At 46.6% G+C, this 70,894-nt stretch overlaps 3 protein-coding genes across 3 annotated transcripts; 1 reads left to right on the top strand and 2 right to left on the bottom strand.

Moving 5' to 3' along the window:
- Nucleotides 1-16,137: 16,137 nt before the first annotated feature.
- LOC129203552 (secreted Ly-6/uPAR-related protein 1-like) lies at nucleotides 16,138-20,975 on the top strand. The gene is made up of 3 exons (XM_054818206.1): nucleotides 16,138-16,189; nucleotides 19,360-19,479; nucleotides 20,764-20,975. The coding sequence occupies exons 1-3, from the start codon at nucleotides 16,138-16,140 to the stop codon at nucleotides 20,973-20,975; spliced, it is 384 nt and encodes a 127-aa protein (XP_054674181.1).
- Nucleotides 20,976-38,260: 17,285 nt separating this feature from the next.
- On the bottom strand, nucleotides 38,261-50,914 carry LOC129203743 (ly6/PLAUR domain-containing protein 2-like). Its single transcript, XM_054818627.1, has 3 exons — nucleotides 50,881-50,914; nucleotides 39,957-40,076; nucleotides 38,261-39,064 (listed from the first exon to the last, which is right to left on the bottom strand). The coding sequence occupies exons 1-3, from the start codon at nucleotides 50,912-50,914 to the stop codon at nucleotides 38,853-38,855; spliced, it is 366 nt and encodes a 121-aa protein (XP_054674602.1). The 3' UTR covers nucleotides 38,261-38,852.
- Nucleotides 50,915-63,818: 12,904 nt separating this feature from the next.
- Nucleotides 63,819-70,104, bottom strand: LOC129202713 (lymphocyte antigen 6E). Its single transcript, XM_054816114.1, has 3 exons — nucleotides 69,942-70,104; nucleotides 65,749-65,868; nucleotides 63,819-64,646 (listed from the first exon to the last, which is right to left on the bottom strand). The coding sequence occupies exons 1-3, from the start codon at nucleotides 69,991-69,993 to the stop codon at nucleotides 64,438-64,440; spliced, it is 381 nt and encodes a 126-aa protein (XP_054672089.1). The 5' UTR covers nucleotides 69,994-70,104; the 3' UTR covers nucleotides 63,819-64,437.
- Between the last annotated feature and the right edge of the window lie 790 nt (nucleotides 70,105-70,894).

The raw sequence follows: 70,894 nt of genomic DNA, 5'->3' as shown, positions 1-70,894 counted from the left end.
CTGTACTCCACATTTTCTTCATGGCTTGGGGCAAGTTACACAGTGTCTCCATACCTCTGCTGTGTACAGATGTTATCAGGTCCGATACATTGACAGATGCTCAGATAGTGACTTTAATGGGGCAAGGGGAGAGACTTAGGCTAAAAATAAGCTCAAATAGAGTCAGCTAGCATAACAGAGCTGGGAAAGGATTGCCCGCTACCAACCGACCCTGCATAGTCACATTCCTGCTCTGAATTATGCACACACTGTTGTGCAATGAGGTTTTGTGGTCCAAATAGACTGGAGAGAGAGCCTGTAGTTAGGTCTGCTCTGCCAGCTACTAAGCCACTGGACAGCCACTAAACCCAATCAAAAGACCTGCCCTTTGATTGCAGAACATCCCTATAGTAACTGTACCTGCCACTCCCGCAGGGCAAGGCTGGCTAGACAAGGCTGATGAAGCCAAGTTCATCCCATGCCATCTTGACTAATCCCACTCCCATCCTGCCACTTGACAACTCCGTGTGGCAGAGACATCCCTTGCTAGCTCATTTCTGACCTTAACTTGAGCTCTGTTAACGCCTTTCTAAACTAAATCACAGGACTCCTTGCAAACCAGATGCTGCACCCATGACTACTATGTTGATGGTTTTGATCCATAGCTCATGTTGCAGCCCTGACCTCCTCCTTATATGACTTCTCTGACTTCTCATCCACAAGCCCATATTATGGGGGCATCACCTTATAAAGCCACCAGCTCGTTAAAGCACTTCTTGCTATGTGCCTGTACCAGCATTTGTATACACCAGCTGCGTTCACCACCCACACTGAAATAGCCTCTATACCCTTCATGGACATATGTTCACCTCTGCCAGGGCTTCCCCAAGTGAATCACTTACAGACACCGTGACCCAGTCCTGGACCTTTTCACAGCTCTGCTGGTGGCCATCCATGCCTGGGGTAGTTTGACTACCTCCATACACCTCCCCTGCAAGAGAGATGACAGGTACAGACTGAGTCAGGAAAGGAAAATGTTTTGCTCCTTCCTCTCTTGTTATTTTCATTAAAGATTCAGTCTGGCCTGGAGGGAATTTGTGGAATGAGGACTTCACCCAAGGCAGGTGAGTGAAAGTGGAATGATGGGCAGGGAGGGGATTTGTTTTCATCAGGGGTCACTACACGTTGAGTTATTTGCAGGGGCCCACCTGTCTTCCTGAGTGGCTGTGTGGTGCCACACACATGGGTGCCTTCTGTCCAAACTAGTTGTGTCTTTTGCTCTGGATTTGCGTTCAGCTGCATCCTTTAAATTTGCTTTCTGCAATGTAGCTAGGGTAACTTTTATCTCTCGCACAGACAAATTCAAGAGAAAATGATGTAATCTCTGTCTGTAACATCAAATGTTTCTGTAATGAAGAGAAAAGGGTTCATCCTGCTTAAAATACTGACATTTGGCCAGAAACTAGTGTTTTTAACACCTATTCAACTGTAGTAATTAAAAAGAGAGGAAGGTGTGGCTAAAGTTTCAAATAGTCAGTCGAGAAGTGATAATTTGAATACATCTGACCTATTCTGTTCCTCTACAAGTGAAATGAGGTTTGAAAAGAATAAAGGGACATTAGACTTGACATAAGAATTTGACTATTCAAAGTTTAAATGGGAACATTTAAAAGAAAATAATTAAGAAAACAACCGTCTCTGCTCTTTCTCTGGCATGCCATGGAGGCAGAGAATGGCAATCCTTTGCTGAGAGTGTAGTGCTCATGCAGTCACTTCTTCTGGACTGGCTCCAATTGCCTTGTGGTAAAATGGAAGAGCATTTCACAACAGTTCTCACACCCATGTACTATCAAAGACAGCTGTTTCCCTGCCCTTCATAATCCCAAGCAATTAATTTCTCTTCTTTGCTTTTTTTGCAGCAAATGCTCGGCCACCAGGTACTCTTCAAATGCAGCAGCTCTACCCTGCTTCTCCTCATCCTTCCCCCAGGAGGATGGAGAAAAGAAGAATTTGCCTTTGCCATGGAGATCTGTTGATGTGATGTTTTCCAGTGTCCATGAAAAGCAAGCAGTCTGAAGCCAGTTACAAGCGTATCTGTGTCAGAAGTGCTACACGAGCTGCTCCTCAGCCTTGAATCTATTATTCAAGAAGTGATGATCTGAAGAGCTGGCATTTGACACAAAGACAATGAGAGAGAACAATCCTGGCATGAAGAAATACCCAGCAAACAAAACATATTAATCTCAGAGAGCAGGGGCACTCAAAAGGTGAATGGAAAATTGCCCCAAATTCCCCACTCTGGAAGTGTGAGGACAACCCTTACTCAACTTGCTAATGTAGAAGGAGTTGCTATCGCAAAGCCCAGGGAAGCTGTGAAGGCCTGAGTCAAGAGCCCAACAGAAGCCCATAGATGCCAACAGAAAAACCTCATTGCCATCCTTAGCGCCTGTAAATACAGAGGCTGCACACGTGGAGGTAAGGGTGAGCATGTGTGGGCACAAGAGACAACAGCACTTGTTTTGCTGGCTGGCACTAGGGATTGGCTTTAAAGGCAGCAAAGAACGCAGGTATTTTTCTGAGTCTCACTGTCATTCCCTCCCTGTATTCAAAATGGCCTCTGAGGATGACAACAAAAGTACTCCTTATCCCTCTTATCTCCTTCTCCTTCCTGGTCCACCCAATGCTTATGTCCATCACAAGCACCAAGACACTGCAACCAAACCAACAACCTTCCCTCACCCAGACTGTGTCCTAATCCTACCTACCTCTCATCTCATCCACGTTCCAGCTACACCATTTCAACAACTACTTCCATGACCTGGTTTTATACAGATTTGTGTCTAGAGGCGAGTCTCATCTGTCGCTTCCCTTGACATCTAAGAGAGCCGAGGTCACCATGTGGCCTTTTGCACAGACAGGATGGCTCTCTGATTCAAAAGTTCTTGGAGACATTCAGATGGGCAGAAAGGGCACATGTATGTATGTGTGACAGTTGAAGGAAAAGAGGTTAAAAATCAAAAAATGTTTCATTCACATAGATACATATTTTCTGAGGACTGAGACTTTACTGGAGAGCACACAAGTAGCTTCTGATGGAAGGTTAATCACAGGGCAGAACAGCTACACCAGGAAATCTTGCCTAGCTACTACAAAAACCTCTGCAGTCTTATTTCTGCATGGAGTTTAATAAGAAGAGGTTAAGTCTATGCTAAGAAAAAACATAAGTTCTTGCAGTGAAGTGAACACAAGTTCAGCAGTGTGCCCTGGTAGCCAAGAGGGCAACCACATCCTGGGGTACCTCAAACACACTGTAACCAGCCGGTCGAAAGAGGTGATTATCCTGCTGTATTCATAGAAACATAGAATCATAGAATCGTAGAATGGTTTGGGTTGGAAGGGACCTTAAAGACCATCTCATTCCAATCCCCCTGCCACGGGCAGGGACACCCTCCACTAGACCAGGTTGCCCAAAGCCTCATCCAACCTGGCCTTGAACACTTCCAGGGAGGGGGAAGCGTTGGTGCGGCCTCACCTTGAATACTGTGTGCAATTCTGGGCCCCATAATTTAAGAATGATGTTAAGGTCCTTGAATGCATCCAGAGGAGAGCAACAAAGCTGGTGATAAGGGCTATTTGCACACCTAGAATCCCAAGTGATGCATCTACCCAAAATCCTTGTATGACAGGGCAGTACCATTAGGCTCATTGAGGTATTGAAGCCTGAGGAGACTAATGCTTTGCCTGGAAGGCAAAGGACGTAGAACCCTTCCACTCAAGTGTCTGGCAAGAATGCTTCTTATGTTTAGTCCAAACCAACCTTTGCTTCTCTGTCTCCATGCCAATTTGCAAGTCACATGCACATGTGGTATTGCTCTGGCCTTGAGCATCTCCCAGGTTGAAACTGAACTTGGTACATATACATGGAGAAGTGAAGGACCTGCCCACTTCAGCTTTTCTGTGATCTAGAGCCACTTTGTGCTGAGTGGTCCACCGTCTCTCCGCTGAGCACTAAAGAAGCAGTGACCACATCCTCTGACAGCACAAAGCCATACAACTCTAAGAGCAACTTAGAAAGGAAAGACATACTCTTGGATTACTGAAGTTATTTCTGTGCCATACCAAACACATCATCCTGACAATATATTGATCAATAAATCATACTCTGATCAAACTCCATCTTAAAATCTAACTGTTTGTTTTTTTTTTCTTTTCCCTGTCTGTGAGCAGAAGACTAATTCATTGTTTGGGCACACATTTCTAACTTCCAACCTTGATTTGTTTCATGGCCAGGTCCCACCTATACGTATAGCGCCACTGTCTTTCTTATCTCAGACAGGTGTTCCCTTCCAAGTTCCCCCCTGTTGAGTATGGCCATAATTAGGAATCTTTTCTCCTTCTGCTAAGAAATCCCAGCTCTTTTAGCCTGATATACTGTACATTCTTATCTTCACATTAGCCTTTGTATGGGACTCCAGCTGGTGAGAAATTCACCCAGTATTGCAAGTGTGGTCTTGTTGGTGCCTTGCACAACGACCTTAGCCCTGCACTGTCCTCACTGACACAGCTCCCAATCATGACAGTTTTTTTCACACTTCATTAGATGTCTGACATGTATTCAACCTGAGATCAACCAATACTCTCATGTCTTTCATGTCTCCAGTCATTTACAGGTGACCTCTTACTTTACCGTATAACTTACTTATTACAGTATATGATCTTATTAGTACATGACTTGCATCCAAGCCACCTGCTTGTTTACAATATCCTGATCTTTCTCAGCACTGCTGATGCTTCCCAAATTTGTATCATCAGTAAATTTCATTAACACCATGCTATTTAGCATCTTTCAAGGTCTTTACAGACAATATTAAACAAGAATACTCCAAGACAAGTTCCTGAGGAACCGCACTACTGACCTCCCCCAGGCTCATATCCCCCTCCCAACCCTTTAAAAAACTTTGAACCCTTCCACTTCCAATCCTTTAAAAAGTTCTCATCCAGCGTATATTGACTTAATTTCCATCCGTGCCATCTTAATAAATATTCCTGTATTGTATTGTTTTATTACTTTGCAGAACTCTTGAAAATCAGACTTTATTAATGTGAAATCAAGTAAGATCATCATCTTGCTTCTTAAGCCTTTTCATGTTTTTCATTATTCTCTCCTTCAAAAATTGTTCTTAATCCTGGCATGCTATAGAGGTCATACAGATGACTTTTACCCCTCCCCTCTTTAATTTAGGTGGTAAATTCTGACCACATGATACTGTCTTGAACTTGATCAATTTATGAACAATATTTGAGAGTGGACCTGGACCTGTGGTTCTGTATACCAGTTCCCTAAGAGTTCTGGGATGGAAAATATCCTGTCCTGCTTTCTCCCAGCTTGAATACATTAAACTTTTTTATTCAACCTCAGATGTGGTTATTTCTATTTCTGGACACCTGTCTCCATGCTGTCTTTACCCCCAAAGTCAAAATCACTTTCTGTATTGAATAAGTAAGTGGCTTAATCTAATATTCGGGTTTCATCTATTACATCTTCACTGCTTTCTTTTCTCTCTATATAAGGGCTGAATAATTTTAACATTTAATGTCTTTCTTGAGATCTAAGTCATTTTGACTATTGCAGATTTTTACTTTATGTATTTCTTAACCTCTGCCATGTAATTTTGTCTGGTGCTTAGTTTTTGCTTCCATTCTTTTAGGCTTCCCTCTCATTCCTAATATAATATTTGAAACAGTTATTCACCCATTTCAGGCCACAGTTATTCTTCTGGAGATGTTTTTTCTCCACTTTTCCTCTTTGTTAGGGAAACAAATTCCAGACAGGTTTCTGAATCTTTGGTTTCAGGGAACCACAAGCTTCATGCCTTGCATCCACATCCTTGAACTCACAGTTCCCTAGCCACCATATATCAACATGTATCAACCACAGGCCAGTCAGTCTCACCTCTGTGCCTGGCAAGATCATGGAGCAGATCCTCCTGGAAACTCTGCTCAGGCGCATGGGAAATAAGGAGGTGATTGGTGAAAGCCAACATGGCTTCACTAAGGGCAAATCATGCCTGAACAAATTTGGTGGCCTTCTACAACGGGGTTACAGCATTGGTGCACAAGGGAAGAGCAACTGATGTCATCTACTTGGACTTGTGCAAGGCATTTGACACTGTCCAGCATGACATCCTTGTCTCTAAATTGGAGAGACATGGATTTGGTGAATAGACCACTCGGTGGATAAGGAATTGGCTAGATGGTTGGACTCAAAGAGTTGCGGTCAATGGTTCAATGTCCAAGTGGAGATCAGTGATGAGTGGATTTCCTCAGAGGTCGGTATTGGGACCGGCACTGTTTAACATCTTTGTCAGTGACATGGACGGTGGGATCGAGTGCACCCTCAACAAGTTTGCCAATGACACCAAGCTGTGTAGTTCAGTCAACACACTGGACAGAAGTGATGCCATCCAGAGGGACCTTGACAGGTGTGAATGTAGAGTGAGTCCAGAGGAGGGCCATGAAGATGATCAGAGGGCTGGAGCACCTCTCCTATGGAGAAAGGCTGAGAGAGTTTGGGTTGTTCAGCCTGGAGAAGAGAAGGCTACGGGGAGACCTTAGAGCACCTTCCAGTACCTGAAGGGGCTACAGGAAATCTGGAGAGTGACTGTTTACAAGGGCAGGGAGTGACAGAACAAGAGGTAATGGTCTTAAGCTGAAGGAGGGGAGATTAAGATTAGATATTAGGAAGAAATTACTTACTGTGAGGGTAGCGAGACACTGGAACAGGTTGCCCAGAGAAGCTGTGGCTGCCCCATCCCTGGAAGTGTTTAAGGCCAGGATGGATGGGGCTTTGGGCAACCTGATCTAGTGAAGGATGTCCCTGCCCATGGCAGGGGTTTGGAACTAGATGATCTCTGAGGTCCCTTCAAACCCAAATGATTCTATGATTCTATGATTCTATAACATTTATCTTAGGTATCTGTTTATCTTAAACTGAATAAAGCCAAAACTCAGATGGATCAGGGGAGAATATTGTTCCAAGTCTGTTAGATTCCTGATCCCAGTCATCAGAGTATGCCATCTCAAAAAACATCTCTGCAAGGAGAGGAGATATGGGTGAGGAAGGGAAGAGACAATTGGTCTCCATTGTAGGTGGCTAAATGGAGCTGAAGCCAGATTGGATCAAAATGAATCTGAACAGCTAAACTCTGGGCAGGCAGCTGAGCTCTGGAAACATGTAGGATACCCAGAAGAAACAAACCTAGGGAAAACAAATGACCATTAGCTGTGATCATTTCAGCTGGGCGCAAGAATGCACAAGGAAGGAGCCTGGTCCTACTGGGAATGATTGGCACAGTTCTATATGGGGATGGCATTTCTTTCTCCAATTTGAGCAAGAATGTCCCCTCATTTAAGACACCGACTCAAAGGGATGGCAAAAAAAAAAAAAAAAAAGGTTCATGACAAAGACCCATTTGGGAAACTGTTCTCATCAGCTGTTATTTGCATGTACCAAAGGTATGCGCTCTTCATGAAGCATGAGGGGAGGGTGGAGAACACTAATTACTGAAAAGACTGGACACCATGTATCAAAGCCATTCTCATCCTACATCCTCAGGAGCATCCCCAGCCTTACTCATGACCAAGTGAGCAGATTTTTAATGGTTGATCCTTTATTATTAAAACCACAACAGATTTATTATGCTATAAGTCTACTAGATGCCAGGGTGTGAACTGCAGGTAGTCCATGAGTAGTTTTTAATTGCTCACTGTTCTCCTTGGCAAAGAAGTCTTGTTGATGTCCCATCCGACTTTGTAACAACATTCAGTCACTGTTATTCATGCAGTAGCAGCTTAAAAATACCCCTGCATTTTTTTCTTTAGCAACTCTTTTTTCCTCCAAACTAGCCATGGACGTAGCCTCATCAGAAAAATATCCAGCAGATATCTAACAAACAGGATTATAAACAATCATCCATTCAGTTCAACAATCATCCATTCAACTGAGCAACATCCTGATGTTAGGTGAAAGGAAGATATATACTGGGAACGTAGCCAGGGAGTCCCTAACATAATGTCACACAAAAGAAAATGTGTTTGCTAACAGGCAAATCTTTCCAGTGGTTGGGAAAGCGAAGCACCACTTCCACACCTGAGCCTACGCAGGAGCTTCCCCACCAGAGCCCAGAGCAAGCTTCTTCCGTCAGTCATTTACCTAGCACAGCTCCACCCCACAGCAATGCTGAGAATGTAGATAGAAGGAGGCCAGTGGAATTTTTCCATCACCTTGCCATGAGTTGTTATTATGCTTTACCTGCAAAATAATCTCACAGTCCCACTGTCGTGATTTAACCCCAGCCGGTAACTGAGCACCATGCAGCCGCTCGCTCACCCCTTTCCCCCAAAGGGGATGGGGAGGAGAATGGAAAATAAACTACTCATGGGTTGAGATAGAGGCAGTTTAATAGGATAGCAAAGGAGGGTGGGGAAGAAAAGAGAAAAAAAAACAACAAAAAAACCCCCAACAGGTGATGCACAAATGCAATTTCTCACCACCTGCAGGAAAAAAAACAACCGAATCCTAGTGTGTTTCTGAGCAGCAATCGTGCCTCCCAGCTAACTTTCCAGTTATATAGGGAGCATGATGTTATATAGTAGGGAATATCCCTTTGGCCAGGCTGGGTCAGCTGTCCTGGCTGTGTTCTCCCAGCTTCTTGTGCACCTAGCAGGGCGGGAGAAGCTGAAAAGTCTTTGGCTTAGTGTAAACTCTGCAACTACCTAGCAACAATTAAAAACATCAGTATGTTATCAACATTATTCTCATACCAAATCCAAAACACAGCACTACACCAGCTACTAGGACAAATACTAATTCTATCCCATCCAAAACAAGGACAGCATCCACCCCTTATTCCATACCATCTACGTCATGCCCAGGTCCCGTACTTCCCAACACTTTCCAGTTAATCACCCTCACTTCTCCTGTCTTTTGATATATACACACAGATATCGTTCCCTTAGCCTATGGGCCATCCATCTAAAAAGTCCGTTGAGTTCATTTAGTCCATGACTTTGGGCTCCATCTGTCATAACAGTCTCTCAGGGCAGGGGAGATGGTGTGTGATGTTGGATTGTTGCATGCTGCATCTGGAGCTCATAGCTGATCTATCTGGCATGGTCCATGCTCAGAGTCGGTGGGTTGAAGATGTCAATCTCGAGGAAGTTGCTGGGCGCTCATTGCTGAAGTCAGTTCTGGTTTCATCACCTCTGCACCTTCCTCGGTTTCATCGAAGTTCATTCTTCATTAATCTGGGTGATTCTTACTGCTATACCATTGTTATGGCATATAGCAATCATAGTAATGATGACACACAGTATTATGTAGCAATTAACATCATACAATTTAAATCATTGGCTATTCTCACCCAAAATCAAATCCCCTTGAGGTACACTTTGGACTTCCCCATCCTTCCACATTACCCACCAAGTGCACTGAGGTCCTTAAGCAAAACAATCCCACAGATGGGTTTTCCTTTGCCCAAGGCAGGAGTAACCCTGACTGTTTTCCCTAACATACTCTTTATGTGCACTACAAGGACTTCATCCCCTTCTACCATCCTCAGGGGCTGATCTGCTTTCAAAGTCTAAAGATGCTTTGAGGGCGGCAGCCTCCAAAAAAACTGCAGTCCAGCAGAAGTGTCTGAGCCTTGCAGTGTCCTGTCAACATCCTGAGTGTAATGTCAAAGACATCTAGAATGAGCTGCTCTTCTGAGACCTTATCCTCCACATCCTTTTAAACCCTATTCCTAGGGACTCATACATGGATATGTTTTCCTCTCCCACTGGCCACTCCTTCTCAGAGATAGTTACATTTTGTGGGGGCATTTGACCTTGTACCTTCCAAGCCAACAAACACTGCACCTCACAAAATACACACGTTTACTATGGAGAAGTCTCCAAGTGACCTAGTCCTCAACGTTGAAAGGTATCTTCCAAAGTCAGTGAAGGTAAACAGGTAATCCACAGTGCCATTCATCTTTTGATGACGCTGTTGTCTAAAGCAGTTCTGATGAATTGTGCATGTGTCTGCCTGACTGCAAAAAGAAAGACGTATGGTGATTCACCCAGGAAACATCTATGTTTATAGAAGAAAGGCTGTACTTAAGTCAGATGACTCCCACTTGGGATTTTATATCCTGGTTCAATCTGTTTGTGACTGTGCAAATTTTCAAATGTTATTGTCTTCCGCATTTTCTAATTTAATTGATGCTCCCACAACTTTTGGCCCTGGCCGCATAGATCCCAATAATGGGGACTTACTTCTTTGTTACGTTCTGGCTTCTTTTTATTGTGTTGGATACCCCTGGCAACATGCACCATAAGTTGTCATTATTTAGCAAGGCTTACTATTTAGATTAGCTCATGGTAAGGCATCTAGGTCTGCATCTGGTGATAGACATTGTTGACAACATGGGACATGAAGCAGTGGTGTGAGGGACAGGCTTCCTGATTCAACTATCAGTCCTGCCAGTCAAAGCCACTGCTGCTCATATTGGAGGGTTGACAAAGTGATGTCAATCACTTCAATGCTCAGTCACAGGCTCGGTTAGGCTCTGGTTTTCACAAAGGTAAGTGATGAGTTAGCAGGGAAAACTCCATTTCCTTTCTCCTGTCCTCTGCACAACCAAAGCCTAGTTGATAAAGAGGGAAAATCTCCCTCCTAAGGGGAGGGAGGTACCAGCCCCTGCAATTGGCCAATCTTTGCATGTTGTCCACTCCTGCACTACTGCAGAAGGTTACTCAGAGACCGACAGTGCCATCAGCTGATCAAAGACATTGGAGACTCCCAACCAACAGCAGCCCTCATGAATACTCCCAGCAGCCTTAGCCATGGCTCTAAATCATCCAACTGTCAGATGGAAAATCACATGGTCACAAGATCCTCTCACATGCCAGAGCATGCACTTACGGGTCATAACGCAAAGGCTTCACGTACGGTTTGCAGTAGCTACCACCAGCACAGAAAGGGGAATCACAACATAACAATGAATGCAAGAGGCTTTCATCTGAGGACACGTCCAGGCTACACCTACAATGGTCTTTAAAAGGGGCCAGGATCCATTCTCTGATCCTGACGGCACAGATCACACCCACATAGCTGAATTTTCTTATTCCCCCAAAACTAAATAGCCTCATGGCAAGCATCCTTGGTCCATGCTATGCTTTGGAGTGTGCCTGGGCACTGCCTGGGACAGATCCAGTGGGTTCAGGACATAACAGGGAGCATTCATGCAAACTGCTACACGTCCTGTGTACTCCTCAAGTCCATGGTAGGACAGGTTAAAGGATCCCTGAAGTGCCTGACTTGTAGATATCCATCCCTCTGGGATGCAGTCCAGAACCACATGTTGGACACTTTGCACGTCCTGTGCTACTGCCTGGGAGACCTACATTCCCAGGGCTGACCAAGCACAGCTGGTGAGGTGATGCCTTAAGGGATTGTCCTCAACCCTGCAGCTAGAAGAGGAACCTGCAGATGTAGAATCCATGTGCCTGGACTCCCCTCTTTTCTCTCAGAGTACTGAACAGAGCTTACTTCTTTTTCTAAGAACACAGTGGATGTGGAGGATTTCCTCCCGTCTGCAGAAACACACCTGCTTTTTAGCCTAGAGGTTAGTGTGCTTAAGCCAGAACTTGGGACACGTGAATACAATTTCCTTCACTGCTTGGAGAGGTTCGATTTCTCATCTCACATCTTCAGACAGCGTGTGCAAACTACCAGAATGTAGCGCTCACATGAGAGGAAAGGGGTAAGAGCTCTTCACAGATTAACTGAGTCACTGCTGGGACTCTGGATTTCTCTTTGATACTCCCCTATGTGGAGACACATGTGTTTTGTATCAAACAGCCCCTGGAAGATCTAAAGAGCTCCTAGGGGAAGGGTGCTCACCGAGTCATGCTCACACTTTCACCCTTCTCCAGCCCAATGAAATCTGCATTCCTTTCTGCCCAGTGGCAGAGTTTCATCAGGAGGGTGGAGAGCAACTCCACCCAAACAAGCCTATAGTCTTGTTATTAGTGCACACCCGTGAAAGGTGGGAGCTTCGATTAGCTGAACACATCATCAAGCATCACTGCAACCATGGTCATGGACATCATGGTTTCCCACTTCTGAGTCACAGATGAAGATGGTAAAGCCCACAGACACAGTAATCCAAATGTTCCCCAGCAAAAAAATAAGCTCCCTGAATCACAGCAGCTGAACTCAAGGTGGCTCAATATGCCTATCAGTAGTCTCTCTATTTTCCTTTACTCCAGCCATCACCATGATATCCGAAAAGCCAATGGCAGACTCCATCCTGAGAAGCAGCTCCCAAGAAAGACATTGACATCAGGTAGACTGATGCCATGGCTACAATGTCATGGCCACAGTGTCAAACACAGTTGTTTGATGCTCATCTCATGACAGAAGGATATGTTCTGCCTATATCTGGGTCTAGGAGTGGCTGTTCCTACAAGACAACATCTAGTTCTGGGTTGGGCAATGCACAAGAGAAGGTGGTAAATCAGCTGTGGTTGGGAGAAGGACCACTGGAAGGATTAAAGCTCTGGAGGATAGACCTTCCAAGGAAGGAGTCAAAGAGCCCACCAAAGTCTATCAAAGGGGTATGCTAGACAAGCTGCATTTCCGTGGAGGAGAAGGAAGTTGCAGCAGTGAGCAATTAAGTTTAGTAGAGGGATGCAATGAGAGCCACTGGCTATAGAAGCTGTGTAAATCAGAGTAGAAATATTTTGCACGGGGGTTATTTTACACGTGGCTGATAATGACCACCGGGACAGCTTAGGAAAGCTTGGCGTAGACTCTCTGCCACAGGACATCTCTACAAAATGTGGTTTCTTTTTCATTCAAACAAGAATTAACTGTAATGGAAGTTAGATCAGATAGTTATAAAGCACATTGTCTTCTTGCCTGTGAACACCGAATTTACACTATCTGCCTTTTCTTGCATATTTGATAAGCAGAGAAAGATTATATCTGCCTAGATTATCTTATAAATAAGGACAGTCTCATAGGGACAGGCTAGTAGTGATTTTAGATTGATACCAGTGAAAATTCAGAGAGGCTTTTGGCACACAAGCCTTTCTCCCTACACACCACACCTCATTTATATTCTCAGATCTTCAGACCTGAAATGACATTTCAACTGGAGTCCCTTACGGCTCCTGTCAGTCAGTGTTCAAAACCTTGCTCAGGGTTTATTCCACCACTGACAAAGACAGATGGGAATTTAGGTCCTCCGGAGTCCTACAAACTGTCTAAGGCTGTCCTAACTGCTGTATCAAACCACTTCTTCCACATTTTTATCAAGCTCTATCTTAAAGCAGGTGGGATTTCTACCCTGCCTTTGCTTTTAAAGGAGACCTAATTTTTCCTAGCATTTAAGATCCTACCTCTGATTGCCAGTCTAATTTAAGTCATGCTAGTCTTAACTCAACTCTGGTCCAGTGTGACATTTTAGCTTAAGGAGTTTTTCTTTCTGTAGCTCTGTTTCCAATGCTTTCAGTGTACTTCTGGGGAAAAAATCATATCTCCACTCAATCTCTGTTCTGCCAAAAAAAGGGGCCAGGGTTTTCTAGCATCATCCTGTGGGGTGGATCTTGGTCTCCCAGTCTTCCCATTAGTTTCCATCTGTATTTTTTTCCTTTTTTTCTTTTCCTTTTTTTTTTTTTTTTCCCTATCAGGAGCCCATTTTTTCTTGACAGGAGCAAAGAAATTCCAGGTGAGAAGCTACCAGGGCTTCATGCCAGGGTGCTAGCACTTCCCTAATCACCCTGCTAACAGCCTCCCTTACACCCCAACACACAACCTGACATCACCTGTGTTTGAGTTTGGTTTTGGTTTTGGTTTTGTTTTCAGGGTTCTATCTCACCAGAGGCTCCTAGTTATCTTTAGATCAACTAATACCTGTAGGTCTTCCCTTTCCTCTGCATTTTTACTGGCACGCTCCCAACTCCTCTCTCCCTGCAGTCTGGCATTCCCGCACACTCAGCCAATCTGCAGGAGCTTTAACAACCCCAGCTCTGGTGGTTTCCTGATGCTCTGCCTTACGGCCAGATCTCAAACCTTTGCAAGCCATTAGACAGCGTTAAGTGGCTTTGCACTGGCCAGAGGCAAACAACCCTACTGTGCTGATGCATCCCATGTCCAGACACCGCAGTGATGGACAGCCTCCACCAAGCTGGACAGACTCATTTGGTTTCCTATTTATATCACTATGCCTTCAACCACGCTGATTTATTCCAAGGCTTTCTCTGCATGAAATGCCTTTCAAGCACAAGCAGACCATTACAACGTGCCTGTGTGGACCTCTCCAGTTCTGCAAGCTACGCACAATCTGCCAAACAGTCTTTTAGTGCTGTGAACACTGGAGTGCCAACCCCGCTGCGCTTACCTATTGGAACATAACCACCTTGCATGCTTAAAGCACTGGACCTTTTCCAGTTTCTTGGCTGTTAATTAAGATATTGCTCAAATGTGCCTTGAACTGCCCAGTTACAAGAAAGGATCTGGATGTAACCGGGTCTGGTGGCTTTCACAGAGCAGAGTCTTTCCTATATACCCAGGGAGGTATGTTTACGCTGTTTTTCTTTATGTACCTGGTTTCTGCCAGCACAGCAAGATAAAATAAAGATAAGAGATGGTTTTCACTCTCACAACTAAGTGAGCGTGCACATCTTTCCCTCCCCTTCCCACGGAACAGCACTGATCCTGCTGCCCCAGCTCGATCGACTTTGTGTCATCCTTGACCGTGGAAATTTTCATTAGCGACGCTTCTCGAGTTACTGCGAACCCTTTAGGAAGCAGCACTTTCCCAAAAAGCCCCATTCTCAAACTGGGTAAAAGAATAGGCTGCTAGAAATGGTAGCAATGCCCATGTGCATCGCCGCAACGAGCCTGTGACAAGCAAACCCCCAGCCATTAAATCAGCTTGTGCACTCACCTTGTCTCCATCCCTGAAGTCTCCGAGTGCATCAAAGTGATTCACAAACTTTTCTTCTTTGGCTTATTCAGCTCTTTTATGGGAAATTGCATAACGCCGGGGTTTTCCACTCTGGAGCACAACAAAAACAACAAAAAGTCTATCAACTTTTCCTATGAAATGTAAAAAGCCATTGGCTCAGTCAAAAGGGAGGAGCAAAGCATTTCTCCCTAAGTGCAAGCCTTTTAATCTGTTTATGCAAATATTGTATTAAAAAAAAAAAAGTTTGAAATGGTTGCCTTGAAATGCATAAAGTGATTTTTTCCTATCAGGAAGGCACTGCAGTGGGAAAATGTATCCATTTCTCCATGTTAGGTTTATTTTCCAGCTTCAGAATAAAATTCAGTAAATAGTTGATAGCTTTGCAGAAGAAGCCATAGCATCCTGCTCTGCCAGCATGACCCAGGACCTGAAACAAAATGACATATCCAAATCTCAGACTTGGAAACACCATCTCCCATGCTCACCTCCACTGGCCTGACAGTGACTCCCATGCCCAGCAGCTCAGCACCAGGGCACAGTTAATAACTAAGCCCCTGTGATCCAGAAACCAGGCTTACTTTTCCACCGGATTTGGGAAAACAGACATGCTTTGGGCAAACCCAGCCATGCCAGCTTCCCACCTGCCAGCCCGGAGAGCAGTAGTCATGAAAACATGGCACAGGCTTTGGTGAGGCTGAGCCAACGCGCATGGAAGCCCAGCCTGCTGCCACTTGCATCTCAACTGTTGTTGCCCAATGCAACACACATGACACAACCCAGCTCGCGGAGCCAGACTTGAATGAACAAACATACCTTGTCAAATTCCCCATCCAAGCACCAGCGTGGGGCCACCCTGGCAGTATAAGCTGTGCTTTTCCTTTTCCATGAAACCAGCTCCAGGATGTAAACCTGAAGAAGAGATGACGTATGGCAGGAGTCTTCTCATTGCGGTGATGTCACCTCCTCGGGGAACTTGTTCCTCTACAAATCCCAATCCAGACTGGAGCTGAGCTCTCTCCTGACCACTCCGAGAGAATCCGCCCACAGGATCAACAGGAGGTGGAGGGTGGGAAAACATATAAAGGTCCCTAGGAGCAAGTCTCCTTTACTGTCCCAGCTGCTTGGATCTGCTCTCAGCATGAAGACACTTCTGGTTGGGCTCCTGCTTGGCCTGGCATACGTGGAGTTGGGTAAGACTGCTGCATTCCTGACACTGCAGGGACCCTCTGGGAAGTGCCTGGGAGGGGAGGGGAAAGGCATCAATGCAGAAAAACGTGGTAATCCCCAGGCAGGTGAAATAATGCCTTTATGTATTTAAGAAGGTCAATGGAAGGGGTGAATGGGGAAAAGGGATATGCGTTCCTGGTAGGGAGAGCTGTGATGCTTGACTGAGAGCAATGTACACCGTTCGGACCCATAGGTGGTCGCCTGTTACCCAACCCTGCTCACACTGCACCCCGGGATGGAGGGGACCGACACGCTGCTTTGTAAGACCAAGGTGTAAATGACAGCCACATGGCACAGGGCAGTACAAGCATGGGCAAGAATTTGAACCGACAGCCTCTGCTTAACCTGCCAACCTGTCCCCTGAGGGGGGGGACAGGTATGTTCATCCTGAGCTCCTGCCGTCCCTAAAACCTCCCGGCTGGCTGCTGGAAGCACTGAAAAATAGAGGGCGAGGCTTCAGGGTTCATTAAACCACCAGCTCCAGGGTTTTCACTTATTTCTAGAGATTAGGAGATAGACAGAGATTGGAATTTCCCCTGCATCTGTTTAGGTTTGGTCTCTGATAGATCTGGGTCTTGGGCAGCAGAGTCTGGTCATGGCTGTGTTCTTATTCCACCTATTTGTGACCCACTGCAAACACATCCTTGGCCTGGAGCAGGGTCATCCTCAGGGTCACACAAACCCAGTGGGTTTTAACCTACAGCCCATGGGTCCCAGAGATCTTCAGGCTGTTTTCATGGGATTCTGAAAGGTCTCACAAGAAAGGCAGCCTGGGCAGGGATCGAACACCTCCATCTGGAGGCATGGCTACATGAAGATCATTTGGAGGGTTGCAAGTGGAAGAAGGCTGAAAGGCATAGACCTTGCAAGTCTTTATGCATGGAAGTGTGTTGGGTCTCTTCAGACTGAATGGCTTCTTCTTAAACTCCCCCACCCTCATTGCTCCATCCACCTGTCTCTGAAACAAACCCAACTGCTGGCTGAGGGACATGCTCTGGGTCAAACCCACCACAGGGCTGAACAGGACAGGTGCAGTTACAGCTACTGCAATTTTTTACATTTCAGTACCTGGGGGGTTTTTGGTTTTCTTTCCCTCCCTTCCTTCCTTCCTTCCTTCCTTCCTTCCTTCCTTCCTTCCTTCCTTCCTTCCTTCGAGATATTTCACAGATGGTCTATTATGTGTTTCTTTTCCTCCTTCTGGGTCAAGTCCTGTCCTGGATTTAACGAGGTTGCTGAGGAACTGACAGAGCAGTTTTCCACTCACAGGTCTCAAAGCGCTTTACGAAAACAGAGAGGCTTCACCACCCCTTGCTATATAGTTGAGATGGAGGTGAAATGGCTTTTCTGGGATGATCCAGTGGGAGGTAGCTGGTCTAGGCAAAGCTCTTGCAGCTCAGGAATATGTCTGTGACTCAAAATATGTCACTCATTTTCCAGAGGTTTGAAATCAAGGTATAGAAGGTGCTGTCGGACAGTGATGAATGGTGAATTATCGGCCTCAGATGAGGATGCAGCACTGTCCTCTGTGTTCAATTCTTCTCTTTTGCTCTGTTCCTTATAGTTTTGGGTTTCCTCTTCCACTACAACCTTCCTAAAAAAAAAGTATACTCTTAGCGTCCCACCCAGAGTCAGTGAAAGATAAGGGGCTGATGGTTTTCTTCCTTAAACTTGCTCTTAAATGGAAGTAAGTCCTGAGAGCCCACGGCACTGCCCTACTCACCCACGAAAATGATGAGATTTAGAAACCAGCTCAACCCAAAGGTTGCAGATCAGTTACTCAGATACTTTAAACTAGCACTGTTCCACCCATCCATGAGCAAGTCCTACACACTCATAGACATTCCTATGGTTGCAAGGTTGACAACGTTGTGTTTTCTCTCTCAGTGTGCGCTACATGTTAAGATATAAAACAATCTCTCATGCGTCATTTGAAAGGGATGTACTGCGGTCCTCAACTCGGGTAAACGGGATGGCTCCACGACACCTGTTTATAAAGGATGTGGCCGCAAGACCACCACCACTGCGCGTGTTAAAAAGCCCTTCCCATCTCTGCAAAAAGGACAAAGAAAGCTTTCGCATCGTGTAGGCTCTATTGCACAGCTGAATTTTCCAAAGGAGGTGCTAAGAGAAATAGATGCCCTGAAAATTCTTTCTAGAGTCAGATGTTCAAAGAACTGCCTTCAAAAATGTTTATCCTTATCACAAAGTCCCAGAGGTTTCTCTCTAACTGCAGATGCTGCAGAACTATAACAAGAAAACATTGTCTCTCTGCAATTTTACCAATAGATGGCAGTGGACACATTTGGGTGGTTCTTCAGCTGCCGTTTCAGTGGCAGGCAGGCAGGATAGAAAAGATCAAACCAGGCTGGTTTCTGTCATTAAGTCACAGCAGCATGACTCCGAAAAATATGCACACTTGGTATCTGCCAGCTGCGGACGGACAGGTCGCGTACCAAAATTTTTGAGCAACTGCTGTGATCAATGCTTGCATATGTAAAGGTATCCCTGTGTCGGCAGGCAGCCAGCAAGAGCTTTGTAGCATCATCTATTTAAAAAGCAGCAGTAGCCCCTGATGAAAGTGGTTTTTAGGCCACATTCAGCCCTTAGGATCTCTGATATGGGTCTGAAATTTAAATTCTGCTCTCAGTTACTAAGTTCTGCAGAAATCCCTCTAAACAAGCACGAAGGATGTGTCACTGCAGGTAGAGGGATTGGGGGACTGCCAGTCTTTCAGTGCTGGTGAATGCTATTCTCAACAGAAGGAGTTACTTTTCTCTGCGTTACAACATTTATACAGAGGATGCAAAGATCCCATCAAAGCTACCCAAGCAATAGGTCCCTCTAGATCCTTGCCTTTTTGGACCTGCTGAGCCCCCAAGGTAGAGATCATGCCCAACTCCCTGCAAAACCATCCTCATCCTTTGGTGCTGGAGTTTGCTCTTTCTCCCGTGACTTATCCAAGCTTTGCCACTGCCTCCAGATACGCTTAGTTTCTGAGGCCACTGTGTCTTGGTCAAGGGGAGATGACGCACTGATCATCACATAGTCTCCACCATAGAGTAGAGATGCTGCAGACTTGCTGTCTGCCTTCGCTGCTGTGACCAACTCCGACCTGTTCTGTTTCCCTCTGCAGCCCAGTCTTTACGATGTTACACATGCAAGGAACCAACAGACATTTCTGAGTGCAGAACAGCCACCCTGTGCCCCCCGAAATCCACCGTGTGCACAACAACGCTGCACTCTGTAGACTCAGGTAAGTTTCATTGCTTGCTGTGAGTGCTCATGGGGAGAGATCATAGAATCATAGAATGGTTTGGGTTGGAAGGGACCTCAGAGATCACCTAGTTCCAAACCCCTGCCATGGGCAGGGACACCCTCCACTAGACCAGGTTGCCCAAAGCCCCATCCAGCCTGGCCTTAAACACTTCCAGGGATGGGGCATCCACAGCTTCTCTGGGAAACCTGGTCCAGTGTCTCACCACATTCACAGTAAAGAATTTCTTCCTAATATCTAATCTCAATCTACTCTCCTTCAGTTTAAAACCATTACTCGTCATTCTATCACTACACTCCCTGATAAACAGTCCCTACCCATCTTTTCTGTAGGCCCCTTTAGGTACTGGAAGGTGCTCTAAGTTCTCCCCGCAGCCTTCTCTTCTCCAGGCTGAACAACCCCAGGTCTCTCAGCCTGTCTCCATAGCAGAGGTGCTCCAGCCCTCAGATCGTCTCCATGGCCTCCTCTGGACTCACTCCAACAGCTCCATGTCCTTCTTGTCCTGGGGCCCCCAGAGCTGGATGCAGTACTGCAGGTGGGATCTCATAAGAGCGGAGTAGAGGAGCAGAATCTCCTTCCTTGACCTGCTGGTCACGCTTCCCTCTCCCCTGCCCATTCTCAGCTTGGATTATCCTTTAACTTCTCTATAAGAATCCAGGTGGAGTTATCAACTTTAGAGTGGGAAGGAGAGAAATCCATCAGATTCAGAGCCTCACAGTGAAGCATACAGGACTCACCTTGCTTACTCGGTCTGTTTTGCCTTTCCTATCCCTGTGCCCTTACGGACCCTGAACCTACAGATATGTGCAAACATACCACAGGAATGCAGGGGGTCTCTCCTTGTTTGTAGACGTTGTCACCTAGCACCAGCAGTCTCACCAGTGACCATGCCGGTGTTATCCCAGTGCTTCTTGGCACTGCCACCTTCTATGCAGGCACATTGCAGGAGCAACTCACCTGAACAAAATCCACAGGGACTTTTTTCCCCTGTGCACACTAGAATAAATTTAGAAGGAGGAGGAGGAAGAGAGAGAGGCAGCAGGGAGAACCAGAGGACCTGTTCCTACAGAGACCAGTCTGGATTACAGGCACCTGTGGATAAGAGATACTCAACCCTTTATTTGCCTTTATTTACCTATAAACACTTTTAATTTCTCTCCATTGCACAAAGTACATGTTTCTCAATGCCAGCTGTCTGCACCTTCCTTCACCATTTCTTTCTCTCTTTTCTCCTTCTCCCCTTCTCCAATCTGCCTGTTTCAGGTTACCCCTTTTTCGGCAACATCACCGTAACCAGAAGCTGTGAGGAGGAATGCCTCTCCTATGACGGGATAGGGGCAACCAGACCCAAGTCGTGCTGCTACACCGACCTCTGCACCGACGACACCAAGAGCAGCAATGGGGTGGGAAGCAGCTCTGCAGCGCTGGGTCTGATGGCCATGGTTGTTGGCACACTCCTCCAGTGTGCTCTGTAACGCCTCAAATGCCCGCACTCCAGCCAAAACACCCCCACTCCTCTCTGCCAAGCTGCCTTGTGAACTCTTAGATGCCTCGGGAATAACCTTCTTCACTGATGTGTGGCTTCACCCATCTTCCATGCTGTGAATTCAAGTGGATTCAAGCCAAGAATTTGGCTACCTGGACCTAAACCCCTCACATTTCTAGTTTCCAGCTGTTCAGTAGATGTTCCTCACCTTCAGCTGCTTCTTCTCTCCAGGACTCACATCTCCCCCTACAGCTTTCTTCTGTGGGGAGCAGCAGTGGATGAAGCATTGTGGCTCTGTGCAGCTGGAGGGCCTGGGCAGTGCCATCAAGGCTGGTGCTCTGGGGTCATTCCTCAGCAAGAGCAGGGGTTGTATGCACACTGGATGTGGACAGTGGTTTTTTTTTCCCAGGTCTCCTCAAGCTCCCACACAACCTGTGTCTGTGGGCCTCTATTATATTCCTGTGCACAATCCAAAAAAAAAAAAAAAAATCCCAAAACCCTCCCTAAGGAGCTTTGTTTATTTTCTTTCCACTTTTGATGGCATCTCCTGAGCCAGAGCAGCAGATGGATGCTGGTCCTTTCTCGAATAAGCTATGGAATGAGTTCAGAGGGGCTCAACCTTCATGTGTTGAGATGGGATGTATTTCTGGAAAGCTCAAAACATTCCCTGGACTAACAGGCCAGGGCAGGTTAGAACTGCAAAAGCAAATTTGGGAGTTTGGCTAACCAAAACCCTTAGCAGCCCTTTGCCTGAGCTCAGGTTGCAATCAGAGCTCCTGGATTTCCCTTCCCAGATGTTTTACAGACCATTTTAAACAACTTCTTCTGCTACTCTGCCCTTCCCCGTCCCTTCACAGCAGGGACTACAAGATATGAAAAGTAATGATTATCCCAGACACTCAACTCTGGGAAAAGTGAACGGCTTCACTCACGCTGGTTAACAGGGTCCCAGCTGGGGATTTGCTGCGTTCTCCCTTGGAGCAGCTGTAGGATTGATTTTGATGTCCTGTCTGCTGTAAAACCAGATGGAGTGAAAGCCGATACAAATGAACCAGGTGCGCCCAGCTCGCAGCCCTCTCCGGTGGGGGAGAGCCGGGGAACTTGCCATTTGCTCTGTTCTTATTGCCAGGGCTCCTCCAGGGGAGCAGGAGGCAACCTGAAAGAGTGAGGGGGGAGTGGAGCATGGGTACATCCCATGCACCATCCTTGTGTGTTCATGCCATCCCTGAAACCTCCTCTGTGGCAAAGTCCTTTTTCACTCTGTTTCCATAAGACACCAGCCAGGAAACTAAAGGAATAAGCAGGGGGATGGGACTCCTTTTCATCATTGCACAGAGGTAATTGTTTCTCAAGGTCTGTCTCAGTACTATTTGCAAGAAAACTTTGACAAGGTATTATATTCATTGGCGAAGGGCTCTGTACAAACCTGGGGCTCAGGAGGTTGATGAACCCCTTTTTTTTCTGTAGGTGAAATGCTCCGTGCTTCGCTAAAACAGCCACAGCTTCCCTGAGACACCCTTGTAAAGCTGAGGTCTACGGGACGGGGGGGAAAGCCATTGAGAGGATGATTGGGAATTACTCAAATACTAATGTTACACTCACCCTTGCAGACACAGAGCACCAGCTTCTGCTTCCTACTCCTCTGTTCTCTGTTTCCCTGCTCCGAAAACAGTCTGATGTACCAGGCCAGAAGCAAACCACCATCACTGCCGTCCTTAGGTCAGATGCCCTTTTCCATCCTGGGTTCAGGCTCTGGACTAAGTCACTGTCCCAATGGCGTTTCCATGCTGGCTGCAGGGTCCTGTGCTGTGCTAACATGGGCTGAACTTTCCTCCATCTATTGCGCATGCAGATGGGGCAGGGTCTGGATACAGAAGGATTGGGAGGGTGAGGGTTCCCTTCTGGGCAAGAATTTAGCACATAAAGTTGGATCTTCCAGTTTTCAGCCTGCAGCATCTTTCTTGTGTGCTCAGCCTTTGCCCAGGGAGGGAGCGTGGGGCAGCATAGGACGTAGGGAGGACACGTCTCTGGCTAGTTATGCAGCTCCCCAACTGCCCTGTGCCAGAGTGGGGAAAAAGTACAAAGGGGAAAAAGCAAGGGAATGCAAAAATACTCCTTGCAAGAGCTAGATTTAAGGCCATCCCTATGGGAAGAGGAGGGGAAGAAGGGTTGCAGAAGGGTAAAGTTCAGTGGTTACAGGAGGCTCATCTGGGGCACACACACACAGAACTGGAGGTTTTCTTAGTGCAGCTTCTCTTGCAGCAGCCAGAGAGAAAGTGACTGAGCTCAGCTCTGCAAGGCAAGCAAGTGGTCAGGAGCAACTATTCGGGAGCCTCCTTGTGTCACTGGTGCTGGCTGTGAGCATCCTGTACCACACTGCGCTGCAGGTCTCCTGTCACCTGGGACTTGTCTGTTAACGCGGCTCCATCGCCAGAGCAGCGAGCTTCGACAGCAGCCAAAACAGAGTCAAAGGCAGGGTTTAGCTTCAAAGCACTTGTAATATGTTCCTAGATTAGGCGAGGTGAAAAGCCCTTCACACAGAGCGTCAGGGGTACAAAATGTCCTTTTGCATTAATATTCATCTGTTCGCACTGTGTTAGCTGTAAGCCACGGGCTGAACAGTCGTCACTGGGAGCCTTTGCAAAGTTTGATTTGATGCTGCTTCAGTTTTCGCTTTTATTTATTCTTGCTATTTGGTCCCTAGGAGTTAAATCCAGCAAGCACCGCTGCCCCAGCAAATGCAGGACACTGCCAGGGGATTCAAAGCAGTTGGCAGACTTTTGCATCACTGGGTCAAGTGGACATATGGAGGGAGAAGTTTAAATATAGGTTGAATAAAATAGAACAGAGAAAGATGTGTCTCCGATGGGCCATAAAAAGACTTGCAGCCTCTCGGCCCTGGAAGACGAGGCTTCACAGCAGGCGGCATCCGGCGCTGCTGTTGCTGTGTTGAAGGATTTTACCTGCCCCCCTGGGGCCTTGTTCTTCCCAGCAGCCATTCTGTGCACGTCCAGAGACTTTATCTCTAGACTTGAGAGCACTCCTGGGTGTCTTACGCTTTATCTGGCCAAGAAGTTGCCTTTTCCGTCACCTTCCAGCCCTTCTGCAAATGTGGGGCAGCCGTACAGATGTGCAGCCCTACAGATGTGCAGCCCTGATCTGCTGCACCCGTTTTCAGTTGCAAATCTGCGATTGCTTTCATGCATCTAGAAGCTAGATGATCTTTAATGTCCCTTCCAATCCAAACCATTCTATGAAATTAACAGTAAAGCACAACAGTGACTAAATTTTCAGGTAGGTGTTTGCAGACCCCCATTGGTGAGGATATTCAAACTGGTATACCCTGTTGAGTCCCACTTCCAGCCAACCATCGGGGAGATATGTCTGCCTTGCATGGCCTTTCCTCATGGGTTCCACAAGTCTTGAAGATAGAGTGGAAATTTCAAAGGACAGTTCCTCCCCTGGAAGCACAGCGCGCAACCAGCCTTGGCTGGGGCTGGATCAGGACCCGGGTTCAATCATGCTCCTTTGACATGAGCAAGATTCCCACAAAAGCATCACCAGTGCTGTGGGAGAGCAAAGCTACAGAAACAGCATGATTAATACTTATATCACTGGGGTTTCCAACAGGGATCACTTGCAGTTGCTTTCCACCAGTTGCAGCAGGACACTGGTCACATCATGCATAGCCGTGAGTGGTGATAATTATCCTGGCGTGCCCTGGTTGCAGGCTGGCTCAAGCTGCAAGGTGGGAAACAACAGGAGCTGTTTTGCTGCTTTATTTCTTTTAATTATATATATTTGGTCCTCTTTGGGAGGGAGAAGGGGAAGAAAAACCATACAGCCCTCTTGGAAGGTGCATTAATCCAGGTGGGCATGAAAGAAAAGAAAGGAGACTAGGGCAGAAATTATTGCAGAACTCCAAGAGAAGAAAAAGATGGGGATATTTTTGTGGTCCAGACATTTAATGTAAAACAGAGCTCTGATGTAATCAAATACAGAAAGAACTTGTAGTTCTTGCTAAAAATACCTATCTAGAATATAAATATACATTAGCATGTAGCTGCAAGGCTTATGGAGATATCTGCCACAGTCTTATATTTACAGATAGGGATTTAAATGTTTAATACTGCACATTCAAAAGAAAGTCACTTCATCTGAGGTAGTTATTAATTATAGAATGCACTTGGCAGGACTGAAGTGCAGCAGGAGTGATATCATTTTCAATAGCACTCCCAAATTATTTCTCATCTAAAACCTATCATGTGCACTTTTTTTTTCTTCTTCTTAAAATAGATCTATTTTTCCATATTAGGCTGTGGATGACTCGGAACGGCTGCCTCTGACACAATGGCACATCCTCTTTCGGATGTCTCCATTGCTCTCCTGCATGACACTCGCATCCCTAATTCCAGGGGAACATAAATCCAAAGTCTCTTTATTCAGTACGACCCCAGGTCTGAGAACACGTCAAATCCCCTAAAAATGAGGTAAGAGGAAATTTTAGGGTGTCTGAAGCGGATCTGTTGAGGGGGCAGGGAGGCAAGCACGACATCATGGTTGGTAACTCAATTTAGCAAAGTCATTTAGGGTCACTTGAACTCGAGAGGGATGCTCGGAGTGTTGTAACAGGATGGGGCAGGCGGCCTGTGTGTGTGTGCACTAACTGCCTTCATCCCCATTCCCTGGGGCCCCAGTCTACAGTTTGCCAGGAGGTTTTAAAAAACACAAGATGTGTCAATTAACCATTCTGTGCCCTATCTGAGGCTGCTCTGGATTCCGATCCCCTTCCCCAGTCAGCCCCTATTACACAGACGGGGATCGTCACGTAGGTCCAGGCACGGTCCTGCATCACATCTTTAGTGCCGACTGAGCTTTAAGTTTCTGAATACACTTAATAAATGTGGGTAAGGACATTGTGCTTTGGGGTGAACCAACTTTGCACTAGTCTCTCATGGACATATTGCTGAAATCCATGCCGATCCACCATGTTAAAGGCAACTAAAAGCCATGGCATATGAAATCTGTGGGTCAGAGTCAAAAATCTAACCCAGTCGTCTGAACAAAACCCTTTGGCCAACAGGTCTCTGAACATGAGGTGTGAATATATTTTTCACGTCTTCAGGCAATTCCTCCCCATTGCAACAGCAATTTGATGTGCCCTCAGCCACATCAGCGATGGCACACCAGCAGTGAAGCATTGTCCAACTCTTGTTTTAGCACACAGCCTTGCCTTGGGCTCACCAGTGTCTGGAGCAGCAGAGCTCACTCCCACATTGTTGTCAGCTGTGGTTGGGACTGGCATGAACACCCTTTCATCTCCTTGCAAAAGAAATTGCTTTTTTCCCAATAATCTGTGACTGAGATACAAAAGACTTCCTGGAAAAGGAGATGGAGTGATGTCAAGGTGCATTTGCTTCTGCGGTATCTTTGGACTTGCGAGGAGCAGGGTGAGGAGCACCCCAATGTTTGGGAGAAGTTTTGCACCATCTTTGAGCCCTGCTGCTCTGCACACAGCTTCGCTGCTCAGCTGGTTCCCCAGACGAGGCACAAACACAGGCTGAAGCACAACGCTTTTCCACTTGCCTACGTGAAATCCCGGGGGTGGGTGGCACTTTGCCAGTCGAAACTCTCCCCCGGGCAGCGGCAGAATTTCAGAGGGTGGCTGTGAGGCAGCGGTGACGGGAGGTGCTCGCAGAGGGATGTGCCACCGGTCCCAGCGAAGAACACCAGCCCACAGTGGGCAGTGGGCTCCAGGTTCCCAGTGGCACCAAGACGTGCTCATCGTGCACTGATGTGAGTGGCAGAACAGAAGAGCCTCATTAACCATGTTCTTTGATGTAGCTCTTCACTGTGTATCCTCTGAAGCTTTGGAAAGGGCTGAGCTGTCTTCAGTCCCAATGAAGGCTTCAGCAGAGTCTCTTCCATCTGAATATATGTTTTCCTGACGCCCACAGGGACTTCACAAACTCTTGCCGTGCAACAAATTCAAACCAGAAGCTGTATGTTGTTACCTGTGCGTGCACAAATCCATCAAATGAGCCACGTCCTTGTAAAGCTCGGCTAAAAACAAGCCAGAATTTGTTTTTAATCTTTCCTGGCTGCTGCCCACCTCCTGGCTCTGGGAGAGAAGACACAGGGGAAGAGGTGTTTTTAGTGTAAAGACAGCTGTCGCTATGTTTGGAGATGACATCCAAATCTGAAAAAAAAACAAATACCCAGGAGATAGTGACAGACTCTGACGCACTTACAGCGGAGGAGGAGAGTCATGCTGGTGAGGAGGGCAGTTAAAAGTAAGACGTCTGACTTCTGCCCCAGAAAAGGAGAAATTTTAAACAAACTATTCTCGGCCACCAAACATGGCCAGCTTGGGAAAGGGGTCTAGTTTGTCTTTGCCTTTGGGGAATGCAACTAGGAGTGGCTTTTTTAACTTTCTGATGTTCTCAGATCATGACAGGGTTTTCTGCAAGCTCCCTTTTGCTGTGACAGCTCTACAAAGATCTTGAGGGCCAGTTGGGCTTCCTCATGCATAGGAAGCCAGTCTAGATGCCTCCAGGGCCTTTTACTGCTAACCTCAAGGAGCACATGCGAAGGGTCTCCAAAGCTTGTGAGACATAACCCCTATTCTTACCTCTCCTTATCACTTCTTGAAAGAAAAAAAATCATCTGAAGTATATGCATGTTTATGGCTCTGCTGGCAGGAGGCTGGCAGGAGGTCAGAAACTACATTTGTAATAAAATATTTCTTTTGCTTCTCCCTGCTCTGAGATGGTATGTCTTTGGGCAGTTGGTCTTGTCTCAGAAGTTTTGTTAGGCTAAGTAAACTGGCCTGTTCTGATCTGCTTTTGGAAGATCATCTCTCCAACCACAACAATTTCCAATATTTTTGACTGTGTCATTTCAAGCCGTGGTTACGTTGGGCAATTCAAGCTATATGCAAGAGCTCATGAGCTAGAAGGCCTTCACAAAAAGAATCTTTAGAGGATCTGTTGCTTCACTGGCCTCCTGGAGCAGAGTTTGGTTGGATAAAGGAGCTGAGAGGTGTTTTATTCAGGCAGTCTCTGAGCTACAATATTACCCCTTCACGAATGCAGTTCATGAATCCGTATCATCTGATGAAAAAAACCAAGTGAGAGTCTGACTGGACTCCTCTTGTTGTGTTGGTTCTCCTGAACCAGGCAGGGAAAGCAAGTGGTTTTTCATCAAATGAAAAATGGGGATGAGCAGGAATTTCTGTGACCTAATCAGAGCACCACGTGTGCACACAGCGCCTTGGCAGTGAGAGGATGCATGCACAGGGCTGAGCTTCAATTTTTAGGATCTCTCGTCAAAATCCCCTCAAACTCCTTAGAAAAAGGTTGGCAGACATGCAACTTTTTTTTCACGCGTAATAAAATGCGATTGGTGACAGGCTGCTGCTTCAACAAGCCATGAGGTCTGTGGGAAAGAAATATCAAGTGTGGGTAGTCAAGCACTAACTTTCTGATCAGGGGAGAATCATTTGGTCACACAAGTGCATCCAATCCATATAGAAAATGCTGTGTCACAAGATAAATAGCAGCAAAGTGTAAATGGATCTTCAGACCTTGAATTTTCTTTTTTTCTTTTTTTTTTTTTTTTTTCTGGAGGCATCCGAAGGTAGTGAGTCAGCCGTTCAACACCTTTTTTTTATTTTATCCAGGTTTTTTGTTTAGCCCCATGGATGTTTCCATGCAGCCCACCAGCCTGTACAGCTCAACCATCCTCCACCCCACCAGCAGAGAGCTGGGTCCCTCCCCCTGCAGTGCTTAGGGAAGGACAAGGAGGCTCTCTTCAAGCTGAGAACTCACGGAGACCTGAGCCAGGGTGGTGGGATCCATCCCGCAGAGGGCACAGCCATCTCCCAACTTCAACCATGGTGCCAGTGATGTTTGGATTAGGAGCTATGGGGGGGGTGGCTGTGTATTTTGGAAAGGCCAGGGCAGTGGGAGCACGTGCACGTGGGACTCTATCGTGCGGGTGGATGGATGTGCCCATGTTATTGTTTCTCCCTAGTTGCTCAATAATATCACTTGTTTACTTTGGTGTGATCTTGACGGCCCTGGAGGCCAAAGGAGAGTTAATGGGGTGTATGGTATCCTGTAATCATACAAACTTGAAATAACATGTGACAACATGATTGTTTTATTAAGGAGGAGTAGGTCCATCTAACATTAATGAAGCTTTTGGGAGATGCTTTGTTTGTAGTCAGGCACCAGCTAGCTGTCAAGTGCTACCTGCACCCCCCTAGAAGTTTGCAGCTGATTATCTCCAAGATCCTCGTGCTTTGTTTTTGGGGAGAAGAAGTGACAGGTAGAAAGAGCCCTGGGAAATGTCTCTGCCATGTCCTGGGTGCACCCAGTCCCAAGGCACTGACCATGCCACGGGGATTGGTGGCGGCAGGTTGCTGCATGGGCACACCAACCATCCCTGCAGCCCAGGCAGGTCCAGCGCAGTGGGATCATCTTTTTCCTGCTCACAGAAGGACGCATAGGGCCAAACTTTTTCTGTTCCTCATTTAGTATCATTGCTTCTTGTCTTGAAACTCAATATCTGCCCAAGTCCGGAGCCAAATCCTGCCATGAGTATAGATCTGGAAAGATGCAGTGGAGTTAGCCACTACCAAAGTAAACAACTTTTAAAGTAAACCAGGTCCATGGTATACCTGCAGCTCTCGAAATGCAGCGCTGTTATTTCTAATGGGTTTTTTTAATTCCTCACGAGGTTTTATTCCGCTCTATTTTCGGTACTGAGATGTAGGTTTCCATTATAAATAGCTGCATATTCTAATTCAGCCTGGTAACTAGGACAAGGATGTGCTGGGCATCCAGACCTTGATTTTGGGGAATGAAACCTGCAACATTTCCAGCCAAGCTTCAGGTTTTCTGCGAGATCCTTCTCTCAGGAAAACTAGTACCTTTGCATCTGGAAAGTGTCCTGTATTCCCTGGATATAAATCAAATGCCAAGCTAACAAATCATAGAAACAAGGCTTTGAAGCTCTATATCAGCTTTCCCTCTGAGGAGCTCAGAGTCTGAATTTAGACACAAGAACTTCAGCATCAAAGCTGGGTGATAAATATTCTTCCCATTTTATAGTCAGTGGAGCCGTGCTGTAAGCCTGCGCATCCTTGTGTGTGCCACTGAACCAAAGCCCTTTGCAAAAATAAAAACACCAAAGGCTCTGTGTGGTTTGTGAACACTTTTAAATGACTAATTACTCCAAAGAAAATCATAAGCAGGTTGCAAACATGTCCCAAAGAACAGAAACAGTTCTGTTTGCAAGAAATATTGTTCACTTGTGAATAAGGGAGAGTCGATGGTTCAGGGCAACTATGAAGGATGGTTCAGTTCCCATCCCACCCTCGTCCTACTGTAACCTGGGGAAAGTTTCTCAACCTATATAATTTACTGCGGGCTTTGGATCAGGACTTCAATCCACGTGTTTCCCTGGTGTTTGTTTGTGCAAAGCAATACTACTGCTCATGCTGCTGCTTTGGGGCTGGGGAAGGGGAGGACAGAACTGTGCACAAGCGGGGTCTGCTCATGCACAAAGTAACAGCAGCTAGTGAAGAGATTAGCTGGGTTGGACCTCAAACCAGCCCTGCTTGGCCCAGGGGGTTGGACTACAGATCCCAGAACTCCCTCCCAACCTCACCTGCATTATAATTCCAGATCTGAATCCATACCAGGAGGCAGCTCCTTGTTTTCTCCTTTACCCTCAAAATGCCTTTCACTATACATCAGTTGCTGTTGCTTATAGCTGGATATCTTTTCAAATGTCAGCGGTAGTTTCAATTCCCCTTCTTCAGAGGACCACAGAGCAGTGGCTGTGCTGTACCCAAGTCCTTCACAGTCTGTTTGCAAAGCGGAAGGCGAAGTTGCCATAGGGAGCACAGATTTGCAAGTGCATAACCATTGACTGATGGCACAGCCTTACCCTTAAAGGCATGAGTCATATTTACATAGCCATTAAGCGAAAGATAATCTTCTTGTTGTATAACCATGGGTATTCTTCTCCGATTAAAATAAGACATCTAGATTTGTTTTAAAAATAAGTTTTCAAAAGGGCTTCCTGGATTTTACAGGTGTACATAACTGCTTCCCTGTCTATGCACACACGCAACTCTGCTTGCAAAGTGTGACACTCACTTTGGGTACAACTATCCAGGGCTTGTTTTGTTTTTTTTTTTTTTTTCCCAGGAGGGTAATGTAGCGCTGAATTGCTGAAGGTGGCTCTTTCCAGGCCTGATCAGAAAGGTGCATGGAGAAAAACAGCAAATGAGAACAGCCGTAAATAATAAATAAGCGGTAAATGAGATGAGGTCCTGCTGTGCAACTCTGTGGACAGCAGGGAATTAGAGTGATGCTCTTCCAAAGGGGACAGCACAAGCACACCTTGAACTTCAGATTGCAGCTCACGTCGTCAGCAGCAGCTAAGTGCATGTTTATGCAGGGACATAAAAGGGAACCTCCGTGCCTCCTCCTACAGATGTTACTGAGTGGCTCTGCAATCTCAGCAGGAGGTCACGAATGCCTCGGCCTCCTGAAATGCTTTCTCTGAGGAAGAATTAGCAAACACAATAGATTCATACTACTCTGTGAGGATTGGAAGCTTGACAGAGATCCGGGATTCTCATGCCTTTCAGAGGCAACCATGCAAGGTCTCAGACCTGGAGCTTTCTGGCAGGGATGTCTGCTGCCTGCCAGTTTCCTTGCCCGTGCTATATTGTGCAGCCACGAAGCTGGATTTTACCTGGAGGGCTTCCAAGCAAAGCATTCACCTGCCCAGCCAACGCGCTCCCTTTGCTGTGCCACTGGGGAAAGGGAGAAAACACAATATATTCAGAGAAATATGTTGCGGGTAGCTTAGCTCTGCATACAGGGATGTTGTGTTTATCGAGAGTCCTGGCTGATACCTGCTGTTCCCTGGGGAAACCTGTCTTAGGCAGCTCCAAGGCCCAGGGGAAGGGCTCTTGGGCTGGTAGCTGAAGCAACGAGGTACAGCCAGACTGATCTACAAAAATTCATCATTCTCTTTCTAGCTGAGCTAGGAAGAGAATGCAGATCACTTTGGGAGACAGTCACATTAACAAAATATTAGGTAGCAACTCATCCCAGCCATATATAAGCATCGGGGAGGAGTGGGATGGATGTCTACTGCAAAGCCAGTCTCTCTCCACTGATCATGAAAAGTCCTGTCCTCAGACAGCTTTCGGACACATAGTTACTCATTTCTACCTGAAGTTCTCCTCGCCTTGCATCTATGACATGAACCATTGCCTCTCCTAGCATTTCAAAACATTAGCTGGGATATTTTACATACTTGGGGGGGTTTTTTGTTTGTTTGTTTTTTTTTTTTTCATTTTTAAAATAAACAGCCCACTCTACAATTCTGCCATTGTTGCAAAATGTTGGCAAAGAAGCTCCATGAAGTGTTTACATAGAGCTCAGATATGAGGTATGCTAAGATGTTCTTTGTTGTTTCCAGAATCAAAAGTTCCCAGTTTTAGAGTTTGGGGTTTTTTTGAGCATAAGCCTCAAACAGCCCCCAGGAATGAGGAGGACCAGAAAAAATAAATGGATATGGAGGAGATCTGGATGAGGAGGGAACTACATTTTAACAAAAAATGAACAAAAAAAGACCTGTGACTGTTGGGGGGGGGGAATAAATATGCAGAGATGTCATTTCCAGAAGCAGCCTAGGTGCAGACAGCTTTTACACCAGGTCAGTGGGAACAAAGCTATATACTAATTTTGCATGCCACGCTCCTTGCAAGAGAGGTTCAGGTTTGCATTTAACCAGAGAGCATTGCCCTGTGGTTTGAGAGCTCTGTTTCGGTCTGGGGGTACAACTACAAAGCACAGTGCCTCACCCACACAGATTTTCTGCTTTTCAGACTAAATCTCACCCAGGAGCTGTGATCCCTGCCATAACAGCTGAAATGCAAGAAACATGCTGACAAACTGGCCAGAGATCAAAGAGGTGAAGCATCCATGGCCAATAAAGGGAGGGGAAGATTAGCCTCCTCCGCATGTGGCTTGTCAAAGCGATGACAGCTACGCAGACGCACGAGTTAAAGTCATGGAGCATGAGCACTGAGAAGTGGCCGCAATCAGCTGTGTTTAATGCTTTTTAGCTGGTGGGGATCTCAAAAAATTCTCCTTGGTTCAAGTGCATCATAAAAGGGAGGGATGAAGCACGCGGCTGTATGAAGAATTCTCACCATTTACCTCTAATGAAATTACAGGACAGTTGGGATGTTGAGACTTTCTGATTTTCTCCCAGGTGTCACCTTTTGTGTTCAGCCCAATTTGCTACATGCCTGCCTTTGCGGCTTTGGTGTAGCTGGAGAAAGTCAACATTTACTTTCTTTCCCAGTGTATGGTCCTTGTTCTGGCTTGTTGTGATGCCAGGCTTGGTACAAACATGAAAATACACTGAAGATAGGGCCCATCTCACCAAACCTTGGACATTTTTAATGTGGAAGGTCCCACCAGAACTACTCCTTCAAGTTCCTTGAACAGCCGCCACTAAGAAATGGCCATTTCCAGCCTACTCCATCCTAGAATAGATGGTAACACCACATCAAATTAATTGTGTCCTGGTAAATTAATTGTGATTTCCTGTCTTTCCACTAATTCTCAAGGCAGCCATGAGGAACGGCTCAAGTGTAGATGTCTACAACATAATTCTGCCCCATTCTCAGTTACACTACTCTCTACAAAAATATATATATCCCATTAGAGAGAATCCATCCAAGCTCTTGGTAGGAGAAGAGTCCTATGTTACCAGATTTCCTTCCTCATAGAAGCACTTGCGGTGCTCATCCTCAAACTCGTAGTATGAGCATTTTCAAGCAGTGGTATGGCACAAAAGAAAGAAGGAGAAAAGTGCCACTCATTACTTCTCTCCCCCATGTCCTGCCACAAGAAGCACCATCGGTCCAGAGCAGAGAGGTGACATAACCTTCTCAGTCTTGTGGTGTTACATTCTGTTGAAAACACTTACAGCAATAATCCACAGGGTTTTGGTGTCTTCCTATGAGCTCTTCTTCAGATGTCTACCCAGAACACTCCAGTCATTTTCAAAATCACTGCTTCCCAGCATAACGTGTCCCCTGAATGTGAGTGTCTCAGATATCACAAAGATGTCTTCAGTGTCAGGAGCTAGACTGACCATCTCCCGTGGAGAAATTGATGTGCACCACAGCCAAATAAGCAGCCCTTGAAATAAGACCTACTTAAGCGTCTGTACACCTAGCCATCTCTCCATACCCAGCTGGGAATCTCCATATTTTTAGTACGCTCGATTTCTTGTTATAGGCAAAAAGGAAACACATCTTATATGTAAAGCCAAGAATTTATTATTACTAGGCATGAAATCTTAATGGTTTAATCAAACAATTATGATTAGTGAAGATCAAATTATTACAGACATAAAAAGCAAAAGGAAATAATAATTATTACAGAAGAAGTTTCAATAACAATACAGTTAAAACTGTTGTACACATACTTACTAGTTTCTACTCATTTTCCTGGTGTTATGCTCACTTTTCCACTAATGTTGCTGCCTCCCACTTTACACAATGCCTCATCTGCATTCCGAGTCCTCCATTGGGAGGAGTATGATGGTGGAAACAGACACTTCTTCTTCAATTGAGGATCTACTGGGAGTTAATTTGATTATGTTTGCTAAAAGACTTTCATACCTTGCTTTCTTTTCCTTGGTCAGAAGGTGCAGGTCCACCTCACGTAGGATTTTATCATGTGTGGTGCCTTTTACATTGGTTTGATATTTGCTCTTTGTTCTCTTTGCTGTTCCTAAAGATGATTTTGTCCACCTGTAGGTCTGCATTTCTTTGACTGTTGGTGAGTTCTTTATAGCCGAGGGGTCTCCAATGCCAAGCTGGTGCCCCACATCTTACCACACCATGCCAGCATTCCTCCGTGCCACGTCCTGCACCTCCATCCCTTGAGGCCTTTGCTGCCCCACCAGCTCTGTACTTCTTTACATCGGAGTTGTAAATAGCTCATTCTACGTACAACGGCTCCTTGTTATGGCCATCTATGTAAACTTACGGTTGCACCATGCAAAGATAAACAAAAGTAAAGCAAATTAGGCATAACTACCTGGCCAATTGGGAAAACTGCTGTTACAGCTGAGCAAAGTAAAAACAAAGCTCAAGACAGGTCAAGACAAGTTCAGGCAAAGCAAGCCCGGCAAGCTTCAGACCTGAGGACTTGCAAACTCAATAAAAAGAGTGTGGCCTATTATGAGCAATGTCAGTATTGTGTTTATTGGGCTACAGAGCCGTATCATCATCTCTTGCAATTGAGAGCCGATGTTATTTCTTCTGTGCACCGTTCTGGTGACATGATTCCAGCTCCACCAGCCAGATGTTCTGCACTCACCTTCCCAAGCCCAGCAGTGTCTTGGTTTCAAGCATTTCCAGTATCTCTGCCCATGACTTATACTCTCAGTGCCCATGACTGCACTGGCATTTTTAGTGTTGTTCTCTAAGATGACAATATAACACAATAATCTGGCTCCTGATCTATTTGGTTTTAAATGATCTTTGACATGATAATTTTGTGATGTTCTGGGCCATGACTGCACTGCTTATCAACCAACGCAGGGTAAGGACAGGGTAGTCTGAGCCCAGTAACTCATGTCTGAGAAAGAGCAGTGCTGTACAGTTAAAATTTGTGAAAGTTGTATTTCTCTCTGAGGTTTGCAAGTATGTAATTAATGTTGGTTTCATGTGCAGAAGTGCTGACATATATAAACTTCTGTACAGTGAATAGGAAATGTCTGATATTTTTTCTATCCCTTACAAGTGAATGAGTAGCCAGGTATTTTGACCACATCCTAATAAATCCTCCACTTACAACAATGCAAAATAAATGGGGTTTGTTTGGAGAGAGAAGATAAAATAGGGTTTGTCACAAATGCCTACGGACAGAAATGAGGAAATGCTTATCCACATATCTGAGCTCCAGTTTTACTTTCAGGGAAACTTCAGTTTCTTCAGATTGTAGAAGAAAGTTACCAACTATGGTAAAGTGCCCTGGGTTTCTGGATGTAACAAACATCATTCAGTGATGCAATGAAAAGCAGAGAGGAGGCCATGATGGAACTCAGCGGCCACAAAGTGGTCTGTCACCTTTGCATTTTACCGGTGCACGACAAATCATTTGTGTTAGGTCTTAACAACAGCACAGCAAGAACGTGAAGCACCCCCTCACATCTTTGTACTCGTGCGTGTCCTGGGACTGGTGAGAATATTTGACATCCTTCTTTCTCCATGGGGTTCATTCAGGATTTTTAATGGGGTTCTCTCTATTGCACTCAGTATCTGGAGTACAGATGGGTTCAAGGTACTCATGGGTTCATGAGTAATATCTGCATTTAGACAAGGGATCTTTGGCTGGGAAAAGAGCTACCATAGTGGACGTAGGGCTATATAATATAAATGGTGTAGAAAACGTAAACAGGCAGCAGTCTCACTACTGCTCATCTGTGAGAATCATAGAACCATAGAATGATTTGGGTTGGAAGGGATCTTAAAGATCATCTAGTTCCAATTCACCCTGCCATGGGCGGGCACACCCTCCACTAGACCAGGTTGACCAAAAACCCATCCAACCTGGTCTTGAACACTTCCAGGGATGGGGCACCCACAGCTTCTCTGGGAAACCTGTTCCAGTGCCTCACCACCCTCATAAGGAAGAATTTCTTCCTAATATCTAATCTAAATCTCCCTTCCTTCAGCTTAAGACCATTTCCCCTTGTCCTGTCACTACACTCCCTGATAAACAGTCCCTCTCCAAGAACAAGGGGTCTGAATGAAACTGTGAGGCAGAGGGTTTGAAAGAAAAAAAAAACACTGCCCTTAATGTAATGGTGGCATTAAGCCTAAAAGTGTGCTGTGAAGGTTGGGAGTGTGGATAAATTCAACATGGAATAAGACATATTGGTGGTGTTTCACTGTTGGTTACCATACACAGTGGTCCTGATACAGCCCCTGGGCCAGCAAAACCTGAAACTACTGACTGCCAGAACTGGCAGATAAAAAGTGAGAACCTCCATGTACTACCCTTGTGCAGCAGAAAGCCAAAACCATACCACAGACCTCTGGGGGCTGAGCTGTGGGCATGGCTTACAGGTAGAGAACACTACAAAGCACACACTGCCAGCTAATGCAAGCCTGAAGCTCATTTCCAAAGTCATCCCATAACCGGGGATGTGGTTTATCCAGCCACCTCCATGCCAGTGCAGCACCCTGACCACTTACGCAATGTTGTTCCAGCAAAGGAATTATATTTGAGCAACACAGGAGTGGTGTGTGAATCCAGAATTGCAGTTTGTTCCAAATTTGATCTCATTTTGGCAACAGGAAGCAATGCAGGACAGGTGAAAATCATTGCAGAAACATCCGCCAGACTTTGCAGAATGCCTGGAAATAATGGTGTTTCTGCTCTGGTGATCTTCGTGTGTGCATCACAGGATTACAAGGAAACTCAGGTTGGAAGGAGGACCCGAGTTCCCGATAAAAGCTCTCAACTCTGAGGTCAGCCCAGGTTCCTCAGGACTTCATCCAGCTGAGTCATGAAAACTTCCAAGGATGGAAATTGTATTTCCTCTCTTGGAAACCTGCTCGTATGCATATGTTACATAGAAGACTTTAAATCATGTCTTTATTGATGATTTCATATATCACGAGTAGAGTGATAATTGCAGGAGGACATTTTTGCTGGCAGATCTTGAAAAGGGGATTATAAGAAAATGCAGAATCAGACCAGTATGGACAACATAAAAACGTAGGAGACCTTGCCAACATACAAGGAATTGCAGATGATGCTCTAGAGGACTGAAGCAAGGGGCACAGTTATTTCACTGAATTCCAAATTCAGGCCAGAACTGTTACACAAATCACCCAGTCTTACCAGTAAAGATAGTTTCGTACCAGCGGAGTTGGGGGAAGGAATGTTGATGGAAGGTCACTGCCAGTGGGGGATAATGGGAAATGTCTTTCGCATCTGCTGCAAGACTGACCACAAAACTTAATTCCTCTCACTGTATAAACAATTTTGAAAGGTGGAAATGAAGTTTGGAAATAGAACAGAACAGAACAGAACAGAACAGAAGAATAGAATAGAATAGAATAGAATAGAATAGAATAGAATAGAATATCAGAGGACAGGTGCACTATAAATAACTTTAGTGATCACTACAGTTTTAACATAACATTCTTTTTATTCTGCTTAAAAGGGTACAGAAAATTAGAGATTTTAACCTCCTTGGATCAGATCACTGGCACAGGAAGTTTAGTCTCCTGCCTCATATTTTGGACAAAGAAGTGTCTTCTTAATTTCTTGTGTACAAAGAAGGAGATCTAGACAGCACAAAGAACCAGCACAAAACCGTGGGGTGGAGAGGACTGAATTTTGTCTGAGAAAACTGGCTAGTTCAGCTTTTCTGCTGGCTAACACCTGGGAGAGAATGCTCTAAGGAGGTATGGAAAGCTCTTAGCGCAAGGTTTTTTGCTTTAAATATACTTCATACAGCAGATATTTTTTAGTTAAAAAACAACCAGACCAGAATAGCAAAGAAACTCCATAGTCAGTTTTGTGGGAATTGTTGAAGAGTCAATTCAAAAATTTGTATCAGGACTTCCTGAGTTTTGCTTCTTTCTTGGCCGTGGGAAAAGGGCAGGTACTAAAAAAGCGATTCCTGGGAGCTGTTGAGGGTTGTCTATGAGGCATCCAAACAGAAAGGTGGGCTGGCAGGGGTTTATTCTCTTCTTCATTGGGTTCTTCAGCATGAAAGACTTCCCATCAGTTCCTCACAGTCTAGTCCAGAAGAAGGCACAAAGGGAACTCACTAGCATCCCAACTGGCAAAAAGCTGATCCTCAAACTAGCTGCGCCATCAGTGTTGCACAAGTCAGAGTAACAGCAGGAGACGGGGCGCGTCATGCCAATCCCGTCCACATCAGATGGGATGCAGATGGAAGAGCACATCTTGGTGACGGTCGAGACTCCCATGAAGGGATAAACTACAACAGAGCAAGAAAGAAGGAACAATTAGGAACGGGAGGAATGGAGGAGGACTCACCCTGCCCCTGGTGAAACATTAGCTACCTTCACCACCAAAGTCTTAGCTCCAGTTCAAACATTGTTGGAGTAATTCCTACCAGAAACATAGGAAAAAGTTCCTGCTGAGTGGCTGCAAGCTGAACAGCACCTTATATCCTCTGTGTCCTGTCTGGATCAGCTTTACCCTGCAGAAGGTCAATTAAGCACTTTTTCTGCCTCTGCTTTGAGTCTACTCACTATCTCCTGCCTCTCCCATCTGTGACCAGAGCCTTATCAGCAGGACCATGCAAAAGAGAGAGCCTTCATCTTTGCAGCACATTTCTTTATTTGGACAGCTTATGACCTGCAGGGTCACCAGTCAGACTGGCAATGCCTTTCTGAAAGCTCCAGAGAACTCAAGGGCATTTCTATTTTGCCTCCAGATGACCAGAAGTTGGTATTCCCACCTTACTGAGCTTGGCTCATCTCTGCTGGCCTTTCTACTCCACCCAGCTTTCATAAACAGTTCTCAGGTCAGGAGAGCACTGTTTAACACACACCCATCATGCAAGTCACGCAAGCAATCTGGAGAGCCAGAACTCTTTAACACCATGCCTCAAGCTCAAATCAACATGTTTTTTTTCTAACCATGCTCAACAGTGAGCATTAAGTATGAGCTTACATTCACCAAGTATTCACTCACATGAGGACTGCTTTCCACAACAACAGGAGACTGCTCTCTGTCCTGCAGGAGCTTTCTTCCAGGCTTATATATTTAAGTGAGAAAAGGTACTGCTCCCCACACCAGCATTCTTCACTGTAGAAACACTGACTCATGTTACAAAAAATGGATAAAGAAGTAATTGCCCTTACCGTCCTCCAGGGAATACATAGTAGTCTTGCACATTGTTTCGTTCTTTGTACAGTTCTGGATCATCAGGCACTTATCAACAGCGGTAGGTTCATGACAAGTGTAACATTGCAAGGTTTGGGCTGCAAGGAGGAAAAACATGAGGTTGGGCTTCGTGTGGACCACTAGATTCTGTCCGTGTCCCTCCAGGTGTCTCTGGGGAAGGTGCCTCTCCAAAATACTCATACTGAGAATAGGAATGGAATAGTAAAAGGTATTTCTACTAATGGGAATGGGAAACGCAGTAGTCTGGTGGTCAAAGCACAGCTTCAGATGTGGGTTCAGACCCCCTGCAGCAAATCAAACAAGGCAGAGCCACACATAGAAGACCCCACAATACAGGAAAGTCCTATCAACACTGGGCTGCTGAATGTTTGGGGCACAAACATGGTCCTTCTGCTCTTGCTTTGTTATTGGGAGTTTAGCGGGTTGGCTTTTTTTCCAGATAGGCCTTAAGTAGTCCACAAGAGAATGTAAGGGTAATTATACTTAATTTTTGAATCTGCACCGTAGAACATGCAGTAAAACATAGAATCATCAAATCATAGAATTGTTTAGGTTGGAAAAGACCTTCAGAGGAGGAGGTCTCACAGGAGACACTGAGGCAGCTTGGGCAATGCCAGAGCACCAGCGGCCACTTCTACACCTATAAAAAGCAGCTCGAGGGAGTGTGAGTGACCAGGAAGGCTGTGACCAAAGTGAGCAAACAGGGCATGGCACGTCAGCCAGGGCACGCAGGGAGGGACATTCCACTTGACAAGTGGGACGCTTGAAGTACACATAGCCTTGTTCTGTGACAGGTCAAGGGCACCCATCCTACGTGACCCTCAAGGCAGAATGGTGGGAACTCCTCTGAGAGCAAAGGCAGCAGCTCCAGCTGGGGGTTCTGCACCATCTACCCCAGTGGTGTCCAATGCCTCCACCCAGCTCCTGAGCTGCAGGAGGTGGTGAGAAGGCTGTGTAACATCAGGGAGGCTGAGAAGGAATTAGATGGCTGGTTCCAAGCACAGTCTGAAGTGAAGCCACAGCCCATGGCCAAACACCCAAAAACTCCCCCATCAGCACACACAGAAGGGAGGGTGGGCAGTAATGCAGAAGAATGGAAGCTTCCAACAGCAAGGACCAGAAGGAGGAAGAGACTTCCCCCGAAGCCTGAGATGCCCTTGCAGAACTGCTTCACCGCTCTGCACACTGAAGAGGAAAGACCCACCGCATCAGGAGAGACACTGGAGTTGAGTAAGGCAGCCCGGTCTGCTCCCTGTATAACAACCAGCACAACTAAGAAAAGGCAACGGGTGATAGCAGCAGGTGACTCTCTTCTGAGAGGTACAGAGGGACCATCTGCTGACCTGACACACTCTCTACAGAGGAGTGCTGCTTACCAGGGGTTGGATCAAGGATGTCACCAAGAGACTACCAAGTCTCTCAGTCCACTGACTATTATCCACTGCTGTTGTTTCACCTTGGCACCAGTGATACAGACAGGAGCAGTCTGAGGCGCATCAAGAAGGATGACAGAGCCCTGGGAGCAGCAATAAGGGACTCTGGAGCACAGGTAGTTTTTTGCCAATACTTCCAATCAAAGGGAAGGGGTTTGAAAGGGCCAGATCAATTTGGCAAGTCAATATATTGTTACAGGACTGGTGCTGCAGCCAGGGTTTCAGCCATGGGACTCACTTTGAGAAACCTGGTCTACTGGGGGTTGATGGTGTGTATCTCTCAGAGAAGAGAAAGAGCATCTTCAGTCATAGGCTTGCCAAGCTGGTGAAGAGGGCTTTAAACTAAAGTTTCTGAGGGAGAGGAACCTAAATCCATCCTGCCAGTTTGATGGAAACTCTGCTCAGGCACATGGAAAATAAGGAGGTGATTGGTGACAGCCAACATACACAGCTTTGCTAAGGGCAAATTGTGCCTGACAAATTTGGTGGCCTTCTACAATGGGGTTACAGCATTGGTGGATAATGAGAGTGCAACTCGCATCATCTATCTGGAGTTGTGCAAAGCATTTGACACTGTCCCGCACGACATCCTTGTCTCTAAATTGGAGACATGGATTTGACATACGGACGACTCGGTGGATAAGGAATTGGCTGGATGGTTGCACTCAAACTATCACGGTCAACAGCTCAATGTCCATGTGGAGACCCATGATGACTGGCGTTTCTCAGGGCTCAGTATTGGGACCGGCACTGTTTGACACCTTTGTCAGTGACATGGACAGCGGGACTGAGTGCACCCTCAGCAAGTTTGCTGACAACACCAAGTTGTGTGGTGGGTCGACACGCTGGAGGGAAGGGATGCCATCCAGAGGGACCTTGACAGGCTGGAGAGGTGGGCCAATGCAAACTGCATGAAGTTCAACAAGGCCAAGTGCAAGGTCCTGCACGTGGGTCAGGGCAATCCCAAGCACAACTACAGGCTGGGCAGATTGAAAGCAGCCCTGAGGAGAAGGACTTGGGGGTGTTCATTGATGAGAAGCTCAACATGAGCCAGCAACGTGTGCTTGCAGCCCAGAAAGCCAACCGTGTCCTGGGCTGCATCAAAAGATGCATGACCAGCAGGTTGAGGGATGATTGATCGTCCCCCTCTACTCTGCTCTGGTGAGACCCCACCTGCAGTACTGTGTCCAGCTCTGGGGTCCCCAGGACAAGACAGACATGGAACTGTTGGAGCTGAGGTGCGGCCTCACCAGAGCCGAGTACAGGAGGACGATCACTTCACTATTCCTGCTGGCCACACTATTTCTGATACAAGCTGGGATGCTGTTGGCCTTCTTGGCTGCCTGTGCACACTGCTGGCTCATATTCAGCCTGCTGTTGACCAACACTCCCAGCTTTGCAGCCACTCTTCCCCAAGCCTGCTGCATTGCCTGGAGTTGTTGTGACCCAAGTGGAGGGCCCAGCACTTAGCCTTGTTGAACCTCATACAGCTGTTCTCAGCCCATCAAACCCAACTCCAACAAAAATTATGAGGGTGATAAAAAGAAAAAAAAGATCAGGAGTGAATTCATTAAAATATTGAGGAGAAGCTGCTTCTCCCTTATCACTTTGGGGGTAATTGGGTTGCCTGAGACAGGGCTGACTATTCTCTGCAGTGGCTGGATGCCAGCAGACAGTATTTGCAAAATGCGACATCTCGGTGCTTGAATTCTTTGAAGATCTTGCCCTGGGTGCCAGGAGACAGCTAAGACATGCAGGGACCCAGGAGAAGTCCAACACTTTAATTGTGCAATTTGCAAGATATTTTTATTTTAATCATTATCAAAATTAGTAAATAGGCTTTGCTTCACATGTTTGTGCCAAGTATCTAACTGTTCTGCTTGCCAGCCAACCGCATGCCCAAGTTCCTTTAATCTGTGTTATTCCCACAGGACAATAAACACACTTGTAGCTGGTTTACCCCAACTCTGTTCGTAATCTACATCTGCTTTTCTCCTTGCCTTTGCATTAGCAGAGCATCAGAAAGAGATCACAGACTCACAGACTCACAGAATGGCAGAGATTGGAAGGGACTTTTGGAGGTCATCTGGTCCACTCCCCATTTCTTTGCATTTCCCCTTGTTGAACTGCATCAGGTTCCTGTCAGCCCATTTCTCCAGCCTGGCAAGGTCTCTCTGGATGGAAGCATGACCTTCTGGCATATCAGCCCAGTTTTGTCATCCACAAACTTGCTGAGGGTACACTCTGCTCCATCATCCAGCTGATTAATGATGATGATAAACAGGACTAGACCCAGTATTGACCTCTGGGGTACACCTCAAGTTATTGGCCTTCAAGAAGACTTTGTGCCACCGACCACCACTCTCTGGGCCCAGACATTCAGCCAGTTTTCAACCCACCTCACTGCCTGCTCATCCAGTCCATACATCACCAGCTTGTCTATGAGGATCTTATGGGAGACAGAGTCAAAGGCCTTCTGAAATCTAGGTAGACAATATCCACTGCTCTCCCCTCATCTACCAAGCCAGTCATTTCATCGTAAAAGTTCATCAAGGTGGTCAAGCATGACTTCCCCTTGGTGAAGGATCTGATACACACAGGAGTCAGACTTTGAATGTGAGTTGGAACAGGGAGAATTTAATCTCGTGCTGTCAGCCCTTTCCAAAGACCAGGAGCTCTTGGGTAGGAGAGTGTCCCAGAGAGAAGGAACTGCCTCCATCAAATTTACCAAGTCATGAGAACAGATTAAGCACAACCCTTCCCCTGTGCTGAGATTCTGGTTTTATGAGAAGAATGTGTAAAAAAGTTATTGTAAAAACATGACTGTGGCCACAAAAATAGTCTGCATGAGGACATGTACCGCTCTAGACAGAGACCATAGAAACAGACTTTGGTACTCAAGTCCCCAAATCCAGTCCAAGGTAGATCACCCTGCCTCATCACCCATCAGTTCCTAGACGCTCTTCAGCACCTCCCTGTTCAGCTGCAAAGGCCCTTGCGAGCCTGCAGCTGCCAAGTAGCTCCTATACATGCAGAATAACCACAACCCAAGACCTTCAGTGCCTCAAGTCTTTTTTAGATGGAGAGGTTTTAGAGAGAGACACTGAAGAGCCCAGATTGTTGTGATGCAGTATTTCTAGACCACTCCAAGCTGAAGATACCAAGACAAAATAGTGTCTGGTATTTACAAGGAAGCCATTTTTGGACAAGCTTTCCAGGGCACTTTGCTCTCTGCAGGTCTTTCTGAGGAACCTAATGGTTGATCTGGGCCCTCTTTTCCACGCTCCAGCCAGACACCTGAATGTGTGTGCTTTACAGTCAGCAATGCATTTTGATACCATCACAGACCAGCAGCACCATCTGTGTGACAGTCCCGGCAAAATCCCTTTAAACTTCATCAAAGAAGAAAAACAATTCGGCTTATCTCAGCATGCCTAAAATGGGGTGTCATAACAGAAGGCTTAGGCAAGCGAGCCACCTTATGAAAATAGATAATGCAACTTCACCCTAACTGGTAAGCCAGAAAAATCCCTTTTATAAACAGACCCAGCAATTATCTTGCTTTTATTCAAAGCTCATATTAGTATTCTGTTTTGCTCATTGTAAGAGGATGTTTTGTTTGCATCAATTCTATGTCTGACAGCTGTCAAATACATCTTTATGGAGGAAAATTCGTCATTAGTCTCAGATTTCATGATACTCGTCACTGGACAAGTCAAAGCCACAGGATTTGTGTTCCTCTTTGAGAAAAAAAAAAAAAAAACAACAAACAAAACCCAAAAATCCAACAAAAAACAACAAACAAAAGCTAAGCACAAAGGGACATAAAATTAAGAGAGCATTGTCCCCAACATAGACAAACTCTGTATTTTCATCAACCTTACTCAAACAGGTTCAAACACAGCAGCTATAGCTATGGAATCTTAGAATCATAGAATTGTTTGGGTTGGAAGGGATCTTAAAGATCATCTAGTTCCAACCTCATTGCCATGGGCAGGCACACCCTCCACTAGCTCAGGTTTCTCAAAGCCCCATCCAACCTGGCCTTGAACACTTCCAGGGATGGGGCATGATGTTTGGTTTGGTTTTCGGGTTTGGGTTGGTTTCTGGGGGGGGGGTTTTGAGATGGAAAAGAAGTGTTTAACACAATAAAAAACCCAAAAGCTGGAGTGAAACAACTTTAATTTTGCAAATGAGGGAGCTCTTCAGCAGCAATAGTCAGCTGGCATCTCACAGAACAGGGAAGAAACACAATTACTTGTAGACTTAAAGACCTGCAGTCTAAAAGCCCTGTTTTAAGCAAGTTTTGGAATATCTATCATCTGGCCCATTTGTGAAGGGTAGATATTTGTGAATATTTGTGGAGTACCGCATTGAGGTCTGAGGTCCCCAGGACAAGAAGCACATGAACCTGTTGGAGCGAGTCCAGAGGAGACCACAGAAATGATGCGAGGGCTGGAGCACCTCTGCTATGGAGACAGGCTGAGAGAGTCGGGGTTGTTCAGCCTGGAGAAGAGAAGGCTCTGGGAAGACCTTAGAGCCCTTTCCAGTCCCTGACGGGTCTACAGGAAAGATGGTGAGGGACTGTTTGTCAGGGAGTGTAGTGATAGAACGAGGGGCAATGGGTTTAAACTGAAGGAGGGTAGGTTTAGATTACATATTAGGAAGAAATGCTTTGCTGTGAGGGTGGTGAGACAGTGGCACAGACTGCCCAGAGAAGTTGTGGATGCCCCATCCCCAGAAGTGTTCAAGGCCAGGTTGGATGGGGCTTTGGGCAACCTGGTCTAGTGGAGGGTGTCCCTGCCCATGGCAGGGGGGTTGGAACTAGACGGGCTTTAAGGTCCCTTCCAACCCAAACCATTTTATGATTCTATGATTCTTTAACAGAACTGTAGGGATCTCTTTTGGGTTTAAGAGCTTATGAACTTACACAGAGAAAAAGAGACATGCAGTGGCTTAAAAATGAAATCAAACTACAAAAAGGAATAGATACATATTAGAAGTCTTCTTTAAAATAAGGGATAAATATAAAATGCTAAAATATTTCAGTGTAGTTATAGGACATTCTTTTTGGAGAGCTGAAAGCAAAAGAAGAGATAAAAAAGCAGAAAAGCTTGGAAATCCTTAGAAGAGATTTTACTAGCTTCGCTTGGATATTGCAGATCTTCCATCCTTCAAACTTGACTGCCTTTCTAGGAAATGGCAAAATTACACAGATTCCCAGAAGAAACTTGGAGGAACTGCGGACACATCATGGTTTTATTCCAGCTTTGCAGAGGAGAAACTGTGTAGAAAACTCTGCTTGCCAAATCCACTCTGAAGTTTCCAAAATTTGCCAATGTTTGCTCACCAAATCAAAGCATCCATCCTGACTATACCCATCTGAATGGGACAGGGAAGTGGGGAAGGACCAGAAGGGAGAAAAGTGGCACCACTGGGTCACAGCAGAGTCTTCTGTTCCCCAGCTGTCCAATTCTTAACAAAGTCTTATTAAGCATGATGGCAAAATTTGGCTGGTGAGTGGATCCTAGCCTGAATTTGTACCCCACCCAATTGCTTTCCTGCTCCATTCTGCCTTTCAGATTCCTGCCCGTCCCTTAAGGAGATCTGACCATAGAGTCCCCTTCTCTCCAACCCATCCTCTATTAATTAATGATGCTCCTTTCTGAACTGCCATCTCTCCATTGACAAACAGACATGAATCCCCAGAATGAACAGGGTATAATGATGACAGGAAATACCTCCTGCTCTGGAGACCAGTGATGATTGATATCTACTGTAGCAGCTTTGCAAATGAGGGTGCTCATGTCCTCAATGGGAGCACATGAAGCTCCCATTGATCTTCACACAGCACAAGCACCCCGAGGCTTTGAACTACTAGTGACCAGAGCCAGGACACATGTCCTAGAGATAACAGGACAGTCAGTCCATTACACACAACAAAGGGCTACTGTTCCAGCTCTGGGTCTGCCTCTCCAAACAGCAGCTGTTTTCTCCTCAAAAATCCTCCAAAACCCCCTTCTTTCTCCATCCACTTGCCCCTTTCTTGCTGAATCCCCTGTGCAGACCCAAAGATGGAGAAAGGAAAACATCCTTACATAAGAAGGAAATAAATACAAAGGAAAAAATCCTAACATAGCTCCACATCCCTGTCAGGCGCAGACATAATCAGACCTTACACTGCCTGGATCTGGAGGAGTAGAGCAGAGCATCCAAATATCCCAATTAAAAATCACAGCTCCTGCACTTACCCTACATTGGACTTACCTTGGCCACCCAGGCTAACACAGACTCTGAGCTTGGGATCGTCAGTATATAATAAGTTTCTGTGCAACTTATTCTGGTGACAGCACAAGGGATGGGGAGCCTATGCCAGGGTGTCCTTTCCACTATGCAGTCACCTTCCACCATTAGAGGTTATGGCAGCACCACTCATGTAGGACTGCCCGTGACGAGGGGATTCCCTACTTCCTAGGGAATGAAAACACTGAATCCCACTGATGGAAACAGAGGGGTAAGGTTTGCATGGCATCGCTGTACAGACTGGACTCATGGGGCTTGTTTCCTACTTCCACATCTCAAATGGGTCACCCCCAATATCAGGCTGCTGTTGGCTGCCAACCTTGACTTGTGTGCTTCAAGCCTACCCCCTCCAGTGAGGTGGTCTGCCAAAATTGCATTTGACTTCATGCAAATCACAGTGTGTTACTAAACAGAGCTGGAAAAATCAGCCCTGCAATACCTGGGCCACCAGCTTTGTGTCCCAGCCCATTTTTCCCACTTTTAATGGCTGAAGTCTAATAAACTACACATGCAACATATAATTAGAGAGAACCGCTACACATGCTGCATTAAACTGGCTAGCTGGTTTCAGGGTTAAGTATCATAACGGGAAAAGAAAGTTTTAACAAAAAGATGAGAGTAAGATAGAACAAGAACACATAAAAAGTGAGAGCTGGAATTTGCATTAAAGAAATGACACGATATAATCACACTTCATCTTGTAACACTTCCTAAAGAGCCTAACCTAACAATTCCTATGAGACCATGATGGTCCTGAACATCTGACAGGCTGGAAATATTCCAAAGACAGATATTTCACTGAAAACTGCTCAAAGTGGGAAACATGGAATTCAGAGGGAACAGGACGCACCATCATGCTGCATCTCCTGCAGGAGTTTGGATAAATCAAAGCAGGAACTTACCAAATTCCATACAAGCAACAGCAACGAACAGAAGAGAAAGAAACACCTTCATCTTGCATGGACCCTAGTCACCCTGTCACTGGGCTGCCACCACTCTTCACCACTGGCTTTAATGAGACACCTCCTGGTGGTTTGCCATGTACCGATTCTGACCCAAGATCCAATTCTACTGGAAAAACAAGTCTGAGCTATAAATCTATTAAATGAGCTACAAAGCAAGCCCCACCTCCTGCCATGCTGTCATCTCTTTTCGTGTTCCTTGGAGAAGAAAATAAGGGTTTGCATGGTGGACAATAGCTGAGATGATAGTTTAAGCCGAGTGCTTTGTGTCTACGCATGATGTGTAATGCCAGGGTTATTAAATAATCCAGTGTCTGTGCCTTGCCTTGCAGCTTGTTGATATTTCTCCTTTTTTTTTTTTTTTTTTTTTTTTTTTTGTAGTGGTTAGAGAGACCTGAGTGGTTTCCACGAATCCTGGGAAAAAAGTGTCTGCAGCTGCGAACAGCAAGGCATTGAACCTCGTGTACTTTTCTCCTCTGTGTTTTCATCCTCAGCAGGGACCAGAGTTATCACCAGGAGGAGAAGTGGAAAGCTAACTTGCAATCCCTTACTCACTGAAACATCATGGTTGGGGTTTTGGTACGGTGATACTTCTTCCCAAGGTGTGAGAAGGGTTTGAGGGGGGTGTGGGTGGGAGCACACTGTCTCCCTCTCTCCTCTGCCTGTCCTCTAAGGAGAGAGGTGGTGGAAGCACTGGGAAGACAACAGGACCAGGTCATTAAAGTTTGCGCCAAGGGAGTTCCTCAGGCTCGCTATCCTGAGCCATTCAGGGAGGATGGTGCACGGAGAAGCCCCCTCTGCTCTGAACCAAGTGGGGTGGCAAGCCCACGACTTCATTGCTTGCCAAACACCTTGGCTTTCCCATCCCCAAACCCTGCTGCCCCAGGCATCTGCCTGCTTTTCCTGTGCCTCAGGCCAGCTCCAGGCTAGTAAATCCTCCTACAATGTGTGATGGGCAAGTTTGATTGTGGAATTGCAAAAACTGGTAAAAAAACTTTCCGTGGATATGCCAGGTGGCCCCCAATACAAACTTTTAATAAGGAAAGAAAGGAGAGAAAGTTGAAACAAAGGTGTTCTTGGAGATATTCCCATCACTGTTTTTATCTGTCACACCACTGGAGGAATTTGAACTGTTAAAAGTAAACGGTCTTCTGTTATTCCCAGATAAGCAACCCAGTCCTCATCTTTCCAAACTAAAAGCTCTAGCGGTGGTCTCATCGTTCTAGCAAGCCCTGCCTCACTTACAAACACCACTTCTGGGTGATCTACACCCTCAGAAATTCGGACCCATTGTTTTCACATGGCCTCCATAATACAGTCATTATGTTGATTATGAAAGCTTAGCAGTTATTTCCAGCCCAAAATTATCTAGGGAAAGGCAATTTGCTATATTCTTGATTTGGCAGTCCTCGTGTTCAGCAGAGAATTTTCTAATCCTATTAAGAAAGGGCAAATATGCTGATCGCGTTTGCTTTGTTCTTAGGAAAAAAAAAAAAACCACAAGTGAACATGGAAAGGGGTGTGGTTTCTGGTTTCTGGTATTAGGTGGCTTCGAACAATGTGTGCTAGATGATTGGTTTCATATGCACATCTGAAATGTGATCTCCATTACATTATAAGTTTTTGGATGGGAGAATATATGCCAACACCCTGCTTAAATCCTGTGCATTCCTTCAGTTTAGAGGGTTGTTTGGGGAGTGGGGTGACAACATACCTTACTTGTTTATAGTTTCAGTTGATTTTATCTGAGTCTTTAAGCATCACCTGAAATATTTCTTCTTTTATGCACACCCTATGCAATTGCCTTGCAGTGTTGGCAAGTCACCAAAGAAATAACAAGCATCAATAGGAACATCCAAACAGTGGGGGGGGTTTTAACTCCTTTTTATTCTTTTGTGAGTAATCATAGCCTATTGTGTTGGGGGTTTTCCATCAACTACAGAGAAAAAAAAAAAAAAACAACAAAAAAAAGACACAAGCAGACAAATCTGTCTCAACAACCCACAAGATGGATTTGGAAGAAAAAAAAAAGACATTTTCTAGTGTATGTGTTCAAAGGCAAGCTAGCTTGAGAACTCCTAGCATTTCAGAGGAGTTTCTAATCATAAGTAAAAGGAAAAGTTCAGAGTCAAATGTTTACTTCCAGCCTGAGAAACCTGTGCCAAACCCCTTTCCCATCCTACCTGGCCAGCTGAGACAGTCTGTGGGTGGAGGCATCTTCATCTGATGTGAGCAGTTCTGCAACAGTTCACAGAATCACAGATTGGTAGGGGTTGGAAGGGACCTCTGGAGATCATCTAGTCCAATCCCCTCTGCTAGAGCAGGATCACCTAGAGCAGGTTGCACAGGATGGCATCCAGGTGGGTTTTGAATCTCTCCAGAGAAGGAGAGTCCACAACCTCTCTGGGCAGCCTGTCCCAGTGCTCGGTCACCCTCAGAGTAAAGAAGTTTTTACTTCCTGTGTTCCAGTTTGTGCCCATTGCCCCTTGTCCTGTTGTTTGGTACCACTGAAAAGAGTCTGACCCCATCCTCTTCGCACCCGCCCTGTAGATATTTATAAGTGTCCCCTCTCAGTCTTCTCTTCTCCAGGCTAAACAGCCCCAGCTCTCTCAGCCTTTCCTCATACCAGAGATGCTCCAGGACCCCCATCATCTTTGTAGCCCTCCGCTGGACTCTGTCCAGTAGTTCCCTGTATGTCTTGAACTGGGGAGCCCAGAACTGGACACAGGACTCCGAATGTGGCCTCACCAGGGCAGAGTGGAGGGGGAGGAGAACCTCCCTCAACCTGCTGGCCACGCTCTTCTCAATGCACCCCAGGACACCATTGGCCTTCTTGGTCATGAGGGCACACTGCCGGTCACGGAGAGCTGCTTGTCCACCAGGACTCCCAAGTCCTTCTCCACAGCACTGCTTCTCAGCAGGTCAACCCCTAACCTGTACTGGTGCCTGGGGGACCAGTTGCATCCATGCTGGAAATAGTCTCCAAATCCCACAACGTCCCAACAGACTTGCTCTCACTGCTTAACTACCAGGCTCAGGAGGTCCTGCTGGGAAGTCCTATGCTATGCCCATCCACCTCCAGGGCAGAGTTTCAGGGACTGTGGGCTGCATGTGTGCTTAGAGAAGTGCAGGCACTGGTTTCGATGGAGAGCCTTCTTGACTTGATCATTTTAAACTCTCCATTTTCTTGATTCTAATCAGCTCTTTATATATCTCCTAGGAATCCCACAGCTTTCCAGAACAGGCAGATGTAGAAGCAAAAGCTATGATTGAATTCAAAGGTAGACATGGAAGGATGCTGACATGACAGTGTCATACACTAGTGCTAATCTTTTGCTGCATACCTAGAAGTAGGTTAAACCCAAAATCGCTCCTGTAAATATTATTATCTCAAAATCAGGTGTAAGTAAGCTGAGACGCAGAGAGGTTAATTAGGCTCATGGAGCAAGGTAATAGCAACTTCAGAAATAGAGCCAGCATTGTATTCCACATGGTTTAACCACTAGTTAATGCTACTTTTTCATCAGTGCTCTTTGTGCAACCCTGATAGGAGGTACACGAGCTACTAGAAGCAACAGGAGTGAGTGCTGGCCTGGAAGCCACAAACTTTGAGGTTTATTCTAAACTTTGTCAATGATTTGCTAGCTGACCTTGAAAAATTAACCTCCGTTTCCCCATTCTAGATATTAAGCTGGTGCATGTTGTAGGTTTGATCATAACTACAATATAAGCTATGTATTAGAAAGGCTAAAGAGCAATTCAAGCAATTCACTTTTCTCCTAGTAGCTTCAAAATAGTGTCAATGATTAAAGCCACCTAAGGAAGCCAACAGCAAGGATGGGTTAGTCTGATCGGTAAACATGCTGGTGTGCAGAGTGCCAGGGATTAAATTACCATGAACTTCACCTCTGACGCATCATGTCCCCCATCTACATCTCATAGAAACCACAATTCTCCAGAGATGAGAGCCACTTCACACTGAAAACAGAGGAATTAAACAGATATCTTTGCCCTCCCTCACTTCCTCCATTGGTTAGTAACGTCTTTAAAAGTTAGAGAGAAACCTGGAAAAGCAAAGTTAAAAATAAACAGTGCCAAGCCTGAATCTGGCCTATCCCTATGAATAATGCATCATGAATCCAACCCTGCAGCTCTCTTAGAGCCATTTCCACTCAGGTATCACTCATTAGCTTATTAGTCACAGCAGCCTTGTTCCTACTAATTGATTTTACTACCGTTCCCTACTATGTATGGCCAAGATCCAACACGTCTCTGCCTGGCTTTAAAACCATTACAGCTTTGCAAGACACTTCAGCCCTCTCTCAAGCCTATTGAGCGCGTAAAGGTTGGGTCATTCCCAGAAGCGAGTTGTTGGAAGATGCCCTTGGGGAAAGGGCATGTGTCCACTCCATCTGAAAAGATCAAAGCACCCTGCTGAGCAGAGAGTTGTGACTTTCACACCTGGTAGCAGGTCAGTCTGCTATCGATTGGAGCTGCAGATGGGTACAGAAAGCTTGGCAGCTCTCTCCACACTGTTTTCTACCTTGGCACTGGACTGGGACATGAGGGATGCTGGTTAGTACAGGACTTGGGACACATGGGTCAGACCAGACCACAAGTATGAAGGGTTTTATTAACTCTGCTGCTCCTCCCAAATCCCCACCGGAACTCACTATAGCTGTCCTCTGTGCCCCAGCCGTGCGTTGTGTGCTGTGCCTGAGAATTAGTGATGCTTTGTGTATTCACTCGGACAGGAAGGTAGAGAACAAGATGATTTATTTCTACAAGGAGTCCTGTTCCCTGTATGTCATGTTTCACCTGCCTTTTTTTTTTCCGATCTGTTGTTTTGGGTTTTTTTCCCCCGCCTTTGAATTCAGTGAAGGTACCTCTTATCTCTAGGTTGTTCTTTAGACTACCCTCTCTGTAGCACTTAACTCTTTCTGGGCAGGACCTTAATATTTATCCCTTGCCTGGCCAGTAGCCAGCATATGAATACAGTGATCCCATGAGGGAATCTTACAGGAGGTAATAACTACTAACATGTGTTCTCCTTCTCTGTTCATGATGTGCATAGAAAGGATTGATCATATATTTATAACTAGTGGGAATTTGTCTTCCCTATCAAATTTTTCATTTCCTTTTTTTCTTTTTGCTTCCAAGCTGGTATCTTTTCCCTTCCCATCAACCCTGACTGACTGAGGCAGTAATCACTTCTTTCGTGATTATTTGCTCCATCCAGCTTTCCAAGGCATTGTTAACGATGCAGGAACGTAAATCACTTGCTCAGCTTAGCTGTCACCTGCTTTAATTATCTCCTACGTTCCTTCAAGACTTAATCCAATGAACAAGAGATACTTTCCTATCTGAGTCACTTCTCATTGACCCAGAAGGGAAGAACAAGGACAACACATGTAAAACAGTAAATGACCTGACTGAAATGAAGCAGCTTTGCCTCCAGGCACTTTTCATCTCCCTCTAATACTGCAGTGCTTGGCATTGAAGCTGGAAATATCCACATGTCTTTGGCTGAGGACTGGTAGAAGTGTGTTCTCAGGTTCAGTCTGCCCAAACCAGTAGAAAACCTAAGTGTCTTGAAGATATCTCCACTGCCCAGGTGATAGACTCAGCCTGATTCCCACTAGCTGCAAGAAACATCCCAGGTTTGGCTTCTAGATGCTTGAAGATTTCAGGAAGATGCTTCCGACTCCAAAGCTTCTAGCTCCCAGAGCATTTCCCCCTGGTAAAGGTGAGGGAAGCAGCCCTGCAGTGATGTTTCCCAGCCAGCTGAGCAGTTGAGCCTGCCTGATGGTCCTGGCAAATGTGAAAAGGAAGGTCCATGGGAGACAAGACCATTTCATGGACACTTGTCACAAAGCAGAGGAGACCAAACATCCCCAGCTGCACCAGCAGCGGAATTCACACAAATCACAAAATGGTTGAGCCTGGCACAGACCTCTGAAGATTGTCTAGTCCAACCCTTCTGCTGAAAGTAGAGTTACTACAGCAGGTTGCTCAGGGTTGTTTTCAGTTGGGTTTGGATTTCATCAAAGATGGAAACTCCACAACCTCTCTGGGCAGTCTTTCGCAGTAAAGAAAGATTTTTCTCGTGTTTAAATGGAATTTCCCATGTTTCAGTTTGGGCCCATCGCCTCTTGCCCTGGCACTGAGCACCACTGAAAAGACCCTGGCTCCATCCTCTTTGCACCCTCACTTCAGGTATTTATAGACATTGATAAGATCCTCCCTGAGCCTTCTGTTTTACCAGACTGAAAAGTCCTCAATCTCTCAGCCTCTCCTCCTATTATAGATGCTCCAATCCCTTCATCATCTTCATGGCCATTCGCTGTGCTCTCTCCAGTATGTTCATGTCTCTCTTGTACTCAGGAGCCCAGAACTGGACACGGGACTCCACATGGGGCCTCACCTCCCTTGATCTGCTGGCAATGCTCTGCCTAATGCATCCCAGGAGGCTAGTGGCCTTCTTTGCCGCCAAGGAACATTGCTAATTCATGTGTAACTTGGTGTCCACCATGACCCTCAGTTCCTTCTCTGCAAAGCTGCTTTCTATCCTAATGAGCTCACAGTCACGCCTGGGGTTATTCTTTCCCAGCTCTAAGACTTTGCATTTCCATCTGCTGAACTTCCTGAGGTTCCTTCATTTTTCCAACCTGTTCAAGTCCCTCCAAATGGCAGCACACCCACCTGGTGTATCAGCCACTCCTCCTAGTTTTGTTCCATGTGCAATCTTGCTAAGGGTGAGCTCTGCCACATCATCAAGGTCATTAATGAAGATGATGAACAGTATTGACCCCAACATTAAGTCCTGCTGTATACCTCACCAGTGTCTTGCCTCCAGCTGGACTTTGGGCCACTGATTACAAGCCTCTGGGCCCAGTTGCTCCACCAGTTTTCAGTCCACCTCACTGTCCACTTATCTAATGCATACTTTGTCAGTTCGTCTATGAGGATGTTGTGGGAGACAGTGCTGAAAGCCTTAATAAGGTAGAGATAAACAACATCCGCTTCTCTCGCATCATCCACCAAGCCAGTCACCTCATTGTTGAAGGCTATCAGGCCAGTGAGGCATAATTTCCCCTTTGTGAATCCATGATGACTCCTTTTTTTTGAATTCTGCTTTTTGTCTTGTTTCCCTCTCTCAGGATCTTGAACTCCACTACCTCATGGTCACTGCAGCCAAGGCTGCCCCCAACCTTCACATCCCCAACAAATTTTTCCCTATTTGCAACTATGAGGTCCACCAGAGCACCTCTCCTTGTTGACTCCTCAGTCACCTGTGCCAGGAAGTTGTCACCAGTGCACTCCAGAAACCTCGTAGACTGCCAGTGCCCTGCTGTGTTGTTCCTCCAGCAGATACCCGCGTGGTGAATGCCCACCATGAGGATGAGACCTTGCAAATGGGAGGCTTGTTCCAGTTGTCTGACGAAGGTCTCATCTACTTCTTCCTGATAATGTGGTCTATATCAGGACATCCACTACAACATCACCTATGCTGATCTGCCTGGTCATCCTGACCCATTACCTCTCAGTTGACTCGTCACAGAATCATAGAATCATAGAATCTTTAATGTTGGAAAAGATCTCTAGGATCATCAAGTCCAACCATGAATGCAACACCACCATGTCTACTAGACCATGTCCCGAAGTTCCATGTCTACGTGCTTTTTGAACACCTCCACGGACAGTCATCCATCCCTAGGCAGAGATCCATGTACTTCAGCTGCTCTTTCACATAAAAAGCAGCTCCCCTTCTCACCTTCCTGGGCTGCCCTTCCTGAACGCCTTGTATCCGGCCATGGTAGCACTCAATTATGTGAGCTATACCACCATGTCTCTGTGATCTCAAGCTTTGATGAGGTTTGGCCAGGGACTTGACCATAGGCAATATGAGGAGTTAAGAGAGAGCTGGGTTTGTTCAGCCTGGAAAACAGGCTGAGAAGGGAGGTCTCAGGGGGTCTAACAGCTTCTGACATAAAAAAGGATCAAAAAAACCGCTGAGGTGGACTCTCCTTGAGGATGCTCATTGACCACAAGTTGCAGGAAAGGAAATTCTAGTCAGATATAATGAAAAATATTTTGCCCTGTGAGTGTTCAAAAACTGGAGCAGGAGACCAGAAAGTCTGTAGTGTCTCCATGCTTGGGATGTAGTGAAAAGCATGCTGAGCTAACACACTTCTTCCTCATCTCCAGGCTCCAGAAGAACTTTTTTCTGCATCATGTCCCTTACTAGAAGGGGTTTGTGGTCCTTATACATCAACACACCCATCCCAGGACATCCTACTGAGACTGCACTGGCAGATCTAGAGCCTGTCACTGCCACCTTCTGACAAGAGAGGAAAATGCAAATGCCTGGTCCCGGCCCATTTCCCAAGGAAGAAAGGGTGGAATTTTTAGGATTATTTTGGTAGTTTTTAATTTTCACTCTTTCCAAAATTCAGGTTTCATAATAATTTGGTTCCAACCAGCTTTAGGATGAGATACTTTCATTTGAAAATAAAAAAGGGGAAAAAATGAGTCTGTCCAAGCTGCCTTGAACAATCTATGAGTTGAACTCCACCATGCAATCAATGAGCAGCTACACCTTACCCTTATAAAGAACCTGAGCACCGAAAAGTGGTCACATACAAGGTGCCACCATCCCACATCTAGTGAGTATTTGGTTTTTTTGTCATCTTTCCTCTAATAGTCTTGACCGTGACATTAAATGGGTGCTGTTCCTGGAACCAGCAGGTTTAACTGGTCTGAGCTCAGGAGGGGGTCCTCGTGCGAAACTCAGAGTCTCGTGCGAGAATGGGGTGACCGCATCCCTGCAATTTTAGCAATGAGAAGGCAGAATCGGAGCCAGGAGCACCTGGCACTCAGGGACAACAACGTGACATTGCTCTCGGTGTTGCAGGCATGACAAGAATCTGTGTGAAACACAATACATCCAGTTGCTGTTTTGTGTTAATTGTCACAGAAAAGGAGAGCAAGGCATCCTACTCACACCTCTTCCCCCATGGGTTTGATGCTGGATGTGTTACATTTTAGATGTGCTAGCTTAACTCTTTCTACATAGAGGACAAGAGTTATCAATTTAATGGCAGCTCAGTCTGCCAAGTGTCCCTGTAGCACAGGAAGGGCCAGATTACCAAATCCAAGGAGACCAAGGTACTTTGTGCATCACTTTAAATCTCTTTTTTTTTTTTTTTTGGCGGGGGGGGACATGATAAGCAGGAAGGTTGGAGCATGTTCCCACAGCCACATAAAGCACCTCTCATCTTCCCAGCCTCCTTCCATCTCAGCTGCTGCTCAGGTCAGCATTGCAGCCTGGGGGTGCTGGCTTCCCCCTTGCTCTCCATGGCCTCTCATGTGGACCTCAAAACCCGTGAACTGGGGAAGAAAGGACTCAGGAGGAAAAGAAAGTGAAGAGGGTTAACACTGGCAGGAAGGTGGGGCTCTTGATTCAGTAATTATTTTTTTTCTTCCTCTAGCACCACTCAAATTTTCATTTGCAAACTATCTACCTACACATTTTTCTTGACTCCGCCAGGTCAAAGCTAGCAAATGAACCCATTTCCTGGAGAATCCCCTGCAGCCCCAGAATGATTTCTTCCTCCAAAACCTGTGATTGCCATGGCTAGAGTGGAAGCACGTCCAGAGGGACAGAAAAGGGCAGGGGTGGGGAGGCAGGAATTCTCCTGCTTCAGGCCCCTTCACCAGCACATGGTGTCTCATACCCTGAGATGACCAACACATCCTTGGGATGCCAGTGAGAAACATCCGCAGAGCCAACTGAAACAGAAACACTGGCAACAGCCCATGTTGTTTAGTTTCCATAAATACTTTCGGGCATTTGGTATCACTACATCTCTTAACAAGGCTCACCTGGAAATACGGACCTTAATTGCCTTAATGAAGGAAGCAGCTCTATTACCTCTGGGTCAAACCATTAATGGTGCCCTCTCTTAGATTTGGAGAAATAGGACCATTTCCCTAACTTTCTGAGCACCTGAAATGTGGGAGAGACCACCCTGGGCCTGTTTAGAGACAGGCAGGTCCCCACGGAGCAGCAGGAGTGAGGACATGGGGGAATGCCAGGCAGGAGGTGCAGCCTCTTGGGATAAGTTTTTTCTTCTGTCACCACGTGCTCTGCAATGCCCTCCAGTCCCCAAAATACTCCCTGTCACCACTGGTGCCCTCCCTTCCCAAAAACACTTATAGGCAAGGCTGCAAAATACAGATTGCAGAAGGAAGGGCAGTGAAGACCCTTTCCCAGGAAGGAGATAGTCCAGGCTGGGATTATCCAGAGAAAAAGAAAAGTATTTCTATGTCTTTGTTTCAAACAGCCTGTGGCTGTTCCTAAGAAACTCCTGACAGCCCATGGCTGTTATTCTGCATTTGTCTTACGTTCCCCAGGGAACATAATCTTCTTCTCCCACGGAATCCAACTGGGCTCCCAAAAATAATAAAGCATTAAACAAAAATTAGAATGACGCATCTTTGCAAAGCAGCCTGAATGCTCCCTGGTTCAGGAGAGCAGGGGGGAGTCTCCAGAGCAACCAGCTCCATGTCTGTGTGTCCGTGTGTGCATCCGTCCTGCAGCACTCAGCCCCGGGGAGCTGGAGAAGAGGAGCAGCTGCCCACAGACACCCACACAGGGGCCATTATGTGCCCAAAATAGCCGCCCTCTCCAGCAAGAAAGAGCTGAGGCTCAAAGGACGAATCCCATCTCCATTGCCAGCAGGGTCACAGGCAAGTCAACGATATTTATGAGCACGACTATTGAAGGCAAAGAAAATCCCTGTTCTTTATCCACCACCAGGAAGAGACTCCAATGGCCTTGAGATGGCATGTATAGATTTATCCCTCCCTATAGTCTATAGGCTCAGTCTCATGTCCGTCCTCCTTTTGACCAGCCTGCAACCCCCAGCCCTGGGCTGTGAATCCACCCCAAGCACTTTATTTTCACACAAAGCAAGAGGTAATATCTGTAATATCTGCAGAACCATCCAAAAATTTTGTTCCAAGTGTACCTATTTTATTAATTCCATATATTTTTATTAGAGTATAAGAAACAATATGTAACATACACTACACTTATACTTATGTCAATATACTTAAAGGAATCAATGTTTCTTTATTCTGCTTATTCTGTTACAATAAAGGTAACACACGATTACAAGTCTCACATATATGTATTAGTAAAATCAACATTTCAGTGTAACCATCTCAGTGAAATGAGATCATCCAACAAAGCTGAAATAAAATGTGTCAATATATTTTTCTGCAACACTTTATTGGCCTTATTATATTTTCATGAAGTGTTTCAGTTTTGATGAAACGGTAGGGTTTGGGCTGGAAAGTGTTCCCTCGGAAAACACTGGACCTGGGAAGTGCGTTAAGCCAGTCATTTCTCAATTTACACTGTCAGAGCAAAGCTGGGCAAATTAAAACATTCAATCTGTCTCTGATGTTTCTCATTCTCTGCTTTGCATGTAATTATCTGGATAAAGGTAGCTCGCCCTCGGCTCCCTACTCCTGATTTCATGCGTTAACATTTCCTACTTGACTTGTGAGATCTGGGCTTCAAAGTATCTCTACCAACTCTGGCAAAAGCCAGTAGATGGCAGGACCGACCCAGGGCTTCGCTTCCCTGGGCACCACGGACACTCCCAAAATACCAGACTGGGTATGTCTATCCCCATTCCAGTTTGATAGCCTCAGACAGCAGCTTTCCAGGGGTGAAATAACTCCTCCAGCACCAAGGAAGAATTCAGAGCCACCTTCATCCCAAAGAGCTGAGAACCGCAGCACCTCACCGTTGAGGATGACAGTAAAAACACAGCCAAGCTTCAGGGTGCAAAAGCGATCGCAGGAGCGAGGGGCCCTAAACGTCCAAGCATCCAGATGTGCACCACATGTGGCTTTCCCGGAGATGGGAGAGCATGGATACCTATACCTCATTCCAGCACGCAGACACAGCCACCCGGACCAGAGCTTCCTGTAGGGGAGGTGGGACCACGGCGACCTTCATTGCAAATATAGTCTCTGGGAGGCAAGTCATTTCCAATAACTCATAGCTTGAGTAAATGAACACCAAGCAAGGACATTCTTTGAGTAACAGTGTGGATCCTTTGAGTAATGATTAAGCAACTGGCTTGTTGCTTTGTTGTTTTTTTTTTTTTTCTTCTGGCTGTTTGTGCAAGGAAGTCACATCAGGTTTGTGTTTTCCAAAAGACGAAATTTTGCCCTTTTGCAAAAAAAACCAAAAAATTTTCTCAAAAACAGTTGGAAGAACTTTGTTTGTTTTTAAGTCCTCCTTTTCGGCAAACAGCAAAACCCAGCGAACCTGGGTGGAAAGGGCTGGTGCCGCAGTAAGCTTTGAGCATGTACAGACATTACACAAAAATGAGAGCCCTTGCGACGTTGGCGTAGTGGTAGACGGCAGCAGCTGCCGTTCAAATACAGCCATTTCCAGGACGGAAGCACAGAAACCATTTTCTCATTAGCATGCTCCAAAATGGGCAGGTATTTGACTTAAGCTCTTCTTATTTTCCACTGAAAACTGTTCCGGGATATTTTATGCTTTATGCAAAGCTGCCTCCCCTCGTAACCTCTTGTCTTGACAGCAAAGGTGAAGAACTGAGTTTTCTGCTGAGATTTCGATCTCTAATTCCACAGTCCAAGTAAACACATTCAAAGCACTCAAGTGCTGTCCCACCATGGCCCTCAAGTTCCAAATCAGCCATTTGGTTTAACAAGCCACCAGTTTTAATGGTCTATAAATGCTGTGTTCTTACTATTTATTTTCTTCTTATTATTAATGTTTTTAATTAACTACAGCTGCATATTTTCAGGCCTTTCACCCCTGGACTTTACGACAGCTGAGTTTCTCATGATTACTGGTGCTGGGGATTTGGGGTCCAAAAAAATTCTATAGCCGGATCAGAAATTGTGAGAGTTGGCAGAACTGATTATATGAGGCTTGGGATTAAATTATCGAATAACATTTCTTGCATTTGACAAGCTGTCATACTCTGCCTGTCTCTCAAATATACATATATCTATCAAAGAGATCTTTGCCACGTGTGTTCAAAAGGAAAAACTGCAAATATATCTTCTTCCATATACTAAGCATACAGGAATACAGCACATGAGGAGGAGAGAAAGACAAAAAGAGAGTGAAGAGGGGAAAAAAAAATCTCCATATGCAATCTATTCATCATCTATAGGCTCAAGAACACGTGTGAACTGACCTTCAGAGCCTGTCCCCTGGCAATACCATTAATATAACTTGTTATTTGTATAGGGTAAGTAGCCTGCTGAATGCTCTTCCCTTGCATAACCGAGTCCTCGGCACCAGCAAACTCTGAAGCACTGAGATAGGAAGGAGATGGCCGTTGGAGGAGGCAACAAGGCCTCATAACCCTGCTCGTAGCTTTGGCCCATAGGATTGTCCAGCGTGGCATCAAGAGCCTCGTAAAGGCATGAACAGGTATCAGGACACAGCTATGCTGATGGCTTTTAAGTTTAGCTCTTTGCTCACGGCAGAGGTGGTGGGAGGGTAATTGAGTCCAAAACCGAGATATCCTATCCAGAAAAGAGTTACAGCCCAGTTACTTGCAAGGTAGAGCGTTCTGGGTGATGCCTTGGTCTCACCCTAGGGTATCTCCGTCCCTCTGACCTGCAAACCCCACAGGGACTACAACACCTACTCACAGCAAGTGACGAGGAACAAATTAACCCTGCAAACGAGGTTGCTAACCCTCTTGGGAGGAAGGCTCAGGCACAGAGAAGCTAAGGAATATTTACCCCATTTCTAATAACATTTCTCCCTTGCTCGCCCTGCGCTGTCTCACGTGCATAGCAAAGGTTCGTGGCGCACCTCGAGCCCCGCGGTCCCAGCGGAGGTCCCAGCAGGCGAGCGAGGGTGCATTAACCAGAGGAAGGCACATCTCACGCCCAACAAGACAAGCGATGCGTTCTTACCAGACTCATCACCTAATTGCAGGTCACTTCATGATGACCAGTCCCTCCTGTTGTAAAGGCTGTCATTAGCATCTGTCATTTTAATTAAAAGACAGGGAGAAGGAGGAAAAAAACCATGTAACCACTTTTGTTGCAAGTATTTCTATATACATTTGCACACATCTTTCAAAAGAAGCTGTTTTCACTCATTTAAGTGGGGATAGAGGTATAATTGAACAGCGCGTGCAGCTTGAGAGGCTTGAATAGGAGAACCACGTACAAGGAGGGCATGGCTAGAGTGCCAATGCTACACTTGATTTTTGCTCTAGAAGAGAAAAAAAGCCCAGTGCACCTCTGATCAATCAGTGGAAGCAACAGCAATCTTTCGCCTGACAGTTTAAGGTTCAATTTTGGCTTGTTTTGTGTCTAGCAGGTCCATGGGTAGGCAGAGCAGGTAGGAAACCAGCAGAATGCAGAGATAGCAGGACACATCTCCCATGGGATGGCTGAGAACTTCCAGGAGCAACGCTGCCAAAAGACCTGGGAAGATCCTGGGATCTGAAGGATGGCAGGAGTGGCAGGTTTGGTGGTGAAGTCACCTTCTGCAGTCCACACACACCATCAGCCCATCAGACAGGGATTGCAGGTTGAACCTAAAGATCTGTGTATTGATATCTTTGCCTCTGACTTCACTAAATTCTGCAAACAGACCTGTTGCCCTGGATCATTTAGGTATTGATGTTATTGTCTATCACCATCACAAGTCCATAGTGGGGAAATCGAGGCACCAAGTCTTTGTAATACGCAGACTAATTTTTAGAGGTCCTGTTCCCAGTGCGCTTGCTCCGTTAGGAGTAATGGAGTTGACTCATACCCCAATAACTGGCGTTTTTCACTAAAATGCACCTGGAAAAGGCAATTCCCAAAGAGAGGTGAAACAAGCTGGCCCAGGGGTGTTTGTCAGAAAGGACTGCAACAGGGAGAAGATGGACTTGCTGCTCAGAGGCGAACTGGAAGGAATGAGATGAAGGACTCAAAAGCCACTTGAGAGGGTAAGAGGCCCTCGTGCCGGGCATAGTATTTGGGTGTCTTCTAAGAGCGTTTCTAATCTCTCTGTCTGGAGCAAGGAAACACACACAGCACACGTCCCATCTCAGGTAACAACAGGAGCATGTTTATTCAGGTCTGGCACTTACAGAGCTCGGAGGGACAAGGTACACGTCATTTGTTTTCCAGAAAAGTCAGCCCAGGATCAGAAGAAACGAAACGATTTTATAAAAAGAGACTGTAGCTGCAAGGGGCCGGGAATGTGTCTCCCTTCAGGTCATGCATTCCCAGTGCCCGGACCACCCATGTGCTGGAGCACGCCGATGCCAGGCACCTCCATGGAGGCGAGAGGCAGGAACGTCTGAACACTTGACCAGGTGGTATCTGGGGTTAATCGGTTCTTGGCGAGTCCCAGCCTTGTTTTAACCAACCTTAGAAATGAGAGACTGGGGGGGTATTAGGTATAAAAGCAGAAACCCTTCCAAAACGATCCACCTTTGCCAAGGAGGTGTGAGAGTGCAGAGGGGTATGTCCACAGAAGGAGGAGAACAGCTTGGCCAAACTGCCCAGGTCTCCAATGCTGGAAGAGCATAAAGTTTGGGAAACAACCACCTTGGAAGCCTGCTGAGAAGTAGAGGATCTCCTTGCAGACAGCGACAGAGAAGATATTGGCTAATGAGACCTGCGACAGCCCATGGAAGACGGCTCTTCCTCAGCCAGCCCCATCACTCGCGAGCCCTGAGGACGTAGATGAAGCTAACGAGGACCCCCAAGGCCAGGACCGCATAGCTGGCTTTCACACTGCTGGAACCGCTGATGTTGCAGAGGAAGGAGTCGCAGCAGTAAACGGAGGCAGCCGCTATGCCGAGGTTAATCCCAGCGCTGGGGCAAATGGGAGAGCATCCTTTGGAGATGGACTGGCCATTCTTGCTGCCTGAATTTAGGTTGGGGCAGGAGGAAAGGAAGAAAAGCAAAAAGGAGACAGGTTTATAATGTTTCTCGGCTTATCGCCTGTTCTGCAAAGGAAATAACAGCACTGAAATAGCCAAAGTGTCACAGGTGGCACGGAGAGCATGAAGTGCTTCTTGGTGTCAGGCTACGACACTAATCTCAGCAACCCACACATCTCAAGGAACACCCATGACAACTTCCCACACAGACTCTAGAGACCACGCAACACCCCAGGGACAACCCCTCCAGGCCGCCAGCCAAAGTTTGGCTGCTACAGCTCTGGTGAAGAATCTCAAAAATCCCACTTGAGCTTGAGACTCCTCAAGCGAGACAGGGAGCACGGGGCATATGGAGCACCAGGGAGGCACTCGTGAGCAAAGGCTGCATTTCGAGCATCGACTGCGAGAGAGGCGCAGCACGCTTTTAGCAGCAGGAAATAGGAAACCATTAGCACTGTGCTAAGACGACAGGTTTATAAAAGCCTCCATCTGTGCATGCACAACCCGCCCATGTTGGGGACCCCGCAACTTGGGGATGCAACACCCCTCGCTCCTGCAAGGGAGAGCAAAGCGTGCCAGGATGGGCTCTGGGCTCTGCAATGGTGCCACGAGACCTGCCAGAGCAGTCTGCTTTCCAGGAAGCACAGACACCCCCCCCCCCCCAGATCTTTCCTGGCACTTAGGAAGGCAACTTGCAAATCTCCCTTCCTGGCAACCCCACCTCATCCACAGAGAGTAAAGAAGCAAAGTTGGGACTCAGGGATGAACAACCTGAACACAGGGCAAAAGCAAGTAGGGCAACCCTGGAGCTACACAGGAAGCCTGCAGCATCCTCCACCCTTTCACTTATCCATCAGCAACCTCCCCGCTCCGAAATTCCCCTCGGACTCCCGGCATCGGTCCAGGCACGTGGGCTTTAATGTGACTCCATCTGGCAGCACGTCCCTCGTAAAATTCCCTTGGGATGGTCCGACACACAGAACTTCCTCCTTTTTCCAGTCAAAGGAAAGAAAGCCTTCCTGCAGCTCAGCAGGTGACCCAGAAGAGCAGCCAAGAGGGTCAGAAGAAGGTCCTGTCACCACTCACCGATTCCCACTCCAACATACGTCGTCACACAGTGGTTTTCATTCTCCCCGCACTTGACAGGTTTCAGGCAGGCCCAGTTGGAGGATGCATCCGAGCACGAAAAGCAGATGAGTGTGTGGGCTGCAAGGGAAAAGCACACCTCGGTTAGGGGCTGGTGGGGAGACCTCCTCGCTTGGTGGTCCCCACCTCTGACACATGGCATGCACCGCATCTGGCCACAGGCACGCTTGCTATTCCATCTGTATCAATCTGCAGTAGGGTTTTTTTCCCCAAAAAGAATGGCCAAGTGAAGGGTTCAAGCATAACAGATACATTTTGAGCTCTTGGCAGGATCAACTGTCACCTAAAGCCTCGATAAAACCACAGGTCAGCCTGGTACTTCATGGCATGTTCCTGTTTGCACCAAGAGCGGGCTCAAGCTACAGCTGCCAACTTGAAACTACAACAGCGGAAGCAAATTCAGGCCTGCAACCTGGAGCCTGAGATTTGGGCTTATTCAGCTCAGCTACTGTGGACGCTGATGGGAAACGCTCCAGGTGTGACCACGGGTTCGAGCTTTCCGTGACCTGCCCCTGGCAGCAAGGCACAAAGCTCAAGCTACGCTTGAGCTAGCGCACGTGGTGGAAACAATTTCTCAGCTAGAGCAAACCCAGCACTGCAGCAAGACTTGCAAGGACTTGTACTGTCCCGCTACCCAGGGAGTCATAGCACTACGATGGCAGCACATGCAACCAACCTTTTTAATTTGGAGCAGAGGGACAGCAAAAAAAAACCCCATGCCTTCCTCCATGGCAGGTCCCCTAAAATGGTTTATCCTACACCAGCAGGATGGACTGCACCAGCTGGCTCCCACCCCTCATCCTCCAGAATTGTCCAAGAAAGAGGAAAGATTGGAAAATAGCATTCAGCAGTGGGAAACAGTTGCAGAAATAGCCTAGACCGGTGACTCAGCAGGGACATATGCACTTTGCAGTGGACGGATGATCTTCTCTGTATTTTACATACAAGAACATCACATCCACGCTGCAATTGTTGACCTACATACGCAGACAGATCAGGCCTGTTCCCAATGTTTCACGGGCTCTGATTTTTGAGCACTCAGACGGCAAGCCCTTCCGTGAGGCACTGCCTTTCTCGTCTGTGTTTACAGGATGCAAAACAGAGTGGGGGCTGATTCAGGATGGGAAGTGCAAGGCAACATCAGTCCTGCTCCCACCTCTTTCAGCCCCACCACAAACAGATTATCCTAAGGAGGTGAAGTCGGTGAAGCCCTGGGAGAGCTCGCTGAGACTCAGGAGTCCCTGTCATGGAGTAATTTGAAGAACAAGTTGGACAAACATCAGTCAGCAGCTGTCCAACTCTGCTGGGGGGACTGTATGACCTCTTGAGGTTCTTTTCAATCCTGTCCCTCTCAGGAAAAGAAAAGCTTTTTATGGGAAAATTGAGAAAAAAAATAACAATTGTGCTCTGAGGAATGACTTTTGAGCAGCCATGGCCAAGGCAGGGGAGGAAAACAAGAACATAATCTCAAGGAAACAGATTAAAGCTTGTTAGTGGGGGATCCTGAATGTCACATCGGGGCAGCCAGATGACTTTGCTTTGGAGATGAAGCCAATGCCACAACCCCCTAAACAAGAACTTCCTGGACTGTCTCATACATCCTCCAACGATCATCAATCTGCAAACGATCCTTGCAACAAAACAGAGTTACCTGAGCATGCCAACACAGCAGCCACAACCTACGCACAGCACCCAGGATTACAGGGCCACCGGTTGAGTCAAAAGCCCCAGGAGAGATTCATCAGTGGACCTTGCCTCGGGATCTAGGAGAGGGGGAGGACGGAGCCAGCTCATTGAGCCTACAGGTTGCCATCGTCCCTTGCTGAGCTCCCAGAGCGTTTCCATGGGTGACATTTTTTACCTCATCGGCCAAAACTCAGTCTGGGACCTCGGAGTGGAGCCTAGCCCTCTCCTGCTCCCTTGACCCCATGTTTCTGCTCTCAAGTCTCAGGTGACCTATCCCAAAACCTTCTCCTTGCAACCACTCTGAGGGTAACGTGAGGAGGCAAATTGACTCACCCCATTTCACAGGAACTGTCTGCAACCAGGAATGAAGTGGATTATAGGCTTCCCGTGGGCATTATGGCAGGACATATGTCCCCGTATGTATTTGCTCACTACACTGAACGCACAAGTCGAGTGGAGCAGTGCTGTTCATTAAGGCTTAGAGGTTCCAGATACAAACGCATCAGAAGTATTTGTACGTGCACACAAAAGTGCCTTTAGGCATTAAATTCTCTGCCACGTGACTACATCTATGCTCTTACCACAGCATCTCCTACTTGTCCCCATGTTTCTCTTTATCACACCTGCCTATCACCCCTTGTCTAAATATGGACAAAATCTTTCCAGGGGAGGTGAGTCTTTCAACGTAGTTTAAGAGAGGAAATACGCAGTCATAACTAGTGCCACTTTCTGCCCCAGCAAACAGATAACTAAATAACCCACTGCAGAATGAAGACAGCAGGCAGGCTGAGTGTTTTAGACAAAAGGCACAAGAGGGGTGCAGAATTATTTTACGCAGCTGGAGACAGAGCAAAGAGTTAGAGCTCAAGGCTACCAAAAAAAGGGGAAAAAAAAGGGGGAAAAAAAGCCAAAGACTGAACAATGCAAAAGGGAAGCCTCGTTTTCACCAACTACAAAATGCAGCGTTCTTCCACGAAAAGAATTTATGTGTTTATTTGCTTGCTGCTCAGCTCCTCCAAGGAACAAAGAGCGGATCATTTGGGGGAATTCCTCAGATAAGAGGTCGAATCTAATCTATTCCTGCGAAGAGCAATGCCAGGAAGGGGGAAAAAAAAAAAAGCCTTTAAAAGCCTGCTATGAAGCTCAGCAGCACCGGTGAAAAATGCTGTTGCTTCGGCAGCTCTTGCTCTTCAACAAGATCCTTATATACCACACACAAGATCTTCAGGGCACTTTGAGCAGAGGGCAAAGCTTTCCCGCAAAATACTCCCTGAGCATGCCGGAAGTATTTGGGGATAAAGCTACCTGCAACAAACCCTTTTGTCTGGCTAAAAACTTACTTTTAAAACTGAAAGGTGGGGGGTTTTTCGGAGGGGTGGGAAGTAAAAGCCCTTACTGCTTTGGCCTGGACAGCCCATCCTCCCAGCTGGAACAGAGCGGAGACCCAATGCTTCAACTGCCACTTGCTTCCTGGACACCCGGGGAGGGGGGCATGGAAAGGGCAGCAAACAACTAGTTTCTTCTCACTGGTGTCCTCAGAAGACAAGAAGGACTTGTGTTTCCTGAGCAGGGGCTCAGAGGGCTCAGACCTCCTATTTGCTCTTTGTTTGGCTTCTCCAAGTATCAACATACGGAAACAATACCGGGGTTTTGCACAGCCCCATGGAGTTTGGAGAGCCAGAAATGGAGTCGTCGGGAAGGGATTGCAGATCCTGCGACTTGGACAACTTGCAGTTTAATGCCCAGCAACAGGGCGTACGTTCTCCCCAACTTCAGTGGCAGCCCCAAGATGCGCTCCACTGGGAACAGTCCCTTGGGGTTCACGGCCCCACAAGCTGGCCACTGCAGCCTGCCCCGAAGGATGCTTGGCGGGGGGGGGAGCGGCAGGAGCCAGAATCACGAGTGGTTCTGCTCAGACTCTGCTCCATCAGCCATTGCTAGGGCTGGGCTCCATCTCCCCTCCACCCTCCTTCCCCTCGGCTGCATCTCAGCCCATTTCGGCGCCGTTATCCCGGCTCGCTGCACCGAAAAGGGGGAGCGGAGCCGGCCCTGGTCTTTGTTTGAGCTGCAACTGGGAAAAGCTCCAAAATATCTATATGCACAGCTGGAAATGCACACCTATACATACAGACAAGGAAGCCCTGAAGTTCCTGCTCCAAGGGGGACACTGCTTCAAGGCAGGTCTTGGAAAGACACCCCCCCCACACACGCCCCGCGCCAAAGCCCGGCACGGCTCAGCTCTGTCCCCCCAGCCCCTTGGCAACCCTCACCCCCCCACCCCGCAAACCTCCAACTTCCAGAGCCCATCCTGCAAGACGCAGCGCGCGCGCACACACGCACACCCCCACACCAATTTGCTCCCAAACCCAGAGATGGGAAGGGACTGGAAACCTCGAGGAGAGGTGGTGGGTATCTCTCCCCCCCCACACCCCCTCCCCCCCCCTTACCTCTCTCCACGCACAGCACCGCAACTAACACAGCGAGCAGGAGCGCCTTCATGGTGCGGCGGTGGGGCCAGCGAGATGCGCAGGGCGGCTGGCTGCGCGCAGGGCTGGCGGCAGGGCCGAGCGACGGGGGTGGGGAAAGGCCAGCGGCCCCGCCCCGCGGGCCGGCCCGCGCCCCGCGCCGTCTCCCCCTACCGCTTCCCCGGCCCCGCCTGGTTTCATTTCTCCGCTCCCGAGCACCGGGGCCGGGAAAGGGGAGGTTCGTGTGGCGCCTCGGGTTTGCTAGCGCCTGGCCTGCTGAGGGGGCTTAGAGACCCGCGGGAGCGGAGCCAGGTCTCCCCTGGCCCGGTGCCAAAGGCTTTTTCCATCCCCTTTCGGGTCCCTTCTATTTTCCTGAGGGAAGAGACAGGAGTAGGAGGGCTCCCTGCGTGCCGGACCCCACTCATGCACATCCCTTTTTCAAGTGCAACCTCCCGCATCCACGACTCCCTTCACCCACGAGGATGTGCTGCGCTCATGCATCCCTCCCCCCTCCTCCGTGCATCTTCATTCACAGATCCCCCGAGCACACACCCCCCCTCCATACATTCACAACCACCTTGTATGCACACATGCCCTGCATGTGCAAACCCCTGTGTGCAGGACTCCCTTCATGCATGGATCTCCTGCATACAAGACCCCCTGAATACACAAGCCCCCTGCATGCATGACACTCCCTCTTCATGTATAATCCCTCTGCAGGTACAGCACCCATGAAAGACCCAAGCACATAGAGCACCAACTTCCTGAGCTGTTTACCAGAGCCTAAATGGGATTAGACATATAGGGTTGGGAAACTTGAAGGTACAAGGGCCCAGCAGCTGGGGTGGCACGGGACAGACAGGGCTGCTTTGCAGGATGGGCCTTCAGAGCGTAGGTCAGTCAACCAGAAAGGTTTGTTGGAGTGGCCCAAGTTC

This window comes from Grus americana, chromosome 2 (assembly GCF_028858705.1).
Source record: "Grus americana isolate bGruAme1 chromosome 2, bGruAme1.mat, whole genome shotgun sequence".
Lineage (NCBI taxonomy): Eukaryota > Metazoa > Chordata > Aves > Gruiformes > Gruidae > Grus > Grus americana.
This window is presented reverse-complemented; position numbering and strand designations above follow the sequence as displayed.

Excerpts from the sequence above, each read along its gene's own strand:
- LOC129203552 (XM_054818206.1), top strand. The coding sequence starts at position 16,138 with ATGAAGACACTTCTGGTTGGGCTCCTGCTTGGCCTGGCATACGTGGAG. Across the intron at positions 16,190-19,359 it reads CCTGGCATACGTGGAGTTGG|CCCAGTCTTTACGATGTTAC; the intron begins GTAAGACTGCTG and ends TTCCCTCTGCAG. Across the intron at positions 19,480-20,763 it reads GCTGCACTCTGTAGACTCAG|GTTACCCCTTTTTCGGCAAC; the intron begins GTAAGTTTCATT and ends TGCCTGTTTCAG.
- LOC129203743 (XM_054818627.1), bottom strand. The coding sequence starts at position 50,914 with ATGCCTCCACCCACAGACTGTCTCAGCTGGCCAG. Across the intron at positions 40,077-50,880 it reads AGACTGTCTCAGCTGGCCAG|CCCAAACCTTGCAATGTTAC; the intron begins GTAGGATGGGAA and ends TCCTCCTTGCAG. Across the intron at positions 39,065-39,956 it reads TATGTATTCCCTGGAGGACG|TTTATCCCTTCATGGGAGTC; the intron begins GTAAGGGCAATT and ends GCTCTGTTGTAG.
- LOC129202713 (XM_054816114.1), bottom strand. The coding sequence starts at position 69,993 with ATGAAGGCGCTCCTGCTCGCTGTGTTAGTTGCGGTGCTGTGCGTGGAG. Across the intron at positions 65,869-69,941 it reads GGTGCTGTGCGTGGAGAGAG|CCCACACACTCATCTGCTTT; the intron begins GTAAGGGGGGGG and ends TTTCCCTTGCAG. Across the intron at positions 64,647-65,748 it reads GTATGTTGGAGTGGGAATCG|GCAGCAAGAATGGCCAGTCC; the intron begins GTGAGTGGTGAC and ends ACCTAAATTCAG.